The following is a 60948-nucleotide window of genomic DNA, read 5'->3' as shown; positions in this document are numbered from 1 at the left end:
ACCATCCATGCTTTTGTTGGTACTGTTATGTTTCCGCTTGTGTATTCATTACTGCTGAAGAGAGATACAAACACCTACAATAGATTATTCACGTTTCTGAAAGACATTGCCGTTCGACACAACCTGAACTTCTCACCGAGCACAGTTAGCCTTGATTTCGAATGTGCTTCCCGTAATGCCGTCACTCAGACATATATCTGTAATGTTAAAAGAATACTAGTATATAGCTTAATAAACATTATTAAATTAATTACTTGGCTTCCTTATTTTGTATATACAAGGTTCCATTTCGCCTTAGCTGACTCCTTCCTACCTGGTTTTGGCACTAAGGCGAAATGGGAATAATTTTTTTACCATGAAATTGGCAGCTAAGACGAAATGGGAATAATTTTTTACCATGAAATTGACAGCTAAGACGAAATGGGAATAATTTTTTACCATGAAATTGACAGCTAAGGCGAAATGGGAATAATTTTTTACCATGAAATTGACAGCTAAGGCGAAATGGGAATAATTTTTTACCATGAAATTGACAACTAAGGCGAAATGGGAATAATTTTTTACCATGAAATTGACAGCTAAGGCGAAATGGGAGTCATTTTTTACCATGAAATTGACAGCTTAGGCGAAATGGGAGTCATTTTTTACCATAAAATTGACAGCTAAGGCGAAATGGGAGTAAGCCATAAGTCCCAAAATCAAAACAGCACATCTGGAGACCGACGGGAAGTGAGCTATGGAGATGCCGCGGCGTCCGTCGTCCGTCAAAAGGGCGGGGTTCAAAAAGGGGAATTTGGCAAGTCCTTATAAATTCTACTCCTCCCGTAGGAATAATTGGATTTTGTCCAAATTTGGTGTAAATCATGGTTGGGTAAAAGGTAATCAATTTTGTTTAAAGGTGGATCTCAGCCCCCTAAGTCGCGAGAGGCGGAGCCAAATATGGGAAATAGAGCAAATTCTTTAAACCCCCTCCTCTAGTAGGAATGTAAGGATTTTGTCCTTATCTGGTGTGAATCATGTTTGGGTGAAAGGAAATAAATTTAGTATAAATAGTGGATTTCGGGCTCCTGGGAAGTCAAGAGGCGGGGCCCAATAGGGGATATAGAGCAAATTCTTTAAATTCCTTCTCTAGTAGGTATGACTGGATTTTGTCCAAATTCCGTCTGAATCATGTTTAGGTGGAAGGGAATCAGTTTGACATAAATGGTGGATTTCCTAGGGACTGTTTTATGGTAATATCTTTGAAAAAGATCCCAATCCTATACCATATATGGCAATTCTGAGCAGCTAGAGATAAACACATTCACAATGTAAGACCTGGCCCTTGCGCGTGGCCCCATCCCTCTGGACTTAATTTCTGGGTGATATCTTTGAAACAATTGAAATCCTCACCCCATAACCATTTTTATACAATTGCTTGCCATCAAAAGATAAACACATTTGTTATGCAAGCATTGTTCCTTGGGTGTGGCACACCTAAAGGGAAGTTATTTCTGGATTAAAATTTTGATGTAATTGATGCACCAACATGATAACCATATAAACTCTTACTGGGAATCAAAAGAGAGAAAAAAAGAGTCATGATCTAAGAAGTTACCGATTTGCCTTGCCAAATCAAAGAGGTTATGTGACTGAGCTATAATTTGGAAATATTTGAAATACCCAACCTAAAGGCATTGCTGGGATTTAAGATCCAGATGTGTGATACAGGCCCTATGGGCATCTTGTTCTAATCAGTCTCAAAATCGAAGGATCACAACTAGGGACCAAGGGGAACTTACTTAAGAAATTTGAGAAAGATTCAACCAGTACTTCTCAAGAAATTGCAATAGCAAGAAATTTTTAGGGGCAGACCACAGTCAAAGGGCACTTAGGATGACAGCGGGGTAAAAATTACTTAATGTCATTTAATTGTTGATGTAACATCATAAATTGATACGTCAGAAGAATAACCTTATCTCCACCTCAAGGTATGACAAGGAAATACAGAATGATAAATTGTGGTAATAAAAATACTCCATCAAGGGTAAAAGATGAACTTTGTAACAATACAATGAACCACTAGTCTCTCCTGTTATACAAACTACATACTGCAAAATATTCATTATGAAATCTTTATTATAAAAATTCTGTTGAACCATGTCCAAATCTAGAGTTCAGTTTCTGAGATTTCTTGATAATTGATTTTTTCTGTGCATCATCAAATCTATTGGCCTGAAGGTCAATATCTCGATCAAATGGACGTCTTTCTTTTGGTGTGGCGACTTCCTTTTCCTGCAAATTGAATAACAAAAGGTTAAATGCCAATGTTGCACTTTATTACATTAATGTGTCATAAAGAAACAAGTAAACAATACTTCACATTTAAATATTGTTAACATATTTCCCTCATTCTAACAATAAGACAATTTTTATTTATCCAAGTCAAAATGGTTAAAAATACTTAATATTTAGATATTGTTACCATACTTTCTTGGTTATGACAATTAGATAATTTCTATTTATCCCAGTCAAGTTGGATTGATCACTTGACCAAAGCTGCTTTAAAACCAAAAGATTTCAATTTTCAGTCTGGGGAACGTTAAACAAAGAGTGTTGCAGGCCTACAGGAAGATTGACTGATCCATGAAAATTTATACTGTACATATTACATGTAAAACAATTCAGATGTTTTGATAGTGAATGTTGAGGAGACTATGGCTACAATACAGTACTAAGTGAGATTATGGCTACAATACAGTACTAAGTGAGACTATGGCTACAATACAGTACTAAGTGAGACTATGGCTACAATACAGTACTAAGTGAGACTATGGCTACAATACAGTACTAAGTGAGACTATGGCTACAATACAGTACTAAGTGAGACTATGGCTACAATACAGTACTAAGTGTTTACCTTTTCCTTCTTCAACTTTTTCTCATGCATTTCCATAAGAGACTCAGGACGCTTGGATTGCTGTAAACAACAACCATGTGGTTAAAGCAACGCAAATAGTCTTTAAGGTGACATGTCTCAAAACTGAATTGCTTGATAATAATTACAAATCCTTAACAAAATTTATCTCAAATTAATAACAAGAGTTCCTTGGAACTGTATGTGTCGTCTGCATAAAGTGTCACGGTCTCCCAGAAATCCAACTGGATGTCAAAACTAATCTGTGTCCTTCCAACAAGAAGCAATATACCGAATTTCATTTCTATAACTCAAAGCATAACCAAAGAAAGTCCAGAAAACAATATTTCCAGAGAATTTTCTAAGTTCAAAGGGGCGTAACTCTGCCAAGAAGGGTCACAGACAGCCGACAATCAAATCTGTACCCTTGCAACAGGAAACCATATACCAAATTTCATTCTGATAACTCCAAGCATTACCGAAATAAGCCCGGAAAACTTTCGTACAGACGCCGCTGACATCGCCGTTGACGTGTAACGACGGACAAAGTGATTCCTAAGTGTCTGCCAGCTCTGCAGGCGACACAAAAATTGGACCTATTTTGATTGTGACACTTTTGAAAGATATATGAAATAATTTGTTTGCATCAACAAAACTCTAACAAATCTTACAACTACATGTAGCTACAAGTTGTGAAGTGAAGCCCCACTCTCCCTGCAAGGAGATCTGTTCCGTAGTGGCATTAGAAATCTACGAGTAGATGTCTAATAGTATTTAATAGTCCTCATCAAGTGTCAACTAAGCAGAAATGATGAGTAGCATCCAATTTATTTCAAATCATAATCCTCAACACATCAGAACACTGGACGCCAATAACGGATCAATCACTTTCATGTACAGGAGTCAGTGGTGCTGATGTTTATCTTTTCTAACTCATTAATCATATGACAATAAATATAAGTTTCCTAGAGAGAAAATGAAACACAAGATATTCTGCTCTGCAGCAATAAGAAATCTAATATTATACACATCAAGACAAATAATAGAAAGAGTGTTGCATGTACCCAAACTCTAACACAATCTAAGAAAGAGTGTATCATATAACCCTATTTATTTACATATTTATATTCTTTGTTAACACAAATCACACCGATTAACCAGTACCTATATCACTCCTGTTAACTATTCCAACTTCCCAAAGACCAAATATCACAAGATGCTGACATAAAACAACTAAGAAACGGTAGAAAAAATTTACATTATATTCCTCAATTTGCTTTCTCAGCTTCTTGTCACGTTTGGATGGTTGGTAATCTTCACGATCTCTCTTGCTTCCTTTCCCTGTTCCCAAGGCAGCATCCTATGAGTGATGAAGAAAAAAGGCTTCCAATTAAAACTAGTAACATTATCAATATACCTTTAATTTCAGAATGATTAATTGTTGATACCATGTCAATATATTGAGGAGATGACATAAGGGCAGGATATTACCAACCAAAAACAAATGCATCAGATTCCTCTAATTTATTTTTCTAAGTCCTGTAACTTTTGATTCTGCATTGTTATAACATAACATAATAGTAGCAATTCTTTCCAACCTACTTTGAATTTCTTTTCCTTTTCCTCAGGTGTGTCTGTCCATACAGACCTATCTGTTAGGTCAGGTCCAGCATTGGCTCGGAAAGTTCGTGCACTTAGTCCTATACTTTGTCCAAGTTTGGTGGATGGCAACTCAGTCATCCAAGATTCTCGAACAAGTTTTTCTTCCTTGTTGTCCTAAAGAGTAACAGATATACACATTTATTTACCAATTTCCTGATGACACCTGACCTATCTTTCTTGCTAACTGTTAAGCATTCCTAGAATTTAAAAAAAAACCAGATACAATCAACCTGTATTTTATCAGCTATTATATATTGTGACCATTTGCCACACATGAGTTTAAATCAGTAAATGCATTATTTCTTACTTTTGAGTCAATTTTGACAAGCACAAGACTCAGGTGTCAAAAGCTTTCTATTTCACCGATTTGTATAACAGAAGAGCAATAAACTGGAGATTTTTCAGACTCAAAGTCCTGGACTTTTACTTTCTTGTGGAACTCACTCAAATTTTGAGGGCCAGTCTCTTTGAAACTGGTGTTCTGGTCTTGCCTAAAAAAATTCTACAAAAATCATTGCACATATTGATGGGCTTATTGTCAAAGGATTATGGTATCTTATTATGTCTGCAAGAGAAAGAGTTTTCTTGTAAATATTCTTTGATAAGCTAACATACTAAAATATGGAGGATGTATTGTACATGCCTGAGAATATTTTCCAAATGAATCTAAGAAATTTCTTATACTTTTTATTGTCAATTTGTCATCTATCTCTTTAGTGAGAGTTTACTGCATTTCTTTTAACTTTTTATTCTATCCACAGTACCTTCCCTTCTAGTCTATCTTTCATCTTCCTTGCACGTTCTTCAAACTGGTAGGCTTCATAACCCGTTGAATCTCCTTTGTCCATTTCTGTGGGTAATGGCCCAATAGTTTCTTCATCCGCAGATGATTCATCAGACTCATCACGGTTATGTTTCATAAAACCAGGTGGCAGTGCAGGACCTATGGCTGCTGACCTTGACATTGTTTTTGATCCTGACACTGACCGCAGATGTGGGGGTAATACTGGTCCAATCATATTATTATCCACAGTGTTCTTTTTCTCCTCAGCTTTATGTTGTCCAAAGCCAGGTGGCAGGACTGGGCCAATATAATCTTTTTCTGGTTGTGTTTGATCTGATTCCATTTTTTTCTGTTTCAATGATGGCGGTAATATTGGTCCAATATAACTGTCATTGTCATCATCTGAACATGGATCCTGACCTTTTTCTGATGATGTAAATTTTTGGTCTTTCGATTTTTGCCTCAGTAACTCTGAAAAAATAAATAAACAACAACAAAAAAATGACAGATTTCATGGTTCAAACTTCTTTTTCACTCATGCCCCATCCAGGACTTGAACTCACTATCTGTGGCACCACATTTACAAAAAGAATTGCCAGACTGCCAAACCATTACACCACTACATCATCTATGAAAATGCATGTTTGGAAGTTGTACTGATAGACAACAGAGATTTTGTCAACTTACTCATTGTTGAAAATTGTCAAACTATGAACACTTGGATAGTGATATAAATAGGAATTTACATCAAGCGCTAGTTCAATTTAAAAAGGTAATTCAATCTGGAACCTTCGGATAGCAATATTTAGTTATATGATGCATTGTGGTAAGTAAGGTCTGTATATATTATACATTACTGTAAAATTTGAAATTTGAAGATATAATTGTAAATATTTCAAATCCATATACACTTATAATTATCTACAAATGATGTCCAGCTTTTCTTGAAACTGATAAGATGTAAATGCCTTAATTTTTAGTCTATCCCAGTTCTGTGGTCATTCGCTCTACATATTTGTGTGCCAGAGATAGGTTTTTAACCGCTGTATCTCAAAGAATGTTAAATGCAAGATATATTGAGGTAGAGTAGAGTATGAAATCTACACAAATAAAGATGCTAATGACCCTGAACATAAAGTATTGGATGCTAAGGAATATTTCAAGTCTATTTGTGAAATCTGAGCAATTGTATTTATTATCATTATCTCCCTTGTTAGATATTTTCACTTGTTTTGCAAATTTTGTAAGAAAAATGATCTAATAGCTATAGGACAATGAGATATAATGACTTTTCAAATCATTCAACCTAGTCTGATGCGATGATTGTTATTTCTAATACTGCAATATTTTCTTGTGTTTTCGCAAAAACAAATTCATATCTTGTGTAATAAAGATGCCTTTAGCCAATTATATTCATTCTTATGTTATTTCTAGGTATGATATTTCAAGTTACAGTTTTTAGAAAGAAAATATTACTGCCACGAAGAATGCATTTACTTTATGATTATTTAAACACGTAGTCAGCGGATTATACAGTTGATTAACTGCATCAAAAAGCCTGTTGGTTTTAACCGATAATCGATCATAGATTTTAACAGATATTCCATCTCCACCAAGAGCGTATAAAAATATCCATAATTTTATTTTTAATTGCATGACATTACTAAGAAAATGTATGCCTTATTGTTTATACAGAGTGAATTGAATGTTTTCTTAGGTTGTTCGTGATACAGGTGTCTGTGATGTGCATATATAACTTCAACCTGTTCCCTTTCAATCACAAATTTTGACTGACCAGGCATTGAAAGTGATTAATTTTGTAATGGCCAGCCAGAGAACAATCTAGGCAAATACATGCGACATATACCTGGAGGAAGAGCTGGTCCATATTCTTCATCTGACATTTTGTTGTAAATAAGCTTAAGTTCCACCTATTTTGTTGTTATATTGCAGCCATATTTGGGGTCAGACCGAAACGGCTATAAAAGCGAACTCGTGATTGGTTAATTCTAGGATTTTAACTAATCAAATACTGCGATACAATGTACAGGTCTATATTCTATTTCCGGTAGTGTACTTCCTGTTTTGCAACACACACGTGTGTACATAAACAAATCTAAATTGTCATTTCAAATTAGTCAATTGCTGTCATGCCGAAGAATAAAGGAGGTGGCGGTGGAGGGAAAAGTGGAAAGGGGGGTTCAAAAGGAGCTGAGGGAGGTGGAGGTGAAAAGGAGAAAAAGGGTGGAACTGCTGTCAAAGTAAGATATATTTAATGAACAGATGAACTTCGTAGAAACTAATATGAACACCTGGTTCTCATTTGATTATAAGACTGATTAAGAAAACAATATGATTGATAGGCAGCCTTATTGGATTTTGGCAGTTGAAATTTCTAACAGAATCGAGAGGTGCCCTTTTTTTGTTCATCAAACCACACACGACTCGCCCTTTAGACCAGCCAAGGTTTGATGGGTAACTAATGTAACTGTTTTTATTAGGATTTATTAGGATATTTAATGGACGCAGGCACACAGTGCCTCTATATCCATATCAATAATAATCATACAATTAAATTACATAGTCACTTCCGATTAGTGAATTGCAACGAGCCAGATGGTTAAATTTCAGTTCGAGATTTTTCCAATGATTGTCCAAATTAATTTCAAAGTCTCTGATTGTTGATGATTGAATGACTTTTTCTGGTAGACTGTTCCATAGGTCTATAGTTCTTAGTCCAAATGAGTATTTCCGAATGTCCAGATTACATGATTTCTTTTTCAGTTTCTTTGAGTGGCCTCTTGTTTTAGAATTTTCGTCTCGATCAAACATGCCTATGGTGACTTTCTCATCGTGAAATTTATCCATAATTTTGAAAACGTTTATCATATCTCCCCTCAATCTACGGTATGCCAATGTCGGGAGTCCGAGTTTCTTGAGACGGTCGCTGTAGGATAGTTCTTTCAGCCCCGGTATAAGCTTAGTTGCCCGTCTCTGCACGCGCTCTATTGATTCAATATCCTTTATTTTGTATGGGTTCCAGACGCTTGCGGCATATTCTAAGTGTGGGCGGACTAATGCCTTGAACAGTTGTTTAAAAGACACTTCATCTAAGTATACAAAGGACCTTCTAATAAGACCAACAATACTGTTGGCTTTGTTTACAGCTTGTTGCATATGCATAGAGAAATTTAGATCTTTATCCACCGTTACGCCAATATCTTTTTCTGAAGTTATGTTTTCCAACGCCATGTTGTCCTCTGCTCCTGCCATATGGTATGTCCATGTTTCTTTCCTTTTTTGTTTTATTGTTAATCCTTTGCATTTTAGTGGATGGAATTTTAGAAGCCATTTGTTAGACCATTCTTGCAGTTTATCCAAGTCTTGTTGCATTGCCTTCCTGTCCTCATCACTTTTTATTTCTCTATAAATCTTAGTATCATCAGCAAATAGGTAGGTGTTCGAAGAAGTATAATCTGGCAGATCATTTATATAGATTACAAATAGAATTTGGCCAAGTACGCTGCCCTGGGGGATCCCACTTAATACCGGGTGGTCTTTGGATGCTTTTCCATTAACTAGTACTCTCTGCTTCCTTTCGTGTAGAAAGTTTTCTACCCAGTTGACGACTTGGTCTGCTATTCCGTAGCTTCTTAATTTTTCAATTAACCTGCGATGTGGTACCTTGTCAAAGGCCTTCATAAAGTCCATATATATAACATCAATTTCCCCACTGTGATCTAGTATATCCGTCCAATCCTCAAGCACCATAAGGATCTGGAGAACTGTGGACCGTTTCGCGATAAATCCAAATTGCTTGTTGCTAAAATGATCATTGTTTTCCATATGATTAATGATGGAATTTCGCACAATTTTTTCCATGGTTTTTCCAACTATGCTGGTGAGGCTTACGGGACGATAATTCCCTGGGTCCGATTTTGATCCTTTCTTGAATATTGCTGTGATGTTGGCCTCTTTCCATGCAGATGGAACTTGACTATCCTCCAATGATTTGTTGAAAATAATACTTAGCGGTTTGTTTATGATCGATTTTAGTTCCTTCATAAACTTTGGGTGCATTTGGTCAGGTCCTTGAGACTTACTGCCATCCAAGTCCGAGAGGAGTTTTCCGACACTTTCTTCAGTGCATATGATATCTCGAAATGGGTATTTTATTATTTTATTATGCATTTTTGGTGTGTCGCCTGGTGGTTCCTCTGTGAATACACTACTGAAAAATGTAGCTAAAACATCTGCTTTAACCTTATCTTGTGTGGCAATTTTTGATATGTTATCTTCTAGTCCCTTCAAGTCCGAAATTCCTGTTTTTACTTTTCGTTTGGAGTTGATGTATTTCCAGAATTGTTTGGGGTTTTCCTTAACTGTTGTAGAGGAGAACAAACGCCTTGACAATTTACAATCTGTTGCATATAGCACATTGATATTTACAACATAATTTCACAGTATATATCGAAAGAAACATTGGCCTAATACATAATGTAGAGTAAACCTACGAATGTACCATACTGATCTTATAAGCACTAAATCTCTAAATGTTTTAAGGAAAGGGATGACATGTTCCAGGAAATAAATCCATTAGTTAGTCTGAATTATTCTGACTTTCTATTTATCAACTTTTTTTATTGATCTGGATTCAATGTGATTCCAGACTGACATAAAAAATGTTGATAGAAGGTCAGAATAATTTGGACAATTCATCAGTCTGTGATACACTAAACCTAACACCCTAAATTATAGACTAGCACAAAACTAAGGACCAATCACAAAGGAGAACAGTCAAGACACCTTCAAAGTATAGGACAACAAATAAAGATCAGGCACGAGACAGGTACACTCTGTACAAACACAACATTTAGGATTAAGCAATTGAAACAGTTGGACTGGTTGAACCTGTAAGAAAAATGCCCGGTACTTATTGGGACAGAGGCTGGATTGCAAAATATCTGTCGTGAGCAGATTGAGGGGTATAACCTTACCTATCCAAAACTTATTGAATATTATTAATTTTCAGAATTTCAGCATTAAAGCAAGGTCGGTGCATATTTCCATGTTAGTAAATCGATGGTATCTTATTTTTAGTTCATTGTTTTATGCTGTACAGGAAATTCTGAAACTGTGTGTCTTTTTGATTTTGGGACAGGTGGCTGTCGTGAATTTCCATTTCTTTAAAAAAAAACTGAATAGATCTTTCTCAAATTTCAAATGAAGCTTATCCTTACTCCTTTGTTATGCTTTTTTAGGTCATCTGACCCAAAGGGTCAAGATGACCTATAGCCATTGTGCTTTGTCCGTCGTCGTGCGCCGTCCACCGTGCGCCGTCCGCCATGCGTAAACTTTTCATTCAAACAACTTCTTCTCAAATACTAGAAGGTCTAGGGGGCTAATACTTGGCACAGAGCATACTGGCATGGAGCTCTACCAAGTTTGTTCAAATGAATGACCTTGACCCACTTTAAAGGTCACAGTGGTCAAATATCTTGTATCTAATGTCAGATGACCGTTAAGGCCCATGGGCCTCTTGTTATGTTTGGGACTTAATCATAAAACAAAATGACGACAGGTTGACAATTAAAGATTATTATTTTTTTGAGAGGAATTTTCAGCTTCATATAGATAAGAGCAATAACAGGAAAGAAGAGAAATGATTGACAAGATATAAAGCTAATAAAAGAGTGAATTACTCACCTGAAACTCATTTTACCTATAGTCTCATCTATTCAGTGATGGAGGGTTCCAGATTTGAATTACCTCTTGTATTGTACGGGAATTTGATGTGTGTTGTATGAACAATAACCCAAGTGTACATATCATGTAATTGACATTTTGTCACCATACTCATGTCAAAAAAAAAAAAAAAAAATAGTATCAGTACATATTTCCAACAGCCTTTTTTGTAGATGTTGTATTGGTTTAATGGTTTTTGGGTTTTCTTGGCTAGGCGATTTGGTGCCATAAATCATGAGTTCAAGCCCTGGACAGGGCACAAGTCAAAAATTGTCATCCTTCATTATTTGTGTTACTGTGTTACATTAACCAAAATAACAATATATCAACACAATCTATCACATACAGTGTTGTTGTCTTGGCACTATATCATCTAAAATCTCGTCTGTCGGAGAGGAAATTTCATTTTCATTACTTCTGTATTAATTTCTTTTTTCCGTCTTTTTGTAGGCAAAAACTATATGGGTAAATTTTGTTGTCTGAAGCACACCACTTGCCAATCTCTGAGTTGTGAAACTATATACAATTAGACTAATTCATAAAGGGTCCAGTATTATTTAAAAAAACTAACATATTGAAAACGACTTTTATCATCACTGGTCAATTTTAATATCCTGTGATTGCTGTTTAGTAATAACTACATAAGTTTTCTGTTTAATTTTCAATTTGTAATATTAGCGAACCTTTTTTACCAAACCGCACAAAATGTGTGATCCTATTGCACAGTTGTGTACATAATACCAAGTGGGGCATGTGTGTGCATGAAGTATGCATGATGTGTGCACAGAGTATTTGGTGCAATGTGCATTAATACAACTGTACATATCTATGTGTTGATGAAATTTGATCATTATACAATATTAGGATCAAACTTTCATTAACCTATCATGAGACATGTCCTTTATTTATATCTTTATTTAATGGTATTTTCATTTCTGAGATTTTGATGGATTTCAGGTGAGGCACATTTTATGTGAGAAACAGTCCAAGGTTTTAGAGGCAATGGAAAAATTAAAAAGTGGGACAAAGTTCAATGAAGTGGCAACCAATTATAGTGAGGATAAAGCAAGACAAGGGGTAAGCATTTCAATATATACCACCTTATGGAAGGAGGTTATTTCACTTTTACTTGGTGCTATTTACCTTTCTATTTCACCACAAAGGATAACAATTCAATCTTTTCTCAAGGAATGGAGAAAGAATTTGGCAGTTTTATGATTTACACTGAATACTTTAATATAACTTCAGTTTCCATTAAATCTTTGATGATGGTACCTAAAGTCAGATGCATTTCATACAACTGCTTACCTACTTAACTTTGAATGTGACCTTAAATCACCATCCTGCTGAACTGAATGTTTTACCCAAATTATCTTTTTAAGATATTCTTTAAATGTAATACTGCGATATGACCCTGTTGCACTAACTCAGTGCCTTTTTTTTCTGATACAGGGTGATCTTGGCTGGATGACCAGAGGTAGTATGGTGGGTCCATTTCAAGATGCAGCCTTTGCCCTTCCAATTAGCTCTCTAGCCAATCCCAATTACACTGATCCACCAATCAAAACAAAGTTTGGCTATCACATCATCATGGTTGAAGGGAAAAAGTGACCCTTTGACCCAGACTTTATACTTCACATGTTGAATTAATGAAGTTGATTCCTTTTTTTTTTGGGATGAAAATGATTTTTTTCAAGAGTTGTATTCCCAATTTTTTGTGAAGAACACAATGGATAAGTTAATGATTTTACTTGGTATGTTATATACAAAAGCTGTTGTCTTTACTGGTGTCCAATTTCACCAACTCAAATGCCTGTCTATATTGACTGTACTAGATAACACTGTTACATATTCATTTCCATACTACTGAAGTGCAGCAGCAAACAGGAATCATCTTTGATAAGTGTGAACATCACCACAGAACTACGCTAACAATGCAATGGAGTAGCACTACAACCATAACAAATGAAGCCTTCATTCTGTATAGTGGCTAAATATTGGCCGAATATAGCAAACCTCTTGAAAAACAACACCTATTTTGAAACAATGCTACAAAGCTTCACACATTCAGGGCTTAACATTGGGGAGAAAATGTGATAATAGACAAATTGCCATGTTTTATTTTGGTTGATATTTTTTTCTGAGTAATGAGTTATGAGAGATTAAAGGTTGTAGAAGACACAACTTAGATATATATTAGGATATGTTAGGTACAACTGTTAACCTTATCTTCCTGTTGATCAAGTATTCTATCTGATGTTTGATATATCTGTATATGTATTGGACAAAGGTCAGTTGAATAGTGTGTATTATATTGGACAATGCTCAATAGTTTATCTCTGCTTGGTTGTTACAACTGAATCACACATGTTGTCTATAACATCTAACAATGATGAGTTACACTTATTTACTGTATAATTTACTGGAATCCAATTACACAGTAAAACAGGTTGCTTGCATGTGAAGGAAAATGAAAGTTATGTAACAATAAAGATAAAATTATAAATTCTAAAATGTGTTTTATGTTTCTGTTTTAGCCTTAAGCCATCTTTTTTGATGAGAAGAACTTCTTACAAAATGATATCAGAAGTGAATTACTTGGTACATAATATCTATAAGAAACATTAATTTTAACCTGAAAATTTCATTGAAATGAGTCTGATCCAGTAGTTACTTGTATTTTATGGTACTTCAGTATCATGGTCTGGTATATTGTTTCCAGGCATTCTGCACCATTACTACTTGACAAGTGGATATATAGAAATGTTCTATGATGATATGATTCAGGTTGAATCATTCCCACCCAGGTTATACCAGAGTGTTACTTCTACTCAAATCTTATAGCTTTATCCCCTGTGAAACATGCGTGCGTCTGAGAGATTTTCTGGGCTATATCTTCAAAACAGTTCAACTCAACTTGCTGTATATATCAAATTAGTGCCCTAGTCGTACCTTTTGCTCTTGACAAGATTTCATTTTTAATACCATGGAAACAACCAAAAAAAGTTTGTGTTTACTTTTCTTTCCAGGCTACAACTTAAAAAAACTTTCTACATTTATTCGGTTAGTACCCTAGTTAAATTTTTATCCTGTTACCATAGAAACCGATAACCCTCATTACAAATTTCAGTTTTTTTCTGTACCAGTCCTCTGAAACTGTTCAAGATCATTGATCAAAAGATTTTACATTTATTAAGCTAGTGGTACCTTTAGCTTTGGGGAAGTTCTCCATTTAAATACTTTTTCCGTTACTATGGAGACAGATAGGCAAAATCACAAAGTGCATTTTTTCAGACTAGTTCAAGGTAATTACCCGGTACTCAAAACTTTGTACTGACATCAAGCTAGTACTCTGGTAGAAGTTCTCCATTTCAATACTTTGTATGAAACAATTAAAAAGAAAGGCTGCCAGAGACGTGTTATGCTCTGCGACTGAAAAATAACCTAAGGGTAATAAGAGAGTTATGATGCTTGTGCACTGCCCTCCTACTCACTGAGATCTATCAACCTAAAAGTTTACATCTCATAGTTTGAGTGTAATGCTCCAGACAAAATTTAAGTATGAAAAATAAAGGGCACTGACTCCTAAAATATGGAAAAAAAAGAGTGATAGCACTTCTCCTTGTTGAGATCTATCTGCCTATAAAGTATCATGTTGATGCCTCTTACAGTTTTAATGTAATGCTCTGGACAGAATTTAAGTATGAAAAATAACAATGGGCAATAACTCCTAAATCATGCATAAGAGAGTGATAAGTTTACAACTGTAATAATAATTTTACACCATTAATTAGGCGTGATATAGCAGTGTTGTTACTTTTGTTAATACCACAGATTTACTAAGGCAGGGACAATATATATTTTTTATTGTGAATACTTTTTTTCCATCCATATATAAGCCACACTCCGGACTTTCATGGAAAAAAGATGCTGCTAACAATTCGGAAAATACAGCAATATATAGGGATATGAAACTAGGCCAAGTGGAAGCTTTTCTCACATTTGATTTTATTTGTTCACTGATCCATCAAGTCATTGAATCCCTCTCTCACCTCACTGTAGCTGGTTTGGACTTGGCACTGACCAGTCTGACCAGAACTGTTTTGTTTCCCAGTCAGAAGTGAATCAAGTTTTCTAACAAAAATAATGATTTAGCTATTCAGCCATTTGATAAAAAATTAAAATTCTGACAAACAATTCCTGATAGAAGTATCATATTGGGTCCCCACTTGTGGTCAAACAGAGGTCAGATTAACTATTCATGAAAACCCTTTCAGACCAGACATGGACAATATCCTTGTCTGGAAGAAGGACTTTTAAGCACCATTTATACACAGACTTTGTTCCTCTTCACCAAAGGACACTTCTGACCAAATTTGGGTAATATCTAATCAATCCTAAAGAAGAAGTAGGGGTCTCAAGACCTACCATTCATTCAAAATTGGTAAAAATCCTGTAAAAGCTTACACTTTTTCCCCAAAAAATTAACAAATTATTTGTCAAAAACGTTACCTCAATCCGCTTGAAAATTATAAAATTTTCTACTATCATACATTTTGAAGAAATTAGTCATGTAATTTTGCAGAAAAATGGTATATAAACACAGCAAGGCTAGTTCACTCCAGTGTTTTCCCTGTAGCTTTACAAAGAGATACAGACAGTCTCTTTTCCCTCTAGCAATGTTACCAGAGATTTACTAAACTGATAATTTTGTAACATCATTTATTATCCATTTTTAGCAAATACTTTAATTTTCTAAGTTCTTTTACACTGCAACCTCATTTTCTTTAGATATAATGAAAGCACAACAAATCAATTTTGTTTTCACAATCAAAAATAGATTTTATTTAATAAAACACAGAGATCACAAAACATCATCTCTCTCACATGGACATACCCACATACACATGTATCCCTTCTCTTATGTTCAATGTACTTTATGCAATATTCCAAGGATTACATTAGATCTGCACTCTTCTAATAAATATTTCCAAAAAATGGTAAAAAGATAAATATCCAGTTTTGTTTAGGAATAGCATTCTTGGTGGTTTTAACTTATTTCACAGCCTAAACACTTTTAATTATCAATAAGTTACAATACTAAATCCACTATCCAGGGCATTAACCCAGCTAGACCTACAGATACAGTGTTACTGTATACCTATACACCAGTGTATACAAAACTACATACTGGACTTCCTTCCCTAGTTCTTGTGACTTGTATCAACTTTACAATAAACATATCAGTTTTTGGCCCAGGAGAAGTCAACATTGGATTCCTGATAAAACCAGGATTTCTCACCAGAGTTCACCAACTGCAGCCCTTGTGGTTTAAAATGCGAAATGTTCCTTTGATATATCAGGGGATACATATGGTGATGGACCAGTAAACTTTTCCACACGAAGTTTGGCATTGTATATACAGTCATTTACACTAACTCCTTTATACGATGAGCCGACCAAACTTAATGGTAGGTTATTGTCCTTTATGTATTTAAATATTCTCTCTACACGCTCGTTATGACCCACAAAATACTGAGGGATGCAGTCCTAGAAAAACAAAGCAAAAAAGTTTGAGAGGAAAAAATAAAAGATACAAAATAGTGGTACCTGTTTCACAAAGATATCATCTGGTTGATTTAGAACAAAATTAACATAGAAACCGACAAAATAAAATTGAAAAGTAGTGAAATAAAATGTTTCAGAATGTATGTCATGATTGAAGGTTTACTTATATTGTTAATGAGAATGCCAAATTCCAGTATTTCTTTATTGATTTAGAGTGAAACATTATTGTTTAATCTAACAAAAACACACTGTACAAAACTTACATTTTGAATTATGACATCAACTTTTGAAGGTTTTTCTGTAATTTTCAGATGTTCAGCAATCACTTTCATCCCGAAAAGGGCAAAGCCATTTGGGTTTAATGAACCACCCATTCTCTCCAGGAGTTCATCGTACCATGCTCCACCCAGCATCACCTGTTTAGAAACAAATAGAAACAATACATAGGATAGATTGACCACTCGCCTATCATTTGATAAAGAACTGCTGTAAATCTCTACTCATTTTGAAAGAAGTCAATAACAATAAGCACTTTTTTGAAGGTTAATCACACAACCTCAAGGTATGAAGCGGCTTAAATTGCTGATAAGGAATTTCTGAAGGTAGTAATAGTGACCTTCACCCTACAAACTTCAAACTTGAGCATGTCTGAGATATCACAAAGAATGCAGCCTGACAAATTTGGGTGTTATAAGATAGAGCTACAGTTTTCAACAAACTTTCACTGTCAATATCTATGATGATCGACTATTAGCCCTTTTAGTATTCTGACTCGTCAAAAGGGAACAATCAGGCACTTACTTATGAGATTTGAGAAACATCCATAAAGCACTACTCAAGAAAAACCAATAACAAACTTCCAATCTCAAGAGTATAAGATGGCTTCCTGTCAGCTATCTGATTAATTGGTCAATCTCAAATTTGAAAGGCACAAGTAGGGACCAAGAGGAAATTACATATGAAAATCCAATCCTCCTCAAGAAAAGTCCCTTATCATATATGACAGTCTTGTCCATCATTTTACTTTTTTGATCATTCTGAAAATTAAGAAGATCATAACTAAGGACTTAGCAGAATCTGCCCATGAAACTTTGAAAAATTCATTCCTGAACTTCTCAAGAAACAACAATAACAAGAATCGTTAAAGAACAATCAGACCATTGACACAAGGAGAAGTGAATTGTCCACTATTTGAAGATTTTACGAGGTAAATAGTACCATTGTATGAAAATATAAGAACAATGTTTTCTTGCATCATGTACAAAGTTACAAAATCGTTTCACTTTCATTTTCTGCATTAGACATTGCCACAAGATATGATAAATTCTGGACACATATTTTAAAAGAAATTACTTTTTCTATTATCTTCCTTGATTGCTTTCTGCGTCAGTGTTGTCTTCCTTTGCAGTGAACTGTATCAGAGTAATCCTTCCATATTGTTATATTTTTTTAATTAGAGTGACCTTCCCAAATCTTTTATTAGAGTCACTTTCCCTAATTGTGAATGGCATCAAAGCGATTTTCCCTATCTGAGGTCTGTATCACAGCTACTTTCCCTTACTGTGATCTGTATCAGAGTTATCTTCCCTAACTATGATCTGTATCAGAGTTATCTTCCCTTACTGTGATCTGTATCATCCATCTCCCTTGACTGTGATCTGTATCAGAGTCATCTTCCCTGACTGTGATCTATATCAGAGTTATCTTCCCTATCTGTGATCTGTATCAGAGTCATCTTCCCTGACTGTGATCTGTATCAGAGTTATCTTCCCTTACTGTGATCTGTATCAGAGTTATCTTCCCTTACTGTGATCTGTATCAGAGTTATCTTCCCTAACTATGATCTGTATCAGAGTTATCTTCCCTTACTGTGATCTGTATCATCCATCTCCCTTGACTGTGATCTGTATCAGAGTCATCTTCCCTGACTGTGATCTGTATCAGAGTTATCTTCCCTATCTGTGATCTGTATCAGAGTCATCTTCCCTGACTGTGATCTGTATAAGAGTTATCCTCCCTGACTGTAATCTGTATCAGAGTTATCTTCCCTTACTGTGATCTGTATCAGAGTCATCTTCCCTGACTGTGATCTGTATCACTCATCTCCCCTGACTGTGATCTGTATCAGAGCTATCTTCCCTAACTGTAATCTGTATCACTCATCTCCCCTGACTGTGATCTGTATCAGAGTTATCTTCCCTGACTGTGATCTGTATCAGAGCTATCTTCCCTAACTGTAATCTGTATCACTCATCTCCCCTGACTGTGATCTGTATCAGAGTTATCCTCCCTGACTGTGATCTATATCAGAGTTATCTCCCCTAACTGTGATTATCAGATCTCACTTTCCCTAAGAAATCTGCCTGGAGGAGTTGATTCCATAAGTCCATTCTCAGTTCATAAAGAATCATCCTCTGTGGAGACAATAGTTGAGTCCTCATAACTTACCGTAAATCTAGAGCTTTTTCCCTTTTGTTGGATTCGATCCTGTTGTGGAAAGACACAGGAGTTGTACACCACACCAAGAACTGGTCCGTCTTCAATCGAAGGTAGTAAGTGACCAAAGCCCTGAGGATAAAAGCAATCAATTGCTATTATATCAGATATTTTTAAGTGGATCAATTTTCAGTGGTTTTGCAAAAAGAAATTTAAAAACCATTTCCTGGACACATGACTTCATGGAAAGATACAGCTCAATGAATTAATTAAGTTATTTCAACAGTTGATAGGCACATGAATTAATAGACTGAGGATACCGATGAAATTCCAAAGTCACAATATAATGTATTTACAGCAAATTTCTGCTGATAATCAGTATAACATACAGTAACAAAAGTGATTCATCCTCATATTAAGTTGTGTTTTGTATTTAAGTGATTTATCATATAGAGTTTTATCCAAAGACCATAACTTTTCTGACATTTAGTTTCAACAGAAAAAAATCAACATCAACTTAGAAAACTTTGACTTCATTGGAAAAGTTGAACAATTCCTGTAGCATCATATTGTACCTGTATCATCACCAGATTTATAATTTAGATACACTGTAACATTGTATCTGTATCATCACCAGATTTATAATTTAGATACACTGTAACATTGTATCTGTATCATCAACAGATTTATAATTTAGATACACTGTAACATTGTATCTGTATCATCACTGTAACAGATTTATAATTTATAATTTAGATACACTGTAACATTGTATCTGTATCATCAACAGATTTATAATTTAGATACACTGTAACATTGTATCTGTATCATCAACAGATTTATAATTTAGATACACTGTAACATTGTATCTGTATCACTGTAACATTGTATCTGTAGATTTATAATTTAGATACACTGTAACATTGTATCTGTATCATCAACAGATTTATAATTTAGATACACTGTAACATTGTATCTGTATTATAATTTAGATACACTGTAACATTGTATTTGTATCATCACCAGATTTATAATTTAGATACACTGTAACATTGTATCTGTATCATCACCAGACTTATAATTTAGATACACTGTAACATTGTATCTGTATCATCACCAGATATATAATTTAGATACACTGTAACATTGTATCTGTTTTATAATTTAGATACACTGTAACATTGTATCTGTATCATCACCAGATATATAATTTAGATACACTGTAACATTGTGTCTGTATCATCACCAGATATATAATTTAGATACACTGTAATATTCCTGTGTATATTACCTTCATTGGACTCTCAACAGGATATTCCAGATTGACCACAATAACAGACACAGCAGGGATGGCCTTTAGCTCCTGTGCTAATTCACTGTGTTCCTCAGGAAGGATTTGAGCTAAATCTGAAACATTGATCTTCCCATATACTTGACCTGATTATTTTAAAAATGGAAGAAAACATGTTAATATGAAGTAAGAGGAATTCCATGTCATTCCATTCAGGTTTTAGGAGAACTGAGCTTACACAATGTATCAATGATGATAAAATGAAATCTGACCAAGAATACAAAAAGTCCAAAATAAAAGACTAGTCTACTTCCATACATCCTTGATATTCCAGGCATTACATTTACTGTCTACACCTCTGGAACATTTCTTGGCAAAATAGAGAAAAGCAGAGTTATTATTGGTCTAGAGTAGGTTTCAGGAGAACAAAACTGACCAATCACAGACTTATATGCTCCTTTGAGGATTACAAATCAATGACACCAAATTTTAAAGCCAATACAATATATTGTTATGCGACCTAAGGGAATCGTTTGATGCACATAATCTTCTTGTTTTATCCACAAGATATCGCACACAGAACCCACAATTTTGCTATGAAATGTTCCAGGGTTATCACACTTAAAATAATACAACAGACCAGTAGCACAATAAAAATACATACACCTCTATATTTATTTACATCTAGTAAATGTTTCTTCCCTCTTTCATGTATCTTACCCTCATCCCCCATTTATTCCCTCTTTCATGTACCTTACCCTCATCCCCTGTTCCTTCCCTCTTTCATGTACCTTACTCCCATCCCCTGTTTCTTCCCTCTTTCATGTACCTTACCCTCATCCCCTGTTCCTTCCCTCTTTCATGTACCTTACTCCCATCCCCTGTTTCTTCCCTCTTTCATGTACCTTACCCTCATCTCTTCTCTCTTTTATGTACCTTACCCTCATCCCCTGTTTCTTCCCTCTTTCATGTACCTTACCCTCATCCCCCGTTTATTCCCTCTTTCATGTACCTTACCCTAATCCCCTGTTTCTTCCCTCTTTCATGCACCTTACCCTCATCTTCTGTTTCTTCCATCTTTCATGTACCTTACCCTCATCTCCTCTCTCTTTCATGTACCTTACCCTCATCCCCTTGGTTGCTTTCCTCTCAGAAGACAAGTTAACAGACATTCATTTTTTGGATGTATCATGGGCAGGACAGTTCTGACTTACCTCTAGCATAGATAGAACTGAAAACATGGTCTGTAGTTATCTCCCCTTTATCACTGGTTACCTGTCAATATACAGAACAAGTGTTACAGATGAATTTATGATGCATGATTAGGAAGCTTTAGTCATGTACCACACCATTCTGATTCAACAATGTACGGTTGACTTACACCACCTCTCAACTTTTTACTGGAAGGGGTGGACAAAATCTTCTCAGAGATGGAATTGGCCAAACACCATTTCTTCCAACAAAATTGTTTTACTATACATTTAACCCTTGCCCTCTATATCTGAGTTTACATCATTCATTTGAATGGCAGGATGCAGCTTCCTGATTCACGTAAATGTACATATTTTAGCTAAATTTTGCTATTACAACATTTTGAATATTTCAAGATGTTAGTCATCAAAGCCATTTTGGACCAAAGTAAAAATTGATAACATCTGTTTACAATCAACTCAAGTTATTCCAGGCAAGTTTTAACTAAATCCTACAAGTGGAAATTTTTAAGCACAGCAAACAGCAAAGAGGGTCCTTAACAAACCTGATCTGTAAAACATCATTAAGTATTAAAATATCATTAAGTATTAATACACCATTAAGTATTAAAATGTCATTAAGTAAACAACAACAGATGAAACATGAAAGCTAATATTAAGGTGGCTTGATAAGATGAAAACATACCACTGCTGCACCATCTTTGAATGTCAGTTTTGTACATTTATTATTAAGCTGTAATTCAGCTGACATCTGTGGACTGGTCAGGTGTTTGACCAAAGTATCAGACAGTTGCTGACAACCTTCTTTCAATGACCACATAGTCCAGTTAGTGATGTAATGCAAGATGGGTTTTGACATGGATACCATTGGACCTGTAATAGAAGGGTGAACCTAGAAATCCATACTTTAATATATATCTTTATTACATGAATAACATTTTATTCCATAAATATTCCAAAGTAACATTCTTAGGTTTTACTGTAAAATAATGTATTTTCATGGAACTCAATTTTCGTGGTTTTTTTTAAAACATCTATTCATTGACACTTCATTTCATGGATAAATATAGCTTAAACAATTGCTAGCATTAATTCAAACAGTTCATAGACATATGAATTTGTGAATTAAGAATACCCAAGAAATCAACAAAAATAAATCACCACAAAAATTAATGATCAGACAGTACTTCCTTTATGATAAGCTAATGTGAGGTAAAGATTTCATCTTTATATAAATCAATAAACACATGAATCTAGATGATATTGTGATGTCACAATAAACTACAGACATATAAGTCAAGAAAATTTCAATGAAACATGGAAAAGTAAGCTTTCTACAATTGTAACTAAATAATTAATGTACAATAAAAACTATCTTAAATTTGTTTCTTTTCATTAAATAACGTTTGATTTTAGCTCCTAAAGGCTCGCTAAAATTAATCAAAGGGCTAAAAGCACTAAGAAATGTAAGAGTTGTGAAATTAATTTGAATCCAGTAACCAGACATTTTCAGTGCACCTAGATTAATTTTCTTTCAACTATAGTTATTTTTTCTGGAAAATAATTACCAGTGTCTTTAAGTTTCAATTGCAAAACGTGAAGATAAATTATTTTGTGTCATAATATGTCTGTATGCAAATGCAAAAAAACGATATGTCACTGAAGAACAGTATATATAAAGTATTATGGATATCAATACAGTGTGAATCACTCTAATGTATTGTTGACTTTTTCCTATTGGTCTGGAGTTGATAAACAATAAGTACATCAACCCTATATGAATTCAAAAATGACAATTCATTCCACATTATGCTGTAAAATTCATCCTAGGTGTCGGTCACTTTTAATATTTCTCTTATTTCTTTTGAGTCCTTTTTCATTGTACAGATGATTTAAGATGTTAATGATAAACATCTTATGTACTTAAATGATTGGTAACTTTTGACTTATTGAAAGCTGCCTTCATATTAGAATTTGTTTTTATAGTTAACATGTTTTCTGACAGTATCATTAAGTAACAACAGAAATGACATCCTTGACTATAATTTGATATTCTTGACTATCCATTTACGATTTGAAATTTTCACCAAGATATCATTTTTCTTTGATTCAATACACTTAAATTTTGATCTCTACATTTGAAAATACACTGATAAAAATGTACTTGTTTTTGCCAAGAAGAGCAAAAAAGTAACTGAGAATTTTGAAAGATTTCATAATGAAGAATTTTACCAAAAATTGAGAAATGTTGAATATGATTATATTTTATATTATTTGAAGCATGACTTAAAAGAGCTAAAACTTTAAACTATGACATTACCATTAAAAGTCTGTATTTTGAAGCAAAAAAGTTCTTCAGTAAAGTAAAGATCATGCCTATACTGAACAAACCACCTGCTTTTATGGGGACAAGGTAGGATTGAAAATGTTCAGACAGTTAAAACAACATCGTTTTCTGACCAATAGTATGCGTTCAGCCCAAGCCGGGTGGCATCAGTCTCCTCATACTCAACGTGTTAACTGTCATTAACTGTTAATTATACAATCAAAATCTGATCTCCAAAAAGTACCTGCGCACTATATTTGTTTACTATAAGGTAATTACATGTGTTAAAATCACACTCATTGTGGTTTCCTGCTCCAAATTATAAAGCTGAGATAATGTAGACCTGACATCAAATGTTTCGTCGCAGTGACCAGTCAATTAATTTTTCTGTAGATTTTTTTTTTAAAATCTATAAATATACAAAAAGTATTCCCCTCACCATAGCATCACCCATGATATCAGCTATCTATAAATATACAAGATTGAATGAAAATATTCCCCTCACCATAGCATCACCCATGATATCAGCTATCTATAAATATACAAGATTGAATGAAAATATTCCCATCACCCATGATAACAGCTATCTATAAATATACAAGATTGAATGAAAATATTCCCCTCACCATAGCATCACCCATGATATCAGCTATCTATAAATATACAAGATTGAATGAGGTGTCTTCAAAACAATAATAGGCCATTTGGCAATTTTGTTCATTTCAAAGCTATTTTCATTCATCCAGCATACCCTTGTCATCAATATTGAATGATTTCATAGTGATGTCATATGTCACACCGGTAAAAAATGTCTTGGGCTGACATTCGAATATATCTAATTCTTAGCTTCACCTCAAATTCTTTTTTTTTATAAAAGGCAAGTCTTTGTCAGAGAAGAAATGGCAATACATACAGATCCTACGGGGAAAAGCACATCATGATCAGACTTGCCAAAGGTATCATCTAAGCCTTGTGAAGGTTAAAGGTCAAAATGAAGGTAATAAATTACTACTTCTGATATGTAACAAACTGTTTCCCTAAGATGTACCCCCACCCCCCACACCCACATCATACACAATATAGTACAGAACACATGTATTTTGATAACCTTATACAACATAGCATAAGGCATGAAAAGCAATCAGATTAAAGATTTTCACAATACAGGTCAAGGGTGAAAATATAGGTTACACTGGTGAATCTAATGCCACCATCAAGATTTACTTGTCAACACAAATTTTGAAGTGCAAACTTCAGAATAAAGACAGTAGAAAAAAACCTTTACATAAAGCATGAATCAATATTGATGATTAAGAGAAATAAATACAGGGGACGTAAAACAAAAGTACAATCATACACAAATCGGCATCATGAATACTTAATTACAAATAATAGCATAACATACATCTTTTGTGGCAATGTCTATTTACCTCTTTCCCGTAACGTCTTGTACAAAATGAATGCACACTTTCATCTTCAGTCGCTTTTGCAGCAAAAGTGTCTTGATAAGCAGTCCATATCAACCTTCTCTTTAATGGTGGAACAACACGAATGGCATCAAGTATGGCTAGAAACAAAGATAACATACTTTTCAAAATAATTCCACTCTCAACATCAATTATTTCAACCATACTTTATTCATTCCGTCTTACAAACCATTTGTAATGAAAAAAAAACTTTGCTTTTCATTAAAGTTGAATTTTAATATAGGAAATGTAATCAACTTACTTCCAGGCATTTGATGGACTTTCTTATCCTTGTAGACATACCGGACATTGCTTGGATCACGTTTGTCTACTGCAATAATATCATCACGAAGGCCAAGCTTCAGAGCCTAAGAAAGACAAAAGATATCACCACTGAAGGGAATCTGTTACTTTTTTATCATTAATCTTTAACTTTAATATTTTTCTTTCATCCTAATATGACACTGGCTTTTTACAAGGATAAAGAAAAAAATGTAAAACCAAATATCTATCTCAGTAGACAAGTCTACATTATCAAAGTATTAATAATGCTTTCCAAATGCATGATTTCAGCTGACTGTATACAGAATAACATGACCTTGGTGTGCTGACTTTGTATACAGAATAACATGACCTTGGTGTGCTGACCTTGTATACAGAATACCATGACCTTGGTGTGCTGACCTTGTATACAGAATACCATGACCTTGATGTGCTGACTTTGAATTATGACACTTTACATATAATAAAGATTCAACTTACAAGCTCCACAGTGTTCAATCCAGAACCAACATAAGTTGGACGAAAACTCCGTGGACCATAATCAAACACAGCCCCATCTTCAAATTTAGTAGAATGTAACCAACCACCAAATCTGTTAGAAGCCTCAAGCAATACCACCTACAAATGAAAAGAAAATAAGGTCTACATTCTTTAAGAATTTGTTTAACATGTTTCAAATAGAATTTATGTTTTATTTATCAATAATATTATAAGATAGTCTGTTATTGGTGTGTTGTAATAACATTTAGTTAGAAATTTAAGAGCATGTAAGACCATATTTCATTCTCATCCAGGTGAAAGGTTCCAGGACATATATCCATCCAAGAAAAAATCTTCCAGAAGTGAAGGGCATGGAGCCTTCAGCAGTGCAAGTAGTATAGATGCTCTGTACTTTAACTGTAATTATAATGTTACACAAAATTACTATGACAGTATTTTTGCTATCTTGAATTTGAAATGAACTTGAGATAAATTAAAATTTCTTTATTGCTCCAAGTACTCTGAATATAACATCAGCCAATATCATGATGTCACAACATATGGACACCAAATGTCACAATAATTGTTTGATCGATCACTCTCTGAAGCACACCAAATTTTCTTCATTTCTTGAAGCACTCACCAGTTAACTTAAATTTACTGGTGTTTTATTTTCTTGATGTTCATGTTCATATTGGCATTGTGACATGTAAACTTTTCTCTTTCTGAGCACTGCCTTGCTCATATTATCACTTCTTCAGCAATCTTGTCATAATTCGGGAATATACACCTTATTTATTTATATTCATTGTTTAAATTGCCCCTGAAATGATGCTGCTTATTCTGTAAGCATTTTTAAAGAACTGTTTTAATAATTCTCAAATTACGTGCTCTCGTGGTTGTTTCCATGGGAAAGACACTTCTTAGGATGACATGTCACGGGTCTGTCGTGCTCTCGTGGTTGTGTCCATGGGAAAGGCACTTTGCTTAGGATAACATGTCACGGGTCTGTTGTATGTTGTTCAGTGAAGCAGTACATGAAAAACAGTTTCTAAGTACCCAACATGTTAGGTATAAAACTGATAAACTCGGCGTAAACAAATGAACACCTGATGACTGTGATGACCTTTTCATCCGGCTTATAGAACCGTTCAGTAATGTTATTACCTTGGCAAATTTTGAAGAAGTCCCTTCTTGTAATGCATAATAGGCAGATGATAATCCGCTAATTCCTCCTCCCAACACCACAGCCTTTGCCATAGTTTCAACCAAATCTTCTGTTTCGCCGGCCTATCTCTTACATCACACTTTCATCGTGGTTATCCATGAACGTAAACATACCAGATTTTAACCTTCGGCCCAGGAGAGTTCTGAACAGATTATCATTGTATGAAGGTGTTCAACGCTCAGTTGGGACACAAAATCAAAAACTTATCTATTCATTTGATTTTTTTTAGGGGAGTGTTATTGAATGTTTATTTCATATAACTATTGTGTATTAAAGCGTTTAGATAAAAAATTATTATAGCAAAATACACATTTCTAATTGTACAGCCGTTCTATCATTTATTTCATAAAAACCGCTTCATTCCGACCACTCGAACAAGAGCCTCTTACATAATCTTTATAATCCTTTTCTATTTTTAAGTGATGATTGTTTTAAAGAAGATATTTTTGATTTTGCTCTAAGATAAATGAGGAAAGACAGATCATCTGTGTTTGTGAATGTCCAAAAGGATGCTATCTGTCGCTTTCAAATTCTGTGCCGCATTAGAAATATTAGTCTACCAGTTGATTTACAACTGAAATTATTTGATACTTTGAAATCTCCTATGTATAACTGTACTCTTCCGAAGTTTGGGGATTTGAAAACTGTACTATTGTTGAAAAAAATCCACTTACAGTTCTGTAGGAAAAAATTCTTAACCCGAGGAAAAGTACTCCTAATTTCATTGTTAATGGCGAGACTGGACGTTTTCCTTTAGGAATGAAATTCCGAATGGTGCTTTTCTGGCAAAAACTGATAACATAAAATTACAATTAACTGTCTGCTTATGTGTATAAGTTAATGTTTCAGTTACACGACAGGGGGGAAGTGACTTTTAATTGGACCAGTTATGTCAAACAAATAATTAACGATACTGGTATAAATTATATTTGGACCTGTCATAAATAATAACAGCGATGAATAAAAACTGCTTGAAGCACATAGTACAACAGAGACTTCAAGAGCATTTTCTGCAAAAATGGTGTGATGATATTGAAAATAGCAGCCTTGGTCAACTGTACTATATCTTTAAAGTTAATTTTGGAATTGAAAAGTAACTTTTAAAAATCAACCATAAAAACAGAAATATTATGTGTAAACTTCACTCATCCAATCTTCATTTACCAGTAGAAACAGGTAGATGGACAGGAATTCCACGAGATTGCAATTTATGTACTGAGGAAGTAGGTGAGGAATGTTATTGTCTATTTAAATGTAACATTCCAAGTGTTTGTCCATTACGACGTAAATTCATTCCAGAATACTACTTTAACCATCCAACTTTGCACAAAATGAAGATTATGTTTACCTTATAGAATGTTAAATTGCTCAACAATGTAATGCCATCATGTAATTTATATATATAATGTGACTGTATTGTTACTATCAATGTGTATTTAGTTTCAATTATTGATGAGACAATCTGTATTGCAGTTTCTTTAATGATATAAACACGACTTACAATATAAAAAGCTAAATACACACCTTTCACTCACTGCGATACAAGACCGGCGATTTCCCCGTAGTAGATATGTCTGGACCATGAAATTCAAAATAGATACAAACGTCAGTGTATGGGAGCACCACCACCGGATATTGGTACTAAGCGAGGCGAGTGGGTTTGCCGCACATCCAGAAACACGGTAAGATTTTTCAGATTTAACTGTATTTATAAATATTATACATAATTCACATTCTATGTATCGTTTCCTAACGTGTATTGTCGTCAATCGTTATGTAATTTGGAAGACCCAGTGACCAGTTTTTTTTTTTTTTTTTTGAGGGGGGGGGGATGAACTATCCGGCTTAGTACCGGGAAAAATGAGGATGGTTAACTCTTTAGATTTGAATAAATCATCCTCAAATTAACTTAAATTCAACAGTCATCACTCAAAATGTTTATATTGTCACTCAAAGTTACCATACGTATGCATTGGTTTCGTTTTTCTGATGTCTTTAAATCCAAAACCAGCACTTGAAAATCGTTAGATGTGTACGGTTGCTTATGACTTTGCCGAAAATTGGTCTACGGCGTCTTGAAAACTGGTGTGCGGCTGCTTGTGATAACAACAAGAACATGTGGCTATATTATAAGCAAATGCTGTGCCTATCCTACCAAATAAATGCAAGCGTACGCTCAGAAGCGATAACCAAGTAAATTACCATGTTCAGTCAGACGGATGATCATAATTATGTCGTAGGAGGAATTATGAAGGGTGCCACATGTGTTTCGTCAAATGGTAAACACGTCCCAAATGTGCCTTTGATTTGTTTCCTGCAGTCGTGGATACGTTGGAAATAATTTGTGGGTGCGTTTTCTGATCTTTATAATAATAGCGCCTTACACTTTAATTGTGTTATGTTGAATTAATTGAACTTGTTCATTCCTATAATTCTGAAGCTTGCTTTTATATCCGATCTAATTCATTACCCGTTGATTTATTTCAGATTTAATATGGATGTCTTAGATATAGACACATCTTTGGACATTTTGGCTGAAATTGAAATTGAGACGACAGACAACACACGTGGGCATGATATAAAAAGTTGTCCCGAGGAAAACTGTGACTATAGCACAAACAATAAAAGTAACCTAAATAAGCACGTGCGACGGATGCATAGGCCACTTAATACAATTACCCCAAATAAAAGCAGCTGTATCGACTTCTGCGCAACCTGCGGGAAAACACTCAAGAGCAAATTTGGCCTCCATTTGCATATAAAGAATAAGCATACCAGAGAATTCAAATATACATGTCAAACGTGCGGAAAAGGCTACAATCAGCGAGTACAATTCCGTTTCCACTTATCAGCTCACTCCTCAGTCGGTCTAGATTCCTGCACATTTTGCAAGATGGAATTCAACTCCAGCGAGTCACCGTTATACATTTGAAGATGTGTCAAGATAAACCACAGCCATTCGTTTGCGATGTTTGCCAGGCGACTTTCTCTCGGAAGTACAAACGTGACGAGCAAGCAAGAGGAAAACACGGAGACAAACGATACAGATGTGAAAAGTGTGGAAGGCAGTATGGGTGGCGATCATCACTGAAAGTACATGGCAGACATTGTACGCACACCGAGTAGAAGTTTCTGATATTACTCAGTATATACGTTGAATCCGCCCATTTGCAGTATGTTATCATGTAATTTGTTTTTGTTGACTTTGAACATCTCTTTTTATTTCATAAAATACAAAACATGTATTAAAGATGTTTATTCAACAAATACCACAAGGGTATTTGTGGAGAAAATTCATTACCTCATTTCTTATAACATACATGTACATTTTGGTAAAATTTACGGTTCAAGCATTTTTCACTTCTGCATGTTTTGATGTAAATTTCAGCCAGGTGTAGGATTTGAATAATACCTGCATGAAAAATATCCGTAATTCAAGTTGTTGTGAAATCGGTCGGAATTTCCTATGATCATGTTAGTTGTGACAAGATAGTAATTTTGATAGTTCGTTTTTGTCTCAAACACAGGAAAAATCTGGGAAATGTTCTTTTTGGACATAAAATCTTTTACATAGTAGATTATATTAGATTATGTTACACATGCTTTATTTTTACAAATGTTGATTTGTTGACACAAATGGAAATATCAGGTATTTTCCTATGTACTTTCTTTTACTACTTTTTTTTAGTTTACATTTTACATCCAGTATGTTACAGGTATAACATATATGTATGTTTTGTTGATTAAATACTTTAACAACAAGCATTTGTTGTTGTTTATCAATGTAGTAACATCAGAGCAAATATACAACTAGCTGTTCACCATTGCATACTGGCTATTTCTTCAATGGTGACGCATTTGTCCGTCAGCTTATGCAGGAACATGTCTTTTTTAACCTTAAGCTGTCCGAGGTCACGAATCCTTGCACTAAGTATCTGAACAGACTTAAGGCGCCCTTCATATATAAACTTTCTGTGTTGTCACATTCGGATGTATCTATGTGCCCATATCGACATAGTCGTTCCAGTCTACATCGCATATCCTCAAAGAAAGCCTGTCGATAAACGAATGTTCTTTTCTTCGTACGTGGGAGAATCCTTGTAACCCCAAAGTTGAACTGGTCCAATTGAACTTTAGAATATGGGCTATCTTTTGGAACAACATTTATTTTGGACAAATGTAAATTATCTTCACAGGATATTGTTAATTTCCGTCCTTGTTGCCGACATATCTCTGGTATAACTTTAAATGAGTATACCTTGGATACAAGTCCTTCTTGTCGAGTGTATTTTAGTTGACTCTCGCTGTGCTCCTCTGTTAAGTGGGAAATGATTTCCTCAAAAGCATTAAATGTCTTGGTACAGTAGAAGCAGCTCCACCGAGCATGGTGATGGTATCTGAAAGTAAAACAAATATAATCCAGGTTAGGCTATGTTGACTACGTTAGTAAACATTACATTAAGTAATATGATTATATACTTGTGCTGTTGGATATCACCAAGCTTAACTACTTTGATATACTTGCATAAAATGGTTATTTTCACTGATTATTAACGATGAAACAAACTAGTTCTACATCAAGCAGCTGTACACCACTTATCCATAAAATATCAAGCAGCCCTACATGTCTACCACAAGTCGCCGTACATGTCTACCACAAGTCGCCGTACATGTCTACCACAAGTCGCCGTACATGTCTACCACAAGTCGCCGTACATGTCTACCACAAGTCGCCGTACATGTCTACCACAAGTCGCCGTACATGTCTACCACAAGTCGCCGTACATGTCTACCACAAGTCGCCGTACACGATCAAATATAATCCAATTTAGATTTGAAAATAATCGGCGATTGGAGACAAAAATGGTATATATGTATGTTTACTCGGGGATATGATATACATATATTAAGTGATGACTGTTGAATTTGAATCCTTTTACTATGATTTATATGAACTTGGTGTTGGAAGGCCCTTATTTTTCCGGTACTAGCTGGATGATTTTATCACACAAGATAATAACTGAACACTGGATCATTATAATTACATGTTCGATTGAAAATATGTCAGAAAGCAATACAGAGGCTGTGAATGATCTTTGTAAATACAGATAAATCAGGGAAAGCTTACCGTGTATCTTGCATCATGCTTAACTTCTACGCCTCGCGTTGTACCAATATCCGGTGGTGCTCCCACACAGTGAACATGCATTATCCAGCATTTGAAACAACTAGGAAAAGTAGAAATACGTTTCTGATTTTACCTGACATAGCTGACTTTCAAGACTTGGTTAAAAGAAGATTGAATTATGTCGGCGTGCTAGTATCGCATTTAATACATTGTATATCATTATATTCGACTGGAAAAACAAAAAACGAACAAACAAAAAAATCACGTACTTGTCGCTTGAATATTAAGAACATGGACTGATGTTGCAACAACCACGCAAATTGATTACATCAATAAATTGACTGATTGACTGCTATATATGAATGTAAGTCATCAATCTGAATGAGAAATAAAATGTTCGAGTTCAGTGAATTCGAGATTTATTCTGTACTATGTATTTGTATTGGATAGAAGCATTGCCACAACAGAGAATTATTTTTAATACTGTGGTTAATCAATTTCTCGTCATTATCATTCTTTTCCTTAGTGTAGTGGGTTACTTAAAGATATATTTAATGGTAGATGTTGTAGATCCTTTCGATCCGAATCCTCGATTAAGAGTTTTCAGTTGTTAATCTTCAAAATTTGAATTGCTACACTGATAATCAATCATACTGTTCAAATGTATTTTCAAATTCTTGATTTTCTCACAGTTTCATTTGTTTTAAACCAAATCAAGGGATGTTTTTATCATACGCCACCGAGACAAAATCACATGGTTATCTCGTACAGAAATAAGCCGAATGAAGAGATGTCTATAGTTCACACCTGTCTAGGTAAACCACATCGGCTCTGATTTTGGATTTTTACTGGAACTAACTGACCATATGTAGCCATATAATGAAATGTGATCTTTTTAATCAACGGACATTGTTGAACTGAATTCTGTCACTCTGATTTTTATGATAATAATTTAATGTGGTTATTATTTGTTTGTGATTTTGAACATGGATATTTATGCTATTCAAATTTAAAATAAATCTGATATGTTATGTACCGTACTATTACGGAGGCTACAACATATATCTACGTATAACCATGAGTGTACGGGTCATATGAAATAGTCACTGCCTAAATGCGAGCAATATGATAAAAAATGCACATTTTAAACGACGAATCGATGAATTCACTGAAGCGTATTTTGTTTGTTTTTTTTATTTTTGTTTTCGTTGTTTTTTCAATCTTACTTAAATTGTACAAGATTTTAACAAGACACACGGCGACATATCCATATATAGCAATGTTTGACGTCATCAACTTCTTTTCCTTCTGGACACCGTTGAATGCGCCACCCGACCAACATCACAAGGTTGGTCGGGTGGCGCATTGGTTACACACTATCTTCAAATTCGATTTTCTGAACGGATACGTTTATCAGGTGTGAGCAGTATTAAATAAATTGCTTATTAAGGTAGGATTCCGCGAACTGTCCAACCTTTTATCACTTGTGTTGTGATAGGTTCCTTGCCGATTGGAAGCGAGAATGTACTAATCTCGACAAAGTGCCATTTGAACAAGCAAAGTCTATTGTAAGCAAGGACACACCCACCATCCACCCTTTGGCGAATTACTTATGTTTGCTTCTTGAAGTCGCCTGGCAGGGTGTGGACTCATTTGCATACAAGGTGCTTGTAGTGAAAACTGTGGGAGTTATCGCCCTTAGTTTGAACTGATGTGACACGACAGCGCTCTCTTGACTCTTCACTTTTAAAGTAAACGGACTTGTCACCAAAACTGCTGTATCACTTATTAGTTAGCAGCTGGGAGCCACAGGCACTCGAGGCCAGGATATTATTTTTTAAACATTGATTTTTGTTTTAGCACTCATGACTGACGTTATTTAAACGAAATATCAGCAGAATTAAAGTTTATGTGCCGGTTGACAAATCCGAGGTCCACGGTCATTAAAAATATTTTTAATGACCGTCGACCTCGGATTTGTCAACCGGCACATAAACTTGCATTCTGCTGATATTTCGTTTAAATAACGTCAGTCATGAGTGCTAAAACAAAAATCAATGTTTAAAAAATAATATCCTGGCCTCGAGTGCCTGTGCTGGGAGCAACCCTAGAGGGTCCAGTATGTAAACCGAAACCGCCACTCTTTACATTTGGTGTCAGAATTCGCCGAAACTTCGTTGTTTTTTTTTTTTAATTTTTCGCTCCTTTTTTCTTCTGTTGTTTTTTTCGTCACCGGTATGTTGTGCTCGTGCACGTGGTCGCCATTTTGGCAGCTCGTGGGCACACGTGTACATCACAGCGTGCTATTTACGGTTTTATTATTTATTTGCATCTAGATTTTTTCAGTAAACAAAAGTTATGCATGGCTTAACTACCAGAAAGTCTAGGTAGAGTGCTGGGATTAGTATTGTTGTTTTGTTTCGTCTTGGAGAAAGATTCGATAGTACTGAAATGGTATTTTGACAAAATATTTAAGTTCATCTTACCAATGAATGAATCAAATTGATCCCGTCAAGTGTATGTCTCGTCGTTTCGACAAAGTTATTTTTAGGTTTTGATTTGTCGATCTTTTTCTCCATTAGAAGGTAGGCAACTCGCGTTTGTTACACTTATCCTGGTACGGTTTGTTAATCTTATAAATGGTTGGAGATATATGTATCTCGAATATAAAGTATGTAATATGTAGTATCATAATAAGATTTATTTCTTCATGATGTTGTTTTATCTTAAAACACATTCTCCAAAAGGTATTTACATTTTTTATCTACCTTCTTTAGATCGCATGTATTCGCCGATATTGTTTTATATAATACGACTCGTAAGTGACCCCATATCCTTGTTAAACTTTCATTATTTCATATGCTGATTCTATGTTGTCACAGTTTTAAAGATAATTGGAAAAAATTCAAACTGTAATATAATATGAAAGGCAATAGCATGTTATTGCGAGACTTTCTATTCGGTCTACCTTTTCTAGTGACATTTTCTTCTATATTTATATACCATTTGCTGTCTAGTATTCTGTGCTTCGTGTTTGTGTTCAGTATAATTAATATCATGGTCTGAAGAGATCATGGTATCATAGTAGACGTCTTCGCGTTTAAGAACAAAAGTATTTATCAAATCCAATTTGATTGCAGATATGGTACATTTAGTGTCATGGGCGTGTTGATGTAAGAATGGTACTAAGAGCTTTCCTTGATATATTGCTGTCTTATCAGCCTTTCGTTAAATAAAAGTTAATAGGCACTCCTAAAAACTGCAACTTTTTCCCCGAAGAGAGTTCATGCTAAAAAGTATAAATAATTTGGGTAGCACAGTTCAACATTACATATATACCTCTTTATATTGATCAGTGCTCAATTCGACATAAGTATCAGCTCTGTACACTGCAGACGTATTTGTATAGATAATATCACATTTATCAAACAAAAGTCAGAATCTGTAACTAAAAAATGATCAGCCATGATGTTCTGTGTCGATGATGACTTTTCACCGATTTCACAAAAACCTGAATTTCAAATAAACACGCGTTCAGTGCATTTGACAACCACAATAGCAGAGCTAATATCAGTGGCTTTAGAGGGTCAATTCCAACACCGCATTCCCGGTGATTTTCAGGTCATGAAAAAACATCATCTACCATGTAGTTTATTGTGTCTGAACTGCAGTAAGACTTAAGTTAATCCATCAACCGATTTCTGAGAGACGTTGCCCTCACTCATGGTCATTAGGTGTGTCCTCATGGTCATCAAGTGTATTCTCGTGATCGTCAGATATGCCTAAAGAACGAGAAGGGATCGATTGTACCCAGACAATGCCAACGGCAAATATCAATTAGTTTTGGTCCGATATGTTATGTACCGTACTATTTCGGAGGCTACAACATATATCTACGTATAACCATGAGTGTACGGGTCATATGAAATAGTCACTGCCTAAATGCGAGCAATATGATAAAAAATGCACATTTTAAACGACGAATCGATGAATTCACTGAAGCGTATTTTGTTTTTTTATTTTTGTTTTCGTTTTTTTTTTTCAATCTTACTTAAATTGTACAAGATTTTAACAAGACACACGACGACATATCCACATATAGCAATGTTTGACGTCATCAACTTCTTTTCCTTCTGGACACCGTTGAATGCGCCACCCGACCAACATCACAAGGTTGGTCGGGTGGCGCATTGGTTACACACTATCTTCAAATTCGATTGTCTGAACGGATACGTTTATCAGGTGTGAGCAGTGTTAAATAAATTGCTTATTAAGGTAGGATTCCGCGAACTGTCCAACCTTTTATCACTTGTATTGTGATAAGGTTCCTTGCCGATTGGAAGCAAGAATGTACTGATCTCGACAAAGTGCCAATTGAACAAGCAAAGCCCATTGTAAGCAAGGACACACCCACCATCCACCCTTTGGCGTATTACTTATGTTTGCTTCTTGAAGTCGCCTGGCAGGGTGTGGACTCATTTGCATACAAGGTGTTTGTAGTGAAAACTGTGTGAGTTATCGCCCTTAGTTTGAACTGATGTGACACGACAGCGCTCTCTTGACTCTTCACTTTTAAAGTAAACCGGAGTGTCCTTATCATACGCCCCTGACCAAATCAGATGATCTCTTCGTATATTGACTGCAGTAATGTGTGAAATCATATAGGACATAGAGTCCGACGATGAGAAGCTAGCCCATGAAAGAGATGTCTGTAGTTCACACATGTCCAGGTAAAACAAAGGGGTTCTCAGTTGTGGTTTTTATAGCGTGTCCTTCGAACAACTGACCATATTTACGGTAGCACAGTTTTTAGATCCCTGCTATCAGCTGCAAAGTTCTTGGACCGCATACTTCTGCATCGTTGTTTGATTGAGATGTGAAATGAAGTGTGAATATCAATTTAATAATTCTTACATCGTCTCCAATCACAAAAACGTCTGTGTAGCTCTCTCTCTCTCTCTCTCTCTCTCTCTCTCTCTCTCTCTCTCTCTCTCTCTCTCGCTCTCTCTCGCTAGTTACACATTTATTTCATTTACAATACCTGTGCATGAAAGGTTACATTATTTCACGGTCTTAGATGAAATATTTCCACAGTCATCTCGAAAATATCAAAGAGTTATGGGATTCCATTTGTTTACTCCATGTACTTATCAGATACAAGTTATGATCTAGCATATTGGTTCAGCAGTGAAGTCGTCTCGATCGACTCCTGAAGTCTACACAGGTGTGAAATTGTGTACAGGTAAATAACACTAATACACACCGAAATATAAAATATGATTCGATAAAAAAAACATCAATAAATACGTTATGTTACTAGTCGCCACTCAAACAGCATTGAGTTCATGAAGGTATGGCGATCGAGTATATTATTTCTAACGTTTCATTTGTCATCGTCTTTAAAGCGTTATCACTTGTTCGGAATGCATGACGAAACTCCTGTTTGATAGACCCTTTTTCCGTATTGATCACACTCGGAGACTTGATCAGTGTTCCGACAGGTACACGTCTGTAAATCAAAGTATTTGTCTTTGTTGCATGGCTGCGTCATCAGCACGGACTCCGTGGCACACAAATGGTAAACCCCACAGCTCCAGGAATCGGGAAACATCCTCCCAGTCGCCGAGCTCTTACACTCAGGTGGAGGTTCTGTAATACAAACGGAGAAAGAACCGAAAACACCTATCACTAATACTTATCAACTTTTGTATCATTAGTATCATACTGTATACCATAACGTTCCCACTTAAAACTAAAAGAGAATGCAGGTTGAAAATTTTCAGTTCGAGGTTGTTTGCCGGGTTGATCGCCCTGTGAACAATAAGGGTCATTTTAAGACGGGGTCGCCATGTAGTAGCTGGTCGCTACGTCACTAGCAACATAAGGACGTTTGTTGCAAACTCTCCGAATCGATTTGGAGTAAAGCGACTCAAGGATACAACTAAAACAGAACCGATCGACCATTTAATTCCTCAACTTCCTGACACACATACTGCGCCATTTATAAGGAACAAATTCTAAACTCTCAACCTCAGTAATTAATGCTTTAGTGACAAATTACCATATAAAAATGCATTAAAATACATGTGTTACATTTGTCGTTGTACTCATTAATGTTCCATTACAGTTAATGCTATATTGATGATAGTTTTGTAATACATGTAACGCTAATGTACCTGACAGAAACAGACTTTTCGTAGGTACAGAAGGCCCGTCCGATGAGATAGATGGATATGGCCGGCACATCAGACCGGACATTGACCTCAAGGTCGACTCCATGACAACACCGTAACATTCCGTAGACCAGCCTTCTTCACCACTGTACAGTGATATGCACGTGAGATTTACGTCATGAACGGGTATCACTGTGTTGCCTTGACTACCCAAAAGAGTGACGAGGGCCGGATAACAACCGGAACGTAGAGAGCATGTCACTCCATACGACAGATTCCCGCCAAAATCTTCCAAATCACGGGACAGCAAAATGGAGGTTTCAGTTAGAGTATCTGCAAAGATCGAAATTTAACAATATTTCAATTCAAGAACAGAACATGCTCCCCGTAACATGATTTGTTTTCTAAAATATGAGATAGTGAGTATTTCGATCGATTAAGTACCACGCGTTCCTATTGGAAATATTGACATGAAATGCATCGTGTGTCCGCAAAATTATCTAAATTATGATGTAGGAAAAAAGAATGGAGGTTGAGCGGCTCTGGGCTTGGTGAGTTCAATGTACCCGTGAAAATAAACGAAATTATGATGCAGGAGAACAAGAGCGGATGGTGGGCGGCTGTTGGCTTTGTGGGTTTAATGAATTATCGTACCCGTGAAGATAAACGAAACATTGACACAGAAATAAAGTTTTACCTTTGATGTCAACATCGATTCTGTCTCTCTCGACACCGATATTGATGTCCGCCTGGTACTTTCCGGCTCCTGCACACGTGACCGCATTTCTGGTCAAGGTCACCTTGTTTCCACGTGCACTAAATAAAATATTCCATAATCTGCTGCTAAGTGTGCAGTTATCAGATAGTTTGAATATTTCTGTTTCCGGTTCCGCTAAAGAGTCTATCATTACGAAACGTATATGTAAAGTCTGATTGATAAAGATAGTGTTAAGGCTACACGTTATCACAATACTACTCTGAAAAGTTATAGCGTCCCTGTTCTTAACATCACAAATGAACGTCTTCTCTGAAATAAAAAGACAACAATATGTTGTTTGAATTACTTCTGAATCTGATTATAAACAAGGTCATAGATATAATATGATATGGCTGTAACAACGTTCTGCTTCGATAAAACAGGTCAAGTATTGTTCTATATTTAAAAAGAAAATTATTTACGTAATAATACTTGTGGGAGATTTGTTAACCAGGTCATATTTGCGGAAGGTTTATGAACGAGGTCAGACTTGTTTAAGGTTTGTTAATGTGGCCATACTTGTGTTAGGTGTGTGAACGTGGTCAGACTTGTGAAAGGTTTGTGAACGTGGTCATACTTGTGTTAGGTGTGTGAACGTGGTCATACTTGTGTTAGGTGTGTGAACGTGGTCATACTTGTGTTAGGTGTGTGAACGTGGTCATACTTGTGTTAGGTGTGTGAACGTGGTCATACTTGTGTTAGGTGTGTGAACGTGGTCATACTTGTGTTAGGTGTGTGAACGTGGTCATACTTGTGAAAGGTTTGTGAACGTGGTCATACTTGTGAAAGGTTTGTGAACGTGGTCATACTTGTGTTAGGTTTGTTAATGTGGTCATACTTGTTCTAGGTGTGTGAACGTGGTCATACTTGTGTTAGGTGTGTGAACGTGGTCATACTTGTGTTAGGTGTGTGAACGTGGTCATACTTGTGTTAGGTGTGTGAACGTGGTCATACTTGTGTTAGGTGTGTGAACGTGGTCATACTTGTGTTAGGAGTGTGAACGTGGTCATACTTGTGTTAGGTGTGTGAACGTGGTCATACTTGTGTTAGGTGTGTGAACGTGGTCATACTTGTGTTAGGTGTGTGAACGTGGTCATACTTGTGAAAGGTTTGTGAACGTGGTCATACTTGTGTTAGGTGTGTGAACGTGGTCATACTTGTGTTAGGTTTGTTAACGTGGTCATACTTGTGTTAGGTTGGTTAACGTGGTCATACTTGTGTTAGGTGTGTGAACGTGGTCATACTTGTGAAAGGATTGTGAACGTGGTCATACTTGTGTTAGGTGTGTGAACGTGGTCATACTTGTGTTAGGTGTGTGAACGTGGTCATACTTGTGTTAGGTTTGTTAACGTGGTCATACTTGTGGAAGGTGTGTGATCCTTGGTGTTAAATAGTAAGACCATCAGCAGTGCCAGGAATATAAGAACAGACGCTATCACTGGGACAATCCAACACATTCTCCTCCATCTTGTCTCGGGCTTCATCTGAAAATTTGAAATCGAAACTCGCGAAAGGTTAAGAGCTAAAATAAAATCAGGATTATCCGAACTTTATTTTTGTGCAACCTTAATTGACATCATTATATCCTCTTTCAGAAAGCATGGTCAAAGTAAAACATTTCATTTTATTTTCTAACTACTGTTTAAACTTATAAATATATAGATGTCCACAATTTTCTAATGTTATAACTTTTTAACTGAAATATACCTGTATAATTAGCCACATGTGGTGCAAAGTCTAAACCTTGATATAAGACATATAACTGTCCACAGTTACTTAACTTGAGTCTAAACTTTGTTAGAAGGTATATAGCTGTCCACAGTTATTTAACTAGATTGTTTCAAACCTTGTTATAAGATATATAACTGTCCGCAGTTACTTAACTAGAGTCTAAACCTTGTTATAAGATATATAACTGTCCACAGTTACTTAACTAGAGTCTAAACCTTGTTATAAGATATATAACTGTCCACAGTTACTTAACTAGAATCTAAACCTTGTTATAAGATATATAACTGTCCACAGTTACTTAACTAGAGTTTAAACCTTGTTATAAGATATATAACTGTCCGCAGTTACTTAACTAGAGTCTAAACCTTGTTATAAGATATATAACTGTCCACAGTTACTTAACTAGAATTTGAACCTTGTTATAAGATATATAGCTGTTCTCAGTTACTTAACTAGAATTTGAACCTTGTTATAAGATATATAGCTGTTCTCATTTATTTTACAAGAGTTTACACCTTGTTATAAGATAAATAACTATCCACATTTACTTAACTAGAGTCTAAACCTTGTTATAAGATAAGTAACCGTCCACATTTACTTAACTAGAGTCTAAACCTTATTATATGATAAATAGCTGTCCACATTTACTTAACTAGAATCTAAACCTTATTATATGATAAATAGCTGTCCACATTTACTTAACTAGAGTCTAAACCTTATTATATGATAAATAGCTGTCCACATTTACTTAACTAGAATCTAAACCTTGTCCACAGTTACTTAACTAGAATCTGAACATTGTTATAAGATATATAGCTGTCTACAGTTATTTAATAATAGTTAAAGATATATAGCTGTCCACAATTTCCTAACTTTAGTTTAAACCTTGTTATAAGAAATATAGGTGCCCGCAATTACTTAACTAGAGTTTGAAACCTTGTTATAAGACATATAGTTGTCTTTACTTACTTACTTGGTTTAAACCCAGAAATTAAATGTAAAGCTTTCCGCGATTTCCTTAGAAGGGTTTAAACCAGATCAAAATATATAGCTATTCTCTCTTACTCAATAAGATTCTATTATCTATCTGGGGTTAAAATATCCCTATTTTCTATAAACTACGAAATGTTGGACACAAAGATTGGTAAAGCAAGTATTCTGCAGATGTTAAGATAAAACATAACTGTATCACGTATCATAACAGTCATATAATATCATACTTGTCATATTACACGACAGAAATGTAAATCATAAAATTGACTCCTATGATACTTACGAGTTAGAACAACGTCTGTCACAGTCCTATTGGCTTGTAATATAACTCCGGTATAACAACTAACGCCACTGACGGAAAGCGTGACGTCATTTTCATTTGCAGTCAAGATGGAGAAATCATTTACATTTGTAAATCAATCAAGAGTGCACGAGATGGAATTCAACACATATATATATGTCGCACACGGGCTATAGCAGGCAGACATTATAGTATGTTGTTGCTGTCAGTGAAACACTTTCTCGTAATCAGAGAATTCGTGTTGAGATCATTTTCACATCTGGATTAAAACTGTTTACGTTGTTTTGTCAGATGAGTAATAGCTTCAAGTGTGAAAGCATTACTTTAGTTTTCAAAAGGTACATATGTACCTAACAACTTAGAATCAGTAAATCGCCGGTAGACCCGCTATCTGTCCGTGTACTCTAAACATACGTACCCATGGTAACAGACACATATCTCGTGAGCACTCAACATTTGTTAACACTTGGTCAAAAGTGAATCTAACCTTTCTAAGTAAACTAATTCTGGAGTTTTGTTTTATCTTACAACTCCTTCCTCTAACATTTGAAACTATGAATAGTGTTAAACACTAAAAACTACCTCAATTTTAGCGGCTATGTGTTCATGGCCGTATGAACGAATGTTATCCTGTTCTAATTACAGTCTATAGAACAGACACAAAGATGGACCGTTTATTACACGTAAATATAAAAAGGAAATAAAGAGTTCATACAAACTTTCAACGAAACGTCTGGCAATGACTGACTTACATTATACACACAGGGGTTTGGCACGAATTCCCAACCCATGGTCCATAATATATATATACACGTACGATAGAGATTACATATATGTGGACAGTGGGTCGAGAAATCGTGTCAAATCCCTGTGATTATACACTTATTTCTTTTTCATAAAAACGTCGATGGCAATAACGACACAAAAATATCGTTTGTAAGACACACCGGAAGTATTAACCAATCTATATTATATAGATATAACTAACACACACACACACCCTCACACACACACACACACACACACACACACACACACACACACACACACACACACACACACACACATACCGGAAGTAGCCGAAACAATTTACAGTCTCATATTTAACATATCAATATTACTTGTTATCACAAAGTCGTTATGATAGATTCCTTTCACATAAACAATAGAAATCATATGAAAAAAGATCATTACACTATTTTCAACAATAATGAATGAAATCTTTGATATTTAGTCAAAACCAAATGAAATACAATATATAAGTGTTGCTCCATTATGATAGGAAATTGATTAGGAATAGACAATCACAAACGTATTGAACTGTTAATCGATAAATGTATACACACGCACACTTACCATTTTTCTTGGTCTGTACATAGGAACAAATGCTAAAATCGGGAAATTTCTTCTCTACAGCGTTCCTTACGCTAATTATACCAGACATTAAGTTATACCTAGATACATACTATCTCATGGTGGAAACAATACACTGACGTGCACTATCATGTACAGCTGACCAATATCACGTGAGGGCACGTGCTGCTATCGATCACCTGTCCAAGCTGCGGAAAATGACCACACTCATCATCGCGAGGACTAGATAAAATCGCCATGCCATTGTTCTTTGATAAACAATTCAGTATTTTCAGAAGAACACACGAGATACCAGTTCTTTAACAACAATAAGCAATCATATGATAATCAGCATTATCCATCAACTTCTAGTGAAGGTCATGACCCTATGACCCTTAACTGAATGTCATGACCCGATGACCCTTAACTGAAGGTCATGACCCGATGACCCTTATATACCAATACATTGTATATATATGTATGTTGTTAGAAGTTAAAAACACTGACAAGAGGAAATCTTTCTCATTCGATCAAATGACGAGGATACGGAGATAGGAATGTCAAACTGATGTCAGAATTTTTGACTTTGTACAAGGCTTGATATATTTTACAACTCAGTTATACAATCATGTGGTAAGGGAAGTAATTATAGGTAAGTCATCAGACATCAGCTCTCGTCTTTGCAGGATTAAACTGTGTTAGCCAGTGATCAGACCAGTTTTGTAAAGGATGAACATCATGGTATACATTATGTGTGTTCTGTTTTAGAACACTGATCTATTGAAGACTCTTGAACAAACACAGTAATAAAATAGACAGAAAACGTTAATTGTATTGTATTACTACACATATAATTCATTGACCAATGCCAAGACAGTAACAATGTTGCGTGCATTAAACCTTTATAAATTATCTGGATCTGTTCAAGGAAAATGTATAATGGTATTTAACGAATTTCAAACGCCCGAAATTGATCGGCGACATTTCAACCAGATATTCAGAGACAACGAATGCATTCATCAATAGAAGTAGTCTCTTTAAACTGCAGAAGGATTCAAAACAGGTTGAATTCATACCGAAATCAGAATGCTATACTTATCACTACTATAATAGATCGTCTTATGGTGGAGGTAGTCATGGCGGAGATTAGGCTGTACTATAATCAAAGATTGCAATCCAACGTACAGTAAGTCTGTTGTCTAAGACAGACGCCATCCGGAGAACATTGATTTACCATACACGTCACTACTGTGGATGACGCCACTAAATTTAGATCGGATAAACACGTGATCTCCCTCACTGACTAACGTCACGATAACCCCGGTGCTGCTGTCCCACGCATGTCCTGTTTCTGCATCCGAAAATATTGTTCCTCGCGGTGTTCCGTTAACAACCAGTTCCGTAACCACGTTGTCTGTGGTGGTTCCAGTGGTACACCAGGTGAACACGTACACCCCAGTCACCGGAACTCTGTACACGCCGTCTCCAAGGTGATAATTTCCGTCAACGTCCAACAGGATTTCATCAAATGCTATCACTAAGCTTGGTTGTAAATTCAAATCTCTTCCACTCAAAGAAACACTAAATGCTCCCACTCCGTTAGGTGACACTCTGACTGTAAAGACGATGAAGAATGGTTACATGTCACCTACTTCTGAAGTTCAGGTGTTCAGGATAACATCCTGGATTATAAACCCTGATCAGCTACGGTTGAACAAGTACAGGTGTAAGTAATGACAAGAAGGAGCATAGTTTTGACAAAATGAAAATTGTATACGTAAGATGAAATAAATGCATGGCCGGCAATGGAAAATTGGTAAAGGTAGTTAGCATGCAAACTCAGGAAACTAAGTATTGTTTGAAAAAGATAACTTCAAGTCAGTTTAGAACTCAATCGTGTTTACCAAGTAAAATAAATAAAATCCAGGTGTCCATGCGACTGTAGGTGAAACATTTACATAAAACAATTTGTCTTAAAGGCCATTTGTGAGTTACCTTCTAAAATCCAAACGAACGGAAAGACACATATGTATATCGGTCATCTGGAGACACAATAAAGCTCCAAGAGATCTCCTAATCTTTAGTTGTCTCACAGTTTAATTGTCGTGGCGTCAAACTTTTAAACTGGTATATCATGCCATGTTTTAACATAAAAAGGGAACTTACCTATCCTAGAATGATGTTCATCTCCACGTTTTTCTGTTGATATAAATCTAGATCGGGTTTCGTTCGTATCCTCGGGACCCTCAGTCTGAAGATTATCAATTGAATCCTGGGATTGCTTTGATACCGACTTGAGCTCTTGCTCCAGGTGACTGATACGGATTTCTTTCCGATTCAGGTCCTCTTCGTTGTCCTTGACCCTCTGCTCCAGCAGCTTTATCTTATTGTCCTGGCTCTCCATCCTTTCCAACAAAGACTCTACCAGACGTCTTAGGGATTTCTCTGGTGGCGCCGCCCTACCGTTAATCACGACAATAACAGCAATTATACTGTGATTTATGACAGGGTGACTAACAGCTATTTCAATCAATCATTGGCTTATTCTAGTAAGACGTATTGATAAACCAAACTGCACTATGCAGGTTTTTTTTTTATCCTTCTGGGATTCGTCAGTCCTGATACAGACATAAATTGTTGAAACAGTAATCTATTCACTAGTAGTAATTTGCATAGACTGTATGTAGTACTACTGCCAAACAAAATTTATCATTTATAACATATCTTGTTTTTTACACGTACCTGTTGTCCATCCAAACATCGGATGGATTGCTGTACATAACATCCCTCTCAGCCAAACTTTCCCCCGCTGTTCCATGGACCCCTATACCCAGGACGAGGGCGAAACACAACAAATACATTATGATATATATAACATATTAAACCACATTATCTCACATTATCTGTAATTTTCCTGTCCAAGCTGATAAGGACTTTCTACCTGTGATCTAGTCATCGTGAAATCATTACACGATAACCCAATTATAAGTCACCTTATAAAAACATGACAAACGCTTTTTGTCAACCAAACCATGTTAATTACAATGGTAACGGTGTCGGTGTCTCTTACAATTAGTCTTGTTCCAGGAAGATGCTTTCCGATCACATGGTGTCGTTCGTATGACCTCTTACCTTGTTCTTACAATACTTTATGGAATATTCCATTTCTAATTTTTTCTTGTTCACATGTATGCCTCCTTTCGATGTTGGACATATTTTGGATAAAGTACATGCCTAAGAAATCTCCTTTCACACATTGTCTTAGTTATAACGTGAACTTTAGCGTAATTGCGTGAACGTTTTATATTATAACGCGATGCTGCTTCTAAATGGCGATAAATGCATTCAAAATATCAAAAGGAACTAAAACATACAGACATGTGAACCCATGAAAAAAGTACTAAGAGAATAAGGCCACGTGTTCCAGAATGGTAAGCGTCTTTTGCCTCATCGACGACATCCGTCATGTAAATCTTGGTCAACACAAATAAGTACTTCTGGACTGAGTTGATAAGCTATCAGCCTCTTCTGCTTCATCGAATACATTCGCTGTGTAGATATTGGCGAGCACAAGTACTGTTACTTCCTCAAACGAGAACCAACTTAACAAAAGAGTTTACAAAACCTTGCAAAGTCGTTTAATTTCATTTGTATGGTCCGTGGATTTGGAATTCAAGTCCCTGCGTACCAGAGTCATTGCGCTTGATATCTTATGTTTTCTTACTAGATCCTATGCCGTCGGTATTGCCTATGAGTACTAATTATTGTTGATATTGTTGTCCGAAGCATCGTTCTGATGGCGTTTGTCAACAAAAACTGCTATTGGACGCGACACTTCTTGCATTTCGTCAAGATTTCTCTCCAGGTTATTTATGTCTTTACGTCTCAAGTCTTATCTATTGTCTTCAATGGTCTTCTCTATCTGTTGCAGTCTTGTCGTTCAATCCTGTCCAACAATGATTCCACAAGGAGTCTCAGTGATCCCTCTGGTACAGCTGTCCTACAGTGAATATAGTATTGGCTTGTGAGGCTTCTCGGTAGAAAATACTTCACTATACACATGTACTTAGCATTCTTCTAGAATAATGAGATACCTAAAATAATGAAAGAGTCACATTCAGGATTTAACTCCCCTATTGTTCCGGTTTTTAAAATTTATTTTGCCAAATTTTGAACTACTCAGTCACCTTCTTGGTCTCAGCAATTTAGGCCCTTCACTGACGAGTCTTGTAAGACGAAACAGCTGTGTGATGCACTTCACTTCATTTTTGGCTATACTTGTGTATCTTTGTATAATTTTTACGGTGATTAAGAATAATAAAACACCGTTGTTTTACAGTAATAAATCACCTAAATGGTATTTAGCATTAGCAACTTAGAATAATAGTGTTCATAGGACACATCTGAATAAAACTAGCATTTATTACGATGTTCATGGCTTTTGGATACTGTCCAATAAGCTGATGATAATTGGCAGGAGAGAACGACACTGGGGAAAGTCAAATTGTCTCAAATAGATTTGTGAATCGGTATTATTTTGAGAAGATGTTGTAATTAGCATCTCACTATACAACAAACTGATAATTCTCTTTCCGTAGAAGTGCTAATTGAAAGGAATATTGATGCCAACCTTTCGTGTGTTTCTAATGGGCTGTTCTTTGTCGCACATTTCGATTTTAAACATGAGGTATATGTCATGTTTGATAGTTTTGAATCCCAATCTGATATTTGCTTAAGAACAACTATAAAAGCCATCAGATTTTACTGAAGATTGACGTCCAAATACATGTACTTTGCGTTGGAGATATACTGTAGTTTTTTTTTGTTTTTTTGTTTTTGTTTGTTTTTGTTTTTGTTTTTGCGAGGCATTAATAAGGATAATGTTAAATGTTCTCGTTGTGTGAGATGGACAAGACACATCCAACTGACTCCACTCAACTTGTTCTAATATGTATTCAATGTATCTAACTTAGAACTTATCAGACACATAATGGTATCATTTACAGATATCCTGACAATAGATTTCATACAAACAATCTATAATTTTATCAAAACTTGTCTGAAACACTACACAACGTACACAACCAGGAACATTATTAAGTAGATGATATTTCGGATTTCTGCAGGTTGGTATTGTCAATAGAATAAAAGTTCTTCTAACACAACCAAAAGGAGGGAAATCAGAACATCAAGTCAAAAACTCGACAGACCTAGCAGGAAGTATGTCTATCGTCCTGATCGAAAAAGATATTGAAAATATATGTTTACAATATACTGGAAACAGATAAGAAAGGATTACAGAAGGATTGGGCGAAGCATATCAATAACGTAGATACCACTAACAGCATCAAATTTAGCTGTGGGGAAGAAATCGATGGCGCTATGTCGTTCATTGACATTTCCTAGAAATATGACAGTACTATCAAAGTATTTGGCTATAGGAAAATATGCACACGGGCCAATTTCTCAGCTTCTGATCGTATCATCCCTGTCTCTAGAAGATAGGCGTTGTATGAATCTTTCTCAACAGATGTGAAACGATTGAAGAACAAGACAAGAAACCAGAACAAAATCATGAAAACATGTGAATATCCTGATATGGCAAACCAGAAAGTTAAAAGATTGATGAAAGCAAAACGACTAAGAGATGAAACACCGAGGAACAATCATCACCCCTTACTAAAGACTGTCAGAAACCATTCAGACAATTGACCGTAGTCATGGTATTGCACCAGCCATGAAGTCTGATAAGACTCACTGTAATGTCTTAATTCATCTTAAGGAAGAACTCCCAAAAGAGAACGTTGTTGAATGCGTAGACAAAATCGGATGAAAGAAATGTCACGCGACATATATTGCAACCTACAGACGATTCCACACAATTAAATATCAAATATCATTGCCTGGGAAAATTCCAAAACAGTCTGCATGAAGACCAATCTTTTTAGGCGGTAGGACGTCTCGATATGCTGCAGCGGGTCAGTTTTAGAAATTGACAAGGGCGACCTCAGACTCTCGCACATCTATGACCAAGCAAAGCGTAGCCGAATTAACTACAGTACATTGTTACAATAGTATGTATCTTATTTCTGTAATCCGTTTACCATCTCGTCACTCTTATTTCGACCTTAATGTACATAGGATTTAGTACAGCCGGAAAAGTTGGTCGATTCCTTACCATCTCGCACACTACGTACGTCAGTGCTAACGCGTTTCATACAAGTCATTTGTCGATGAAGGTGACTGTGTAGCCATCGAGACGTCATACTCTAATCTTCCACTGGTTGTGTTATAAGAACTTTACTTCTATTGGTTAGATAAGTTACCGATTCTAATCTTCCACTAAGTACTAATCCGTACGTAATCAGGTTAACGTAGTCAGACTCCAATTGTGTGTACATTGCTAATCTCATACCTGTCATCACTTCCCACGTCAGAATGAACTGTGTTCGCCCTTTCGGCGAGAATCTCCTCCGCCGTGATGAATACCAAACCCAGGACGGAGACAATACATATATACAATGTGTGTATTAAGCTACTGTCGAATTAGACTATCTTCTCTAAAAAAGAAATTGCCTACTTATGAATTCAGGTCGTGACCATATTGTAGAATTGTACACACTCAAAGTTACACGTTATATATCCTGAATATGATCTTACATCAGTATCATATATCTGGATATGTGATTTATAACAGGCGAGATTAAAAAAGACAAGTAAATCACAAATTAATTGCCGAGTAAAGAATTTAATATCATTTTTATCACATGATCATTATTCAGGCAAATATTGATGAAAAGGTTCACGTACAACAGACTCACACGTGAATAGGAAGTTAGATAAAATATCGTAGAGCCAAACAGTTAAAAATGCATCATACAGCTGTTTCGTCTTCTAGGACTCCGGTCAATGATGAAGAGCTTTATGTGTTAAAATACCAACTCGCTTTTGCTGATGACCGAGACGTTGTCAGAAATGTGCGCGCGGGCCGCTTTATATTCGAGTAGTAGTCAGACACTTAGGGACATCCTTCATCAGATTCCAAGAAAGCAGTGGCAATATTGACACGAGTTATTCAAGAGCAATAGCAAACTATGAAGGGATTTGTGATAATTGTTAATTAAAAAATATAAATGAAAGATGAATTGTTAACCCGATAAGATGCATGATCTCCTATCCTTAAATTATTTCTTTTTAATATATGTTTCTTTGTCGACCTCATCAATCAATTATATATCTATATGTCGGTGTGTTGAAGAAGAAAACAGAAAAGTCTCGAATATTTAGATAGGTATCTTAACTTCAAGGTATTCTTCCGCATGATATTAGTTGGCAGATTCGCAATTTTGTTTTACACACGGGTTTCCGGTTTCGTTTGCGCCAAAACGAGGACAACCGGAAATACACTAAACCGGCGTGAGATCCGAAGTTGTCAAGTCATTGGGATCATAATAAAACATTTCAGGTGAATTTAAAACAACAAAATGAAGATGAACATCACATCAGCAGGTAAGAATGAAATAAGAGCGATATTTAATTGATCTTTTGTTTAATGAATAGTCATAACTTCCTTTGAATCGATGATACTGGCATGACTGAGATGTTTCTCGTACAAATAGTAAAATTGAACAAAAAGCGTTACATGACTAAACTATGAAACGGTATCGACTTTACTTTTCAAATACCAATTAGTAGTACTTGAACAATAAAAACTATTTTGTTGAATGTAATTATTCCAGTGGCTCTCAGTCATATTTCACACTTTTACTTATCATTATCTTATCATTTTAGTTTCGTTTTTACGGTTTTTGTTCGTGGTGTGTGGTACTACTTATCTTACTCTTTGACCTACACATATATTCGCAAAATTCGATAAATATGCTTCATGGTTGTATTCTTATTTTCCTTCACACTTAATTACAATCTCTTTTCAATGGCTGTAGATCAGACAATGATTTGAAGATGACTTTGCTAATTGCTAAACCACTATAAAAATGATGATGTCATTTGGTAGTTGAGTTGGTATTTCATAATGTTGATGAAGCCAAATTTGAGCGATTAAAGAACATTTTGATATCAATTATTTATTCTATTGTCCAATATATTTGAACATATTTAACAATGCCGACAAATGAGCACAGATATGTGTGTGTATGATTTTGTGACAAAGACACAATAAAACTGTATTGATGAAAATTAAAATAGTACACAAATCAGGATTTTATCGTCTTTGTATAAATAAGATTGTGAATGTTATCTATTTATCATTCAAGAACATGTCTTTTAAGTACAGTTACATGTAAAACATTGAAGTTTATTTCCTCTTTGATTTGATTTGTTTTCAGCTGGAGTTATCTCCCTGCTGGATGAACCTGAACCACAGTTAAAGGTCTGTACTTATTATGTATAGCATTGGAACTGGGTCTTTTTACCATTATGTGGGAATGGGATTGATGTACAAATTTATAATGGTTTACACATTAAAGCCTCAATATGTAACCGGGTTGTACTGGGGTCTTGTAAAGAATGACTAGAACAACTAGATCAGGTTTGTTTGTTTATTGAAGAGAGTCTTAGTTGAAGGTACATCAATAATAGACAAGCCCTGTAGTAGTTATTTAAAGGAAGGCGTACAAAGAACCTACAATACACAATTAAAATACATGTCTCAATATAATGCTAACAATATCAACCTACATCACTATCAATAGCATTATTATATACATATATTTACTTGTCAATGATAAATAACATATTGATACTATGAAACACAAGGACAAGTATTATCCCTAAATCTGATACTACAAGGGGAGGTTATCCACATGTCTAAACTGCAGACAATACAGATATAGATATAGAGCAATTACCAAGATATTGGATATGATCCGTATCTACATTATACCTTTACCAAATATACAATTTACAATATGAATACTACGAAACAATAGAATTCACTATCCTGCTATTCATAGTATATAATCACATTTCACATATAAATTAAAGTACAATTACTAAAATGTAAATTACAATAAAATAACTATTGTGCTTACCTCGATTATGGGTTGAGGATCACATGCCTCAATCCCATCAGTTAAGATCAGTTTAAACAAAGGACAGTTGTTGTATCACATTATTAGAGTAACATTAATTAAGCTGGCTCTCACAAGGGAAATAAGGAATAAATTCCAGAGAGGTGCAAACCACACCTATCACTAGCCAAAGCTCTTTTCCTTCTGCTCAGAACAATTTACACAAAGAACTTTCCCTCCAAAAACACAACCAATAAAATAAAAGGTCAATTAAAAGGTCATGTCAAGGGTCAAGTTAGTTATGGAAATTACATACAAATATCATGCAGACAAGACATGGACAGTACAGGTAATACTGGACAATACATAGGCAGGTAGGTCACATGACCAACCTATACATAGAACATATACAACACTGATACTCAGGTAAATTGGGAACCACTTTCCATATACATCACCAGTACCTATATATAAATATAACAAATCCATAGTCTGCATTACACATAATATAGGTGCACTGCAATTATACACTAATAAATTCATCAATATATTCACAGACCCTAATTTGCATAATAACTTTACAATACACAACTTGATCTGCACTAATTATATAACAGAAGTCAAATAATTAAAAGAATACAATTATAACATGTTATATCAATGAAATAAAATACATTGTTGAATTAGGTGAAATAGTTCACCTGGCCATAAATATACACATCATTTGGCAAATTTCTGTCATTCAGAAAATATCTTTGTAAACTTCCACTTAACTACACTGAGTGGTATTTAATAATAGACACTTGGTGAAGATATAGAAACAAATAAAAATGAATAAACAAATCAAAATTTGATAGTCTGCCACAAAAACACTTGACAGATCAAATATACTCATAAAAACCTAAAAGTAGAGTATTACTACATATGTAACAAGTATTTATGTGAGATTGAAAGACATACATGTCTACTTAGTAAATGGTGGTTTGATCAAATATCTGTTCATCACTCTGTAAACAATATACAATAAACCATATAAAGACTGTTACAGTTTTTGGTAGTCCATCACAGTTTTTGGTAGTCCATCACAGTTTTTGGTAGTCCATCACAGTTTTTGGTAGTCCATCACAGTTTTTGGTAGTCCATCACTGTTTTTGGTAGTCCATCACAGTTTTTGGTAGTCCATCACAGTTTTTGGTAGTCCATCACAGTTTTTGGTAGTCCATCACTGTTTTTGGTAGTCCATCACAGTTTTTGGTAGTCCATCCCAGTTTTTGGTAGTCCATCACAGTTTTTGGTAGTCCATCACAGTTTTTGGTAGTCCATCACTGTTTTTGGTAGTCCATCACAGTTTTTGGTAGTCCATCACAGTTTTTGGTAGTCCATCACAGTTTTTGGTAGTCCATCACTGTTTTTGGTAGTCCATCACAGTTTTTGGTAGTCCATCGCAGTTTTTGGTAGTCCATCACAGTTTTTGGTAGTCCATCACAGTTTTTGGTAGTCCATCACAGTTTTTGGTAGTCCGTTACACTTTCACTTTGTTCATTATGATAATTGTTTTAACAGGTTTTTGCTTTGGAGAAACTAAATAAGATTGTGGATGTCTTTTGGGCAGAGATATCTGAAGCTGTGGATAAGATGTAAGTACCTCTTAATTATTCACAACAATCATCAGATGGCGGGATGTTCATATCACCATCTGTCCATCCATTCTTGAACAATTCTGGATGGATCCTTCTCAAAATTTTATAGGAAATTCCCCTTCGTCCATGTGCATTTTTCATTTTGGGACTAATTGGGCAAAACAGAATGATTGACAGACGGCCATCTTAAAAGATGACAGATATGGTATTTTGTCAATGTTTCTTTAGAAGTGTTTAATGGATTATTCTCAAATTTCATTTGTTGATTCCCTGGGGTCCTTAGCTGAGCTTGTGAATATTTGTTTTTGAGACCAATTAGAAAGAAAAGATCTAACTAATAAGTTAATAAAGATCATACAACGATTGGCACTCAAGATCCTTCAGGGATCTCTTTTTATTTGATAGTGCCAGCATGAAAAGAATAACAGTTATCATAGTATTGATGTGAGCTTTGCTGATAAATAAATATGAGCAAACATGAAATTTGAAAAACAGATTGTAGATACATATATTAGAAAGAACTGTGATATAGCAAGGAATACTAATACATGTGTAAGGTTTTAGCACTATTATTGGACAGAATCTGAAATACTAAATGTTCATATTTGTTATAACCTTCAGTTTATGTGTTGTTTCCAGTGAGATTCTTTATGAAGACGTAGGATTTAAGAACAAAGAGCTAGCAGCGCTGGTGGCCTCAAAGGTAAACTTTGTTGTATGTTTATACTTGGTGAAGATTTATCTGTCACTACCTAAACAACTCAGACGTTGCCATAGTTTTCCCTAGGTTTACTACTAGGTAAAGATTCATCTGATGCTGCCTTAACACCTCAAACTCTCGTAAAATTATTTGTTTTATGTTTATAATCTGTTAAGAATCATTTGTCATTACCTAAACGCCTCAAATTGTCTCGGTTGTACATTGCCTTAGTTTTCTTTAGGTTTAATATTAGGAAAAGTTTCACATGTCACTACCTAAACACTCCAAACTCTCTTGGCTGTACATTGCCCTAGTTTTCTTTAGGTCTGTCACTACCTAAATACCCCAAGCTGTATGTTGCCTTTGTTTTCCCTAAGTTTAGTACTTTATGAAGGTATCTTGCTATGTTGTAAGGAGGTAACTTCATCAACCTCTGTCTAAGTACCCCAAACTTTCTCAGCAGTGAATAACTTTCCCTAAGTCTGATACTTTAAGATATCTTGCTATGTTGTATAGTTTTAGCCATTTCAAATACATTCTGTATTTCTTCAAGCACTGATTCATGAAACAATTCAACATCCGTATTAAGTCTTGAGTGAAGTTTTCCTCTGTTACTGCCTAAATATACAGTCTAGACACCTTGGTTTCTCCAATAAAGATGTTCATTATGTTGTAATTTGTACAAATTGGGGTTGTTTTTGGTTTGTAATTGCTAGTTGAAATGATTTGATAATTTTCAGAAAATATTTTACAGATGTTGAAAATATGAATCAAAATAGTGTTCATATGGCAAATAAAGTGAAAGATTTTCATAATATTTCATCTTCACATATGTATATAGTATTTCATGTTCACAGTAAAAAGTAAAAGTGATTGTCATATTTATGGATCTAAAGCAAAATGAATTATCAGATTTTTCTACACTCGCCTGCCTTGAAGTACACTTGTAAGAAATTAAAAACAAAACATAAAAACAAGCCATATGTTACAAATTGATAAGGTAAGAGAACATCAATTACGTTGATACTGAAGTGAAACAGCATTTTTCATTTATTTGTTTTTATTGGAGAGAACCATATTTTCAATGCACAATAAAACTTTATTGAATTTCTAGGTGTCTTTCATTACCATCTCTTGACAGAAGGTTTAAATACAGTCTCACAATTTAACAGGTATCTAGAATCTTACAACAATCTTTACATTGAATAATGTTGTTATTTCAGGTGTACTACCATTTGGGAGCTTTTGAAGAATCTCTGACATATGCCCTCGGAGCTGGTGCTCTATTTAACGTCAATGACACAACTGAATATGTTGAGACAACAATTGGTATGGAATCATTTAGTATAAATTTTGCCCTAGAAAACCTGTTCCTTGGTTACTCTATAAAATGTCTTAGTGTCCATGTCTATCTTCCTATAACGTAATACCTGTGAAAAAGGGTATTATGTTCATGCTTACATGTCATGGGTTAATCTAGAATTTGGAAAGTACTACCTATTGTGGAAAAGGGAATTTTGGGCCTATTTTGAGAAATGGAAAATTATCAAACAGCCCAGTTTTAATTTTTTTTTCCAGTTTTAATTTGAAAGAGAGATAGGATCAAATCCATGACATACATGCAGATTACATTAATAAAATATGACAGTGTTGAGGTTAGAATGATATTTCTCTCTCATGAACACATGATTTGAAAATATGTTAAGTAAACATATACCATTTACCTCTTTTTTGGGGAAAAGTTTGACTATATTCAGAAGGGAAAACATACCACTTGGGGAATATTACCCTTTTATGGTAGTGAAATTTGTGTAGATTAATCTCTGCATGTGTGTCAATATTTTATGTTGTTGTGTGAGTGCATATTACCATGATGGCTGACAATAGCACAATAGGAAGCTTGAATACAGTGTTTGTTAACCATCAAAGATAATATGTCTGTGATGTTAGAGTGTAAGGTAAAATATCAGTATAATACCACCAGATACCCGTGAAACATATGCTGGAGTGTTTGTGGTTTCATTGTTTAATTTTTTACCATTTTTGTGTTATAATTATTCTCTATTTTGATTTGTAGCCAAGTGTATTGACTTCTACACAAAAGGTATGCAGGGGAACTCGGACAGCCAAGGTGATGACAAAAAGGACATTGATCCTCGCCTTGAGGCCATCGTCAATAGGATGTTCCAGAGGTGTTTTGACGACAAACAGTATAAACAGGTTAGATAGAGTTGATAATTGTTGTGTATGCTATCTTATACTTTTGAAACTTTTTTTCTTTGAAAGCCTAACAAATGTATAGAGTCGGAGTGTCTGAGCAAAAGTCCACGAAAGGATACCATGACCTTTATAGAAATTAACTCCAGTGTCCATGTGTCTTTTAGTTGGGACTGTGCATTATGAAAATATCATGTTTTGAATAACTCTTTATTTTAATTAAAACCAAATTAAAAAGTAATCTACTTTAAAAAAATTGATAGAAAAGATTAATGTAACTAGATCTGAAATGAATATTCAAATGGTAATGAATGATACTTATATCTCAAACATTCAAACAGTGTAATGGTATTCAAGTATTCTGTACAATTTACATCCCCTGTTGCAAACATGTACAGCCATTTAAGCTGGGTCGTGGAATATTTCCGATTGAATTAAGAGAGTTCTAAAACTTAATGTAAGCTATGCTGAGTAGTTTTATCCTACCAACATTAATCATCTACTGGACAGAAATAATGTCACTTTGAGGTAAAGAGTGGTGGAGATGCTTAGGTGTAGCATTGTTGGTTAGAAGGTTGTTTTATATCAGCATATAGGTGCATGTTACAGAGTCGATATAGAAATATATGGCATAGATATACAAGTCCATTGCATTGTACATCAAAACTGGATTATTTCCCAGATTTGCAAACAAATATTGCTCTTTTGACAATGAAACAAAGATGAGCATGCTCTATGGCTTGCTGTTAGGATGTTTTTTAATGCATTTCTCTGTTCTAATTGAATGTCTTTTTTTAAATCAAATGCAAAACTGCTGAAATATTTTTCCTTTTTCATTCAATAGTTAAATGAAGCAATGATAATTACTCAGATAACACAGGTGTCTAGCTGAGTATATGTACACATACATACTTGTCAGCATTACCATCCAAATGTACCATTTGAATACATTTAATGAATATTCAAATACTAAAATCTACTATTGGTTTCAGCACTAGGTGAAATATTGGAGAGATTGATAGATTCAGTTGGTCGTTCTACCAGGTCATATATGTGCTAATAAAGAAGATCTTGTGATTAAGTAAATTGAAATTATATGATAAAGATGTGATGATACCAAGGAAGATTAGAAATTGGTTTGATTTGAGCATTAAATGTTTTTTGTTGTACAGGCTGTTGGAATAGCACTGGAGACACGCAGGATTGACATATTTAGGAGAGCCATCCTAGAGAGTGTAAGTGTGTCTAACTTAAGAATGATAACATTTGAATGTTTGGAAAACTATTTACTGTAAGATAAAATTACTCTCCGCTTTTTCTGCCACTTGGAAGACCGGAAGAAGACTGAAAGGTCTTATGGACAGTCTAGCTGAAGAAGTGGAAGGAGGTAGAAAGGCCTTATAAACAGTCTGATGTGTTTGTTATTTCATCTTATTTATTGCTTTATGCTATTCATGTTGTGTATAAAGAATTAATGATTTTTTTCCCCCTTTGTTCTTGACATAAAGACAATTGTACTTTTATCTCCAAGAAACATTTGTTTGACTCAATGTGATTTTTTCTCCAGGACGATGTTGCAGCTATGCTATCGTACAGTCTGAAAGTTTGCATGTCCTTGATTCAGCATCGCCAGTTCAGGAATGAAATCCTCATGGTGCTTACCAAACTCTACATGGAGTTGGGTACACCAGACTACATCAATGTCTGTCAGGTACAGAAAGTGTTCCACATGTTTCCTAGTGTATACAGTATTGATGTGTAGATGGGAGACAATAACCATTAATACTGAAGGCTTGTTGATATATTTCACAATTGCTCCATCAAATATGACATTGAACAAAGTTTTCCGTAATGGGTATTTGCTGTCAGCTCTGTAGTCTTGCCTTGTAAGAATATCATTTATCACAAATATATATATTGATTTATGATTCTGATATTTGATGGACTTTTTCTACAACAAAGACCAATTAAAAACTTTCAAAGTTTTCACTTTTTCCTGATTACAAATTCCACTTCTTCACAACCAGGAAGTTTTACCTATCCTCAGTATACCTTTAACTGAAGATATTGTTGATAAACTTATGTGTATACCAATATATGAAGGTATATATCATGTCAAAATTATAACAGCTGTTTGGTTTCATTTGCCTCAAAAGATCACAAGAGAAAATACTTACATGAAAATACAGTGGAAAATAGATATTCTGTTAGGCTCCATTTCAATAATATAAAATGTATAGTAGATCCATTGTAAACCATGTGTAGCTCTATATCAGAGGAGTAAAATTTAAACATGTAGGGACTCTTAGTCTGCCATTGCAAATCAGCAAATTCACCCAAATTTCAAAAACAAAATAGATGTAATAAATCCCAGAAATGAAAAAAAAAAACTAAATTTTGTCGATTTTCTGTAGATAATTATCAAATGGAGTTTTGGATAAATTATTTAAATGTGGTTAGAGTTGTAATATCAGAGTTACTACAATGATCTTTTCTTTGCAGTGTTACATCTTCTTGGATGATCCCCAGTCAGTATCGGAGATCCTGGAAAAGTTGATGCAAGGATCAGAGGTAATTAAAAGTCTTTCTAATATTGCTTTTGAAAAATGTTCAGAGATGGAACAGTAAACCATTTGATCGAAATGTCTAGGTTGTACTTTTTAGAAGATGTTTACCTTACATACAAACAGTGTTTGAAAACTGTATTTGTGAGCTTTTTGAAAACGGGGTTTCCTTATTGGATGGAGGAAACAGATTTTTTCGAAATTTCGCAAATGGTTTTCAATCACTCTTTATGCTTGAGATATATCTATACCAAAGTGAAGAAGCCGATCGTAATACAGAGGATTTCCATTTGTGATCAGACACAGAAGTTGGTACACAACATGTGTTTAAGATGCCAAAGAATGCAGATACATTCCATGTAAAATTCTGAGGGTTACCTCCCCACTCCTATTTCTGTTTTCAGAATTTAGTTTTTTAGAATTGAGTTGTAGATGTCAAACATATGTTTGAACAATATGCTAAGGTCAGTGTCACTGTTTCTAATTTTAGAACATGTAAATCTTGGATAAAGTGTATTAAATTTGAGTAATAAAAAGTACTAAAAGGGAAATTATTAAACTTGTCGGTCTTATGTGTGAGGAAGTACAGCAACACTTTCTGCCCAACACATACTGTTGTGTTAAAAAGATATTTTACCAGTGTGTTTTTCTGTTGCTTAGAATGACATCCTCATGGCGTACCAGATCGCGTTTGATTTGTATGACAGTGCCACTCAGCAATTCCTCCAGCGTGTTGGCAATGGACTCCGCACCTCTGGTCAAGTGGCAGGGACTGAGAAAGGACGTATTGTGACCACCGAGTCTGATATCAAGGAAGAACAAAAAGATGGAGAGTCAGGGTAAATTCCTTTAATATTGTAAAATGTTTGTGATCTTTATGTTTTATGATGTTTAATATCAGTGAGTTGTTTATGAGACCTCATTATTTATATTGTTGTCGGAATCTTACTTTCATAAGTAAAAGTTGCTCTGTACCAAGCTGTTCAA

General features: G+C 35.1%; 6 protein-coding genes across 7 annotated transcripts in view; 2 read left to right on the top strand and 4 right to left on the bottom strand.

The window, feature by feature from the left end:
* Positions 1-2100: 2100 nt before the first annotated feature.
* Positions 2101-7294, bottom strand: LOC132558111 (GPALPP motifs-containing protein 1-like). Its single transcript, XM_060222640.1, has 6 exons — positions 7210-7294; positions 5323-5813; positions 4499-4672; positions 4155-4256; positions 2900-2959; positions 2101-2274 (listed from the first exon to the last, which is right to left on the bottom strand). The coding sequence occupies exons 1-6, from the start codon at positions 7244-7246 to the stop codon at positions 2119-2121; spliced, it is 1020 nt and encodes a 339-aa protein (XP_060078623.1). The 5' UTR covers positions 7247-7294; the 3' UTR covers positions 2101-2118.
* A 140-nt stretch (positions 7295-7434) lies between these two features.
* On the top strand, positions 7435-13601 carry LOC132558107 (peptidyl-prolyl cis-trans isomerase NIMA-interacting 4-like). Its single transcript, XM_060222634.1, has 3 exons — positions 7435-7603; positions 12045-12164; positions 12540-13601. The coding sequence occupies exons 1-3, from the start codon at positions 7493-7495 to the stop codon at positions 12696-12698; spliced, it is 390 nt and encodes a 129-aa protein (XP_060078617.1). The 5' UTR covers positions 7435-7492; the 3' UTR covers positions 12699-13601.
* A 2317-nt stretch (positions 13602-15918) lies between these two features.
* LOC132558127 (protoporphyrinogen oxidase-like) lies at positions 15919-27464 on the bottom strand. Its single transcript, XM_060222658.1, has 11 exons — positions 27315-27464; positions 26148-26285; positions 25648-25753; positions 25350-25486; positions 24546-24572; positions 22279-22485; positions 21597-21657; positions 20383-20498; positions 19104-19223; positions 16919-17071; positions 15919-16637 (listed from the first exon to the last, which is right to left on the bottom strand). Exons 1-11 carry the CDS (start codon positions 27405-27407, stop codon positions 16419-16421), a joined length of 1377 nt encoding a protein of 458 aa, XP_060078641.1. The 5' UTR covers positions 27408-27464; the 3' UTR covers positions 15919-16418.
* A 10449-nt stretch (positions 27465-37913) lies between these two features.
* LOC132558105 (uncharacterized) lies at positions 37914-40917 on the bottom strand. Its single transcript, XM_060222632.1, has 4 exons — positions 40794-40917; positions 39374-39703; positions 38680-39009; positions 37914-38152 (listed from the first exon to the last, which is right to left on the bottom strand). The coding sequence occupies exons 1-4, from the start codon at positions 40915-40917 to the stop codon at positions 37914-37916; spliced, it is 1023 nt and encodes a 340-aa protein (XP_060078615.1).
* Positions 40918-45010: 4093 nt separating this feature from the next.
* LOC132558126 (uncharacterized) lies at positions 45011-46672 on the bottom strand. Its single transcript, XM_060222657.1, has 3 exons — positions 46554-46672; positions 45978-46270; positions 45011-45426 (listed from the first exon to the last, which is right to left on the bottom strand). Exons 1-3 carry the CDS (start codon positions 46670-46672, stop codon positions 45011-45013), a joined length of 828 nt encoding a protein of 275 aa, XP_060078640.1.
* Positions 46673-51237: 4565 nt separating this feature from the next.
* The window catches only part of LOC132558135 (26S proteasome non-ATPase regulatory subunit 1-like), a 233656-nt gene continuing 223945 nt past the window's right edge, over positions 51238-60948 (top strand). For both annotated transcript variants that reach the window (XM_060222666.1, XM_060222665.1), the window contains exons 1-10: positions 51238-51320; positions 52157-52200; positions 54404-54477; positions 55120-55183; positions 56404-56509; positions 57258-57400; positions 58570-58632; positions 58965-59108; positions 59900-59968; positions 60622-60800. In XM_060222666.1, coding sequence (XP_060078649.1) covers positions 51296-51320; positions 52157-52200; positions 54404-54477; positions 55120-55183; positions 56404-56509; positions 57258-57400; positions 58570-58632; positions 58965-59108; positions 59900-59968; positions 60622-60800 — 911 coding nt within the window. In that variant the 5' untranslated portion in view covers positions 51238-51295. The remainder of the gene's footprint in view (positions 51321-52156; positions 52201-54403; positions 54478-55119; positions 55184-56403; positions 56510-57257; positions 57401-58569; positions 58633-58964; positions 59109-59899; positions 59969-60621; positions 60801-60948) is intronic.

Source organism: Ylistrum balloti, unplaced genomic scaffold, assembly GCF_031769215.1.
Source record: "Ylistrum balloti isolate Yb309-2 unplaced genomic scaffold, AGI_CSIRO_Ybal_v1 Utg370758, whole genome shotgun sequence".
In the NCBI taxonomy this organism is placed as follows: Eukaryota; Metazoa; Mollusca; class Bivalvia; order Pectinida; family Pectinidae; genus Ylistrum; species Ylistrum balloti.
The sequence above is the reverse complement of the archived record's forward strand: the minus strand, read 5'-3'. Positions and strand labels throughout refer to the sequence as shown.

Bases quoted from the DNA above. Each gene is read 5' to 3' on its own strand.
- LOC132558127 (XM_060222658.1), bottom strand. From the start codon at position 27,407: ATGGCAAAGGCTGTGGTGTTGGGAGGAGGAATTAGCGGATTATCATCT. The intron at 25,487-25,647 runs GTAAGTTGATTA...CTTTGTTTCTAG, and splicing joins AGTCCATCAAATGCCTGGAA to CCATACTTGATGCCATTCGT. The intron at 22,486-24,545 runs GTGAGGGGAATA...ATGGATTTCTAG, and splicing joins ATATCATGGGTGATGCTATG to GTTCACCCTTCTATTACAGG.
- LOC132558111 (XM_060222640.1), bottom strand. From the start codon at position 7,246: ATGTCAGATGAAGAATATGGACCAGCTCTTCCTCCAG. The intron at 4,673-5,322 runs GTACTGTGGATA...GTTACTCTTTAG, and splicing joins AAGATAGACTAGAAGGGAAG to GACAACAAGGAAGAAAAACT. The intron at 2,960-4,154 runs GTAAATTTTTTC...TGTTGTTTACAG, and splicing joins AGCAAATTGAGGAATATAAT to CAATCCAAGCGTCCTGAGTC.
- LOC132558107 (XM_060222634.1), top strand. From the start codon at position 7,493: ATGCCGAAGAATAAAGGAGGTGGCGGTGGAGGGAAAAGTGGAAAGGGG. The intron at 7,604-12,044 runs GTAAGATATATT...GATGGATTTCAG, and splicing joins AGGGTGGAACTGCTGTCAAA to GTGAGGCACATTTTATGTGA. The intron at 12,165-12,539 runs GTAAGCATTTCA...TTTCTGATACAG, and splicing joins AGGATAAAGCAAGACAAGGG to GGTGATCTTGGCTGGATGAC.
- LOC132558126 (XM_060222657.1), bottom strand. From the start codon at position 46,672: ATGTATTTGTTGTGTTTCGCCCTCGTCCTGGGTATAGGGGTCCATGGA. The intron at 46,271-46,553 runs GTACGTGTAAAA...GATTAACGGTAG, and splicing joins GATGTTTGGATGGACAACAG to GGCGGCGCCACCAGAGAAAT. The intron at 45,427-45,977 runs GTAAGTTCCCTT...TCGTCTTTACAG, and splicing joins TGAACATCATTCTAGGATAG to TCAGAGTGTCACCTAACGGA.
- LOC132558105 (XM_060222632.1), bottom strand. From the start codon at position 40,917: ATGAAGCCCGAGACAAGATGGAGGAGAATGTGTTGGATTGTCCCAGTG. The intron at 39,704-40,793 runs GTATGACCACGT...TTTTTATTTCAG, and splicing joins GGATCACACACCTTCCACAA to AGAAGACGTTCATTTGTGAT. The intron at 39,010-39,373 runs GTAAAACTTTAT...CGATCTTTGCAG, and splicing joins AATCGATGTTGACATCAAAG to ATACTCTAACTGAAACCTCC.